The sequence below is a fragment of the Sciurus carolinensis genome, chromosome 11, assembly GCF_902686445.1.
Source record: "Sciurus carolinensis chromosome 11, mSciCar1.2, whole genome shotgun sequence".
NCBI lineage: Eukaryota > Metazoa > Chordata > Mammalia > Rodentia > Sciuridae > Sciurus > Sciurus carolinensis.
Window position 1 is genome coordinate 71,863,515 of NC_062223.1, and position 72,089 is coordinate 71,935,603.

The 72,089-nt window shown below is 36.2% G+C and overlaps 6 protein-coding genes across 6 annotated transcripts; 3 read left to right on the plus strand and 3 right to left on the minus strand.

Moving 5' to 3' along the window:
- Window positions 1–8,919: 8,919 nt before the first annotated feature.
- On the minus strand, window positions 8,920–9,917 carry LOC124959532 (olfactory receptor 52E8-like). The gene is given in 2 exon segments (XM_047517947.1): window positions 8,920–9,773; window positions 9,776–9,917. Coding segments are annotated over 2 exon segments (996 nt in total).
- A 19,373-nt stretch (window positions 9,918–29,290) lies between these two features.
- On the plus strand, window positions 29,291–30,244 carry LOC124959271 (olfactory receptor 52E8). Its single transcript, XM_047517829.1, has one exon. The coding sequence runs from the start codon at window positions 29,303–29,305 to the stop codon at window positions 30,242–30,244; it is 942 nt and encodes a 313-aa protein (XP_047373785.1). The 5' UTR covers window positions 29,291–29,302.
- A 3,060-nt stretch (window positions 30,245–33,304) lies between these two features.
- On the plus strand, window positions 33,305–33,717 carry LOC124960308 (60S ribosomal protein L35a-like). The gene has a single exon (XM_047519035.1). It carries the CDS (start codon window positions 33,331–33,333, stop codon window positions 33,661–33,663), a length of 333 nt encoding a protein of 110 aa, XP_047374991.1. The 5' UTR covers window positions 33,305–33,330; the 3' UTR covers window positions 33,664–33,717.
- Window positions 33,718–41,714: 7,997 nt separating this feature from the next.
- Window positions 41,715–42,656, plus strand: LOC124958594 (olfactory receptor 52E8-like). Its single transcript, XM_047516813.1, has one exon. It carries the CDS (start codon window positions 41,715–41,717, stop codon window positions 42,654–42,656), a length of 942 nt encoding a protein of 313 aa, XP_047372769.1.
- Window positions 42,657–57,327: 14,671 nt separating this feature from the next.
- Window positions 57,328–58,281, minus strand: LOC124958592 (olfactory receptor 52N5). Its single transcript, XM_047516812.1, has one exon. It carries the CDS (start codon window positions 58,279–58,281, stop codon window positions 57,328–57,330), a length of 954 nt encoding a protein of 317 aa, XP_047372768.1.
- Window positions 58,282–69,889: 11,608 nt separating this feature from the next.
- Window positions 69,890–70,858, minus strand: LOC124959533 (olfactory receptor 52N1). The gene has a single exon (XM_047517948.1). The coding sequence runs from the start codon at window positions 70,856–70,858 to the stop codon at window positions 69,890–69,892; it is 969 nt and encodes a 322-aa protein (XP_047373904.1).
- Between the last annotated feature and the right edge of the window lie 1,231 nt (window positions 70,859–72,089).

The following is a 72,089-nucleotide window of genomic DNA, read 5'->3' on the forward strand; positions in this document are numbered from 1 at the left end:
TTTTTAAATTTCAGATGTTTACAAATATTTATGTGCTAGCAGAAATAACTGACTTGTTTATAAAAAAATCATCATTTATAATTAGTTCATCTTTGATTATCAGATGAAATGAAAGAGGTGGGAAAGAGAATGGGCACAGAAAAGGCCAAAGAGAAAGAGTGTCACTGGGCCAGACATTCACACTTATTTTTAAATCTCTATTAATACTGACATAACCCAACTTTGCTCACTTTGGGACTATCCATATTCTTTCTTCAGTCTCCAAAGCTCTGTGGAACCCAAGGCAGTTGATGAGAATGGGTAATAATCTCAATTTAAGCACTTTTTTTTTTTTTTTTTTGGTACCAGGGATTGAACCCAGGGCATTTAACCAATGAGCCACATCCCCAGCCTATTTTATATTTTATTAGAGACAGGGTCTCATTAAATTGCTTAGAGCCTTGCTATGTTTCTGAGGCTGATTTTGAACTCACGATCCTCCTGCCTTAGCTTCCTCAGCCACTAGGATTACAGGTGTACTGGGTCCAGTTTATTTTAGCGCTTTCGAGACTGAGTCATGAAGGAGGCTAGGGAAGCAGGCTGAGTTTGCTGTAGGTGTGGTACTGATTTACACATCCAAAGGCTTGGATGTGGCTTCATAAAGTTGATAAGACTTGAAGAACATAGCGCAGACCAAATGTTTGTCATTCTATTTGGATATTGACATTAATCACCACCCAACCCCCTACTCAAATACATGACAGTATCCTACAGGAGTGTCTTTCTGTCTTATACAAGCAGAGTGAGTTTAGTCGCTAGCCTTTTTCCCAGGAAATAAGTAAATATGCCAGTCTGAGTAATTTCCATTATTACTGACAGTTGGTGTTGTCATGACTACATGATTATATTTGTGGCATTCTGGCTATAGCAAATATAGTGGGTACCTGTGTATTTGTGTGTGTGTGTCAGGCGGTGGGTGGTGTGTGATAGAAGGAGAGGGAAAGAAAGAAATGGAGATCAAGAACAGAGAGCCAAAAAAAAAAAAAAAAAAAAGAAAGAAAAGAAAAAAAGAAAAGAAAAGAAAAGAAATTCTGTCTATGTGTATTACTCATTGGTATGCCACAGTTCTCAGCTGTGGACACTCTACCAATCCTACATGCTTTGATATTTTCATCTGCGGAGATAATGGTGCTTGGGATAACACTTTGGCAAAGAGAAGGTTCCTGTCCTCTTCTTTCCTCATTTGCCCTTTCCTTCCCCTCTCTGTAGCATCTCACCTGCCCTGTTCAAGCATTCTTACCTCTCACATTTCTTCTCCGAGCCCTCACTTGGAGCATATTTGTAACATGACCCAGGTTCTTAAAGATGGTGCTTGGAAACCTGGTTAAGCCTCTGGGCCCGAAGCCTGCCTGGTCACAGAGAGCAAACTTTATAGTGAGTCCAAGCATGTCCCAGCATCCCTGAGCTTGGTCTTCAGAGTCCTCTGGGTATAAGCCCGGGAATTAAGATCATTAAGTCTCTCTAACTCTTTGCCTCCCCTCCACCACTGCATTTTGTAGAGAAACACTGTACCAGATATAACCCCTTAGTGCAGGGCAGGAGCGGTGGCATGGAGCGTGAGGAAGGGAGATATGCTGAAGGGAGGAGACTATTTGGGGGATGAATTGAGTCAGACTCTCTCAGGGCCCTGATTATATTAAATTCATACTATAAAATCTTCAAAATGTGACGTCTTAGGAAACTGCCTTTGGCAAATCTTCTGTTTTGTTTAATGCAAAAATATAAATACTGATTCAATTTGGTTATTGTCACAACTGGGGATTTAAAAGATGAGAAGGAGTAGAACTCTCAGACAGACCTTGTAGACTTGTGGCAGCACATGCGACTCTGTGGGGGTAGCTCTGTTTATTGTCAGAGTGCATGCCTTCAGATACGGCTTCAGCTTCTTTCAAGCCAGCTGGTGTGCTTCCTAGTTTATAACTATGGTGGGAACACATAAAGTCTCGGGAAAACACGTGTTTATCTCTTTTGGTTGATGGTGGAGAGAATTCTACATTTTCCCAAGAAAACTAGTCTATTGTCCTTTCAAGTCAGAGTAGAGTCATAGTCGTGTGTCCTGAGAGTCTCCCTTCCTGGATGATGAAGGGGCCTGATGGTGCCACAGGGCAGGACATGGGTTCTGATTCTCCTGACCCTGGGTGAAAGGGACTGATGGACAATTGAATACATTAGATATTCAGTTGTTATGTTTTTCTTCTAAGTTCAGACTTTTTTAAGTTGTTAGCACAGAGTAGGAAATGTCTGTGGTCCAGAAGAGACTCTGGTCTGATCTGCTCTGTTTTCTTGTTCATTGTCTCTATTTTAATTAATGAGAAGATTATGATCTATTTCCTGCCTTTCCCTCATTTAATTCATCTTCCCTAATGTATCTGCACTTGTTTTCCCCAATTGAGCCTGACTCTCTTCAGTCTATGATTAAAATTTCTTCCTATGACCTCTACTGTGTGCATGGAATACTATAGACATTTTAGGATAAAGTACAAGCACTGCTGTTGCCAAAATCCTGTACTCAATATTCTGTCAGACTTTTAAACTTTACTTGTATTTCATGACTTCATGATGCATATCCTTTTATTTGCTGATTGAAAGTCCTACATACAAAGTAACTACCACTCATTTCTACTTACTTTGAACCGTTCCTCAATAACCCATGTTAGTCTTCCATACCAACCAAATGAATATGATCTCTGTGTCTCTTGTATTTTCATATCAGCATTAAACATTATCATAACATGGACATTTTTAATTGAATTTAGTGTTTTATATCTTTCCCATTCTCTTAATGGACTTTCATTTCAGTGATGTTTAACCCAATTTACCTAGCACACTACCTTCAATGTGAGAAGTGCTGAGGTATTATTGAATTACATTATTTTTGGGATGTGAAAATTCCAGTTCTGATGTTCATAATACCATATGATTATATACCCTAACCTGGTCCTATGCCAAAAAGTATTCCACTACGACTTATGGAATCATATTTTCTTGAACACCAGTATTATTTTTGCCTTAAACCATTTTTTGATGTTCTATTGATTTTTCTTTTGAGATAGAATCCCAGGCATTTCCTGAGGGCACTGCTTCTTCCTGAAAACTTTTTAGGGATTGAATGTTTTCCCACTAATATTCTTCACACTGAAAAGCCTAACGGAGGGCTTCTCCTCATTTATTCTCATTGCTACTTGTGGAAGAATCCACTCCTCATCCCTAAAACACAAATCTACTTTGATGCTCATGACATAACACAGTCAATAGCCCTAGTTCCTTGAAGATTTTGAAGTCTGACACACTGCTGCTTTGTTGAATATTTTACCAATATAAGTCTTGTTAGTTTCATTTTTAAACTATGATGAAAATTTTATGTTTGTTATGACTGCTCCTATATATGAGTAAAGATTATCTTATATTCCTAGGATCACATTATAAGTCAGTAGGATATCACATCTTTAGCTTTACAAAATATTGACAAATTGAGTCCTGGTTAATTGAACTCTTAACTTGCTCTACACCTTCTTGTAGGCAGCTGAATGTGGTCTAGACAATGATGTTAACTGTTTTTATTATAAAATCATCACCGTCTTACTTGTGTGCTGTCCAGGAAACTTTCATATCTCCTTGATTGGGTGATTCTCTAGGATCAGGGAGGATTATTTAATGTGATCAGCAAACCAAATTTGCCTTATGGTGTTTGCATTTTGCATCAGTTACATCATTTAGCTTTAGTGACATAATAAACTTCTTTAAAGTTAGTTAATTAATATGAGTAATTCTTTTTTCCAGACAGATTTTTCTTTTTTAAAGTTATTTTGTTTGTGATTTTTATTGGTACGTTATAATTATACATCATAGTGGGATTCCTTTTGACATGTTCCTAGTGCACGTAATATAATTTGAACAATTCCATTTTCTAGTACATTCATTCCCTTCTCTCCTCCCTCCCCATGGTCCCTTTCTGCTCCCTTCTGTTTTCATGATAACTCTTTTCTTTCCTTCAATCTTCCACATATGAGAAAATACGTACCACCCTTTTGGTTCAAGATTCTAAGGGTTGAATGAGAAATTATTTCAGTCTGGGCTCTCTCACTTTGTCTCTTCTAGCATTTGCTGTGGGTCAGGTCATAGTTTGGCTGGATGATGAAAGACAGTCTCATTTTAATTCCCCCAGGGATTATAAAGTTGAGTGCAGGGCTCTTTCTCATTGTCCTTTATTCTTCAGCAGGTCAACTAGGGCTCATTCAGGATGATCTCGGGGTTTTAAGTGCTACAGCAAGAAACTCTGATTCATGAGCTTCTTTTAAGCTCTTGCTTGCATCATGTTCATGAATTCAAAAGAAGTCATATGCCTGTGCAAACTCAGGGAGTAGTAACATAGCTCATTATTTGATGGGAAAATGTTCAACATCATGTTGAAAGGGCAGTAATGCAGGGGCAGGACACTATCCCATGGATCTATGGTGGTTATGCATTTGCTTTTGCCCATCTATAAAACCACTGTGCATTCTCTGGTGCTCTTCGGTGCTGTCATGGATCATGCCTCGATGTCTATGTGTCTGCTTCTGTACTCTGGTGTTCTTCCAGTGTGTTCTTGCATGAGTATCTCACAACTTTAATTCATGAAGTTATTGAATGGAATAGGAACTATAATAGTATAAACCCTAAAATATCCTTTATGATGATCTGTTTTTTTTTTTTTTTTTTACCTTTTAAATCCATATTACAGTTTGTAAAGAAAAACAAGTGGGTAAATAAACCCACAGAAATTTTTATTGTATTGAATACATAACTTAAGAGGATTTAAAAAGTATTGGTTGTTCTAGATTATCTACCTGGTTTATCTTTTCATATATTTGTGTTTTTAAAATTTATATTTGAGAATTATTTTCTTTCATTAGAAAAGTCTTAAACATCTTTTGTTGGATTTAACTCAAAATATATGATGTTTCCTAATGCTATTTAAAAATGCAGTAGAAAAATAAACTGCCAACTTTGATTTCTACACCCTGAAGGAGATATTTTCATTGGGCATAGAAATTTATGTTGGCAGTTCATTTTTTCCACTATAGTTTTGGAAATATTTTTTTACTGTCTTCTTGGTTTCATCGGTTTTCAAAAAAAATGTTTGCCTTCTGTTTTCTTATTGCTCATATGAAGACATGTCCCCTTCTATGATGGCTTTGAAGTTTTTCTCTTTATTTCTGTTTACCCGTGATTTTACTTTGACTGTCTTGGAGAAGGTGTTGTTTTTAATTTTAATTTTTAAAATTTATTTGTATTGCAGACAAATGGGATACTTGTTTCTGTTTGCACATGGAGTAACAGCATACCATTTGCGTAATCATACATTCACATAGGGTAATGAGGTTTGATGCATTCTGTTATTTTTTCCTTCCCCCCCACCCCTCCCACCCCTCTTTTCCCTCTCTACAGTCACTCCTTCCTCCATTCTTGCCCCCCTCCCACCCACCATTATGTGTCATCATCCACTTATCAGCGAGATCATTCATCCTTTGGTTTTTTGAGATTGGCTTATCTCACTTAGCATGATATTCTCCAATTTCATCCATTTGCCCGAAAATGCCATAATTTTGTTATTCTTTATAGCTGAGTAATATTCCATTGTATATATATACCACAGTTTCTTTATGCATTCATCAATTGAAGGACATCTAGGTTGGTTCCACAGTCTGGCTATTGTGAATTGAGCGGCTATGAACATTGATGTGGCTGTATCTCTGTAGTATGCTGATTTTAAGTCCTTTGGGTATAGGCCGAGGAGTGGGATAGCTTTGTCAAATGGTGGTTCCATTCCGAGTTTTCTAAGGAATCTCCATCTACTTTCCAGAGTGGCTGCACTAATTTGCAGCCCCACCAGCAATGTATGAGTGTACCTTTTTCCCCACATCGTCTCCAACACCTATTGTTGCCTGTGTTCTTGATAATAGCCATTCTAATTGGGGTGAGATGGAAAATTAGGGTAGTTTTGATTTGCATTTCTCTTATTCCTATAGATGGTGAACATTTTTTCATATATCTATTGATTGCTTGTAGATCTTCTTCTGTGAAGTGTCTGTTCATATCCTTAGCCCATTTGTCGATTGGGTTATTTGCATTCTTGGTGTAGAGTTTTTTGAGTTCTTTATATATTCTGGAAATTAGTGCTCTATCTGAAGTATGAGTGGCAAAGATATTTGCCCACTCTGTAGGCTCTCTCTTCGCATTGCTGATAGTTTCCTTTGTTGAGAGAAAACTATTTAGTTTGAATCTATCCCAGTTATTGATTCTTGCTTTTGTTTCTTGTGCTATGGGGGTCCTGTTAAGGAAGTCTGATCCTAAGCCAACAGGTTGAAGATTTGGACCTACTGCTTCTATAAGATGCAGGGTCTCTGTTTTTTATTTTTGATTTTTTGCTTGATATCTTTAAAATGTTTTCTAATCTTCATTTAAAAAGTATTGCTTCTAATCTATATTTTAACTTTTTATGACCCAATTATATCTTCATATAATAATTATATTCCAAATCTATATTGTGTTTCATATTTTCCTTCAACTTATTCCTTTAGATTTCATTGTAGATATGCCATTTTCATAACTCTCAGGTTATTATCTCTGCAACTGGGTATGATATACTTTAGTCTTAGTAGACCATTACCATAAGACCCCTGATTATTATTACTTCCGAGTTCATTGCCTCATTCACATAAGGAACTGAGCTAACTGGAAACCAGACTACATAGTTTTTGGTGGTTCTTTTCTGATTTGCCTTCATTTCTTGGTATTCCCTCAATGGTTTGTTTCCTATGTTTCTTGGCAAACTCTTACTGGTTAAATGCCAGTGCAGAATGCTACCTGATTCCATGATACTGCTGAAGTTTTCATAAGCATTAGTCTCTCTTAGAGCTTCTCAATTAGAAAATGCAGATTTCGTGGTGAGGAAAGTCGAGGTCTGGTGGCATCTTTCTTAACTTTGTTAGTTTCTGAATCTTGACATTTTAGCTTTGCTAATTCATTAGCTCTCCCAATGCCTTAAAACGTTTTAATCTGTCCAGTTTATCTAAATATGCATTTTCTTGGCAGAAGCATGAATCTGAAATAAGGTAGTTTATAATTAATGAAACTGAAAATTTACTAATTATCCTATCCTAAAAATCTTGTGATTATTAACAAGTTATCAATAATCATTTTGACTTAATTATAACTTGCTACATTCCTTTGTGCATAAATCATGCTTTTCATACTACTTGGCACTCTTTCTATATGTTTCTACTTTTTTTTTTGTCAGAGTACATCTTAAATTGTTTATGTTTTTGGAAAAAGATTTGATTAATTTTTTGTCATATTTCTGAAATTGCCTTCAGTTTTCTTGTTTTGGCTATGGATTCTGAGAGAAGAATGGAGGAAATTTAGATTATGTAGAGCAAATGAGAGGGAGGAGGGGGTGGGGGTATGAAAGATGGTGGAATGAGACAGACATCATTACCCTACGAACATGTGTGATTACACTAATGGAATGAATCTACATCGTGTACAAGCATAGAAATGAAATGATGTACCCCATTTGTGTACAATGAATCAAAATGCAGTCTGTAAAAATAAAAAAAAAATTAAGAAAAAATAAAAGTACTGGAAGTAAAAAAAAAATCAGAACCAAGCTTATTTCTAAGAACAGAGGAACGGTAATATGATAGCGGAACGGTACCAGTGGGGTTTTCATCATATTTGTAATATTTTATAGCTAAACTGGAAGGTGTACATATTGGTGTCAGTGATCTTATTATCTAAACATTTTTGTATGCCTCAAATATTTTTAAATAAATTTAAATGAATGATCATGAAATAAAGTCATGAATCAAGTTCAGGCAGATTTTTGCCACACATAAAATGACCACATCAAGTGGGTAGCTGACACTTCATTACTTTAAAAAATAAAAAATATGAAACTAGATAAATGTATAATTAAATTGATGATAATAAAATATTTCAGACATTAGTTTTTTTAATGATTACCTCAATATTAACACTTCTTACTGAAATTGGAAGATCCTCAGTAGTAACATTTAAAAAATATTTGTTTTGTGTTAAATTAGTAGAAATCAGTAGGAATGTCAGAGAAGAAATCAGTGAATAAACTGCGAATAGGAACTTCTAAAGTCCAATTTGAACTTTTCTTTGCTTGAGTAACATTCTACTTAAATTATTCACTCTTTTAAAATTGCTTTATTGTAAATCACCATTCTCTTTTCTGCTGCCATTTATGAAATCCATGAATTTATTATTTATTTACTTTGGCAATTTTATATACTTTATATTAACTTTCCCATATTCCAATTTTGTAAGGTTCTTACAATGTGTTTTCTGTTCCCATCTGCTTTTCACATTTTTTCTTTGAAGTTCATGAGTATTTTTATTTTTTTCTGACACACTTTTATACTCAAAGTCATCCAGTTAAACGCCAATACACAAAATAAATAAATACTTATTCTTGTTCTCTCTGTAATGTGTGACTCAACTACTCCCATATCTCACTCCCTGTTCCTCCTCTTCATGTGCATTATCTTTACCCAATACCAGTTTTCCTGTCAGGACCACATGGCCTCTAACTGAATATCTCTCTGAAGGAAATTGTGTTACTACTTTAAAGAGATCTATAGCCAGATAGTTCTAACACTAAGTTCTTCCCTCAATGAATACGAGTGCTCCTCCTTGAAACTGACTCCTGTACGGCACATCCTGTGTTAGGACTCCTTAGAGACGATGTACTCACATACACAAGCACACATGTCTCCAATAATGGTCAATATTTCCTACATAGGTATTTATGTATATATTATATGTATAAAATTGAAGATGAATTTGATAAAAAGAATGCCTTATTAATTTTTATCATAAGTTGCAATCTTTTGGGTTATGTAAGTTCCATAACATGAACAAGCTACCTCTCATCCAATTTTTTTTAGCAAAGAGACTCTTGACCCGCTCCTGGATCTGCTTGGTTCTGATGCCATAAATGATTGGGTTGAGGGCAGGGGGGATGACTACATAGAGATTAGCGAGGAGGATATGGATATACTGGGGGATGTTATGACCAAAGCGGTGCGTGAGGAAGGAGAAAAGAGCTGGGCCAAAGAAGGCTAAGATGACACAGGTATGGGAGCTGCAGGTGTTGAGAGCCTTCAGGCGGGCATCGTGGGAAGGGAGGTGGAAGACAGCACTTAAAATCTTAGCATAGGAGATAATGATAAGAAGCACATCCAGGAACAAGATAGAAATATTCCCTAGACCATAATAGACATTGGCACTGATGCTGGCACAAGCCAGACGTGCCACTCCCATGTGCTCACAGTAGGTATGAGGGATGATTCTACGCCCACAGTAAGGCAGCCTCAGGAGGAGAAAAACAATGGGTGCAATCATACACAAGCTTCTTAGAACCCCGGCCGCAGCAATCACCCCAATGATTCTGTTGGTGAGGATTGTGTTGTACCTGAGAGGGTTACAAATAGCCACATAGCGATCGAAGCCCATGGCCAGAAGTACAATGCTCTCCATGACTGTGAAAAAGTGGACAAAAAAGACTTGAGCCACACAGCACCCAAAGCACAGCTCCTGAAGGTTGAACCAGAAGATGCCCAGCATCCTGGGGATGGTAGTGGTAGAGAGGCTCAGGTCGATCGCCGACAGCATGGCCAGAAAATAGAACATGGGTTGGTGGAGTCCAGGATCAGTCCAGATCACAACAGAATGATAAGGTTTCCCACGAGAGCTGTCAGGTACACGACGCAGAAGGGAAAGCCAAGCCAGACCTGTGCAGTCTCCAATCCCGGAATTCCCAAGAGAAGGAATGAGGAAGGGTGGGGCTCAGAGGCATTGGTAGAAGACATTCTTCTGCAGGCTCAGGGCAACCACGGTTTTAAAGGTGGCTGGCGGTTCCCCTTGGGCAGTGTCTCCAGACCTCATAGAACTGTACAAAATCCAAAACAAAAAGAGGCTTCAAACAGAGGACTGATAATAGGAATGTCTCTCTAAAGGCCTTTGATTATTTTCCTTTCCTTCCACTCTCCATCATAATTCCAGTGACACTCCTTACTTGTACCAAAAGTGGGAAAGGATGAGCAGCTAAGTAGAAGCTAACACCACAGGTCTTCTAAGATTATGGGCTCAGAGAAAAGAAATGTAATTACTCCCCTCTTCTTCAAGAAAAGAGCATTATAAGGAGATAAGAGACATGATGATAATCACTACCATAATAATAATAGCTATGTTTAATTTGATATATGTATTATTTTTCAGACATTGTATCTAAAATTATTTATATGTGTCATCTCATTTAGTTCCCCCCACAATTCCCTGACACAAAATACTACTAGTATCTGGTTTTATGGAAAAGAAAACTTTTGATAAAGTTATTAAATTTCCATTTGTTTGGAAGTTTGTAAGCCGAAGAGTCAAGATTTGAAAACAGTTTGGAACTAGGCTATGTGACATTGATTTGGATCTGTCTATGCAATACTTGCTAATGGAGACAGTGATAGAAAGAAAAGTAAGGTCTGAGGAGAGTGAAGGATCTAGAATAGACAAAACTTCCTCTCAGGAGAGTTATTCTGTCAATTTACACTACTGGGTTTTGAGACTTTCTATAAAGCTATGTTAGTATACCTGCTCCAAAAAATAGATAAATAAATACATAATGGAGCAAATTTGAGAATCGAGAAACAAATTCACACATTAGCATCCAGGTTTTTAAAAGTGAATATTGCTGAGTGTGATGGCTCATGCCTATAAACCCCAAAACTCAGGAGGTTGAGGCAGGAGGATTGCAAGTTCAAGGCCAACTTGGATAACTTGGTTAAACCCTGTTTCAAAGTAAATAATAAGAAAGGCTGTATGTAGCTCAGTGGTAGAGCAATCCTAGGTTAAATCCCTAGTACTGTTGAAAAGCGAGAGAGAGAGAGAGGAGAGAGTGAGTGGAGGAGAGTATTATATTATGCATGTTGATGCACCTATCCAGGTTGACTGATGCCACATGATCAAAAACCTCCACTCCAAGTCCTTTTCTTGATCTTTCTGGCATGGTTACCCCCTAGCCTAAGACCTGGTATTTCCAGTCCCCACTTAAAACAAAGACACTCCTACCAAGTATGGTGTACATTACAACCAGAAGCCAAGAGCAAAGGTCGGACGTCTTGAGGGCAAACAAAATTCTTTGTTGCTGTTGTTGTTGTTGTTGTTGTTGTTGAACCCAGGGCCTTGTGCATGCAGGGCAAGCACAATACCAACTGAGCTATATCCCCAGCCCCCAATGTCAAATTCTTTACTATACATTTGCTCATTTAGTTACAAAGCTTTCATTTTTCATTGCTGTGTCTAAGCTTTTTACCTCAGGCTTCACCTGGGGCCCTGAATTCAGTCGTAAATTTAGATCTCCCCATATCAAGTTTGGGTTCAGTCTAATCCCTTTGAAGCATGAAGACTGAAGAGACACCAGCAGCTGATCACCAGACTGCATCCTTTTCTTTAGTAGAGTGTGTGTGCAGCCATCTAACTACAAAGACTTCAAGCTCATTCCTCTATCCTTTGTCTACTATGGCTTTTAAAAATCAAGTTGAATACCATTCACTCTATGTCCATAAAGGCAATATGTGTAGAAAGAATGAGCAAAACATAGGGTATTAATGTGTGGCACTGAGGCACGGGATAGAGTCCTAATTCTGTTCTTGTCCTTCCAATTTTATGTAAGTTACTTCATTTTCTGAGTTTTGGTTTTATATAGAAATTAGCATAGTACTATCTGCAGTATTATTGGGTGAGGTAAATGAGGTCATATATGTCTGAAATATTTTAGGTGCCTATCAAGTATCTTGTTCCCCTACTTCTTCCCAACTTATTCCTTCTCTATCCCTAGATGACAAATATGTGACATTTCACTCCCTAACACAGTACACTAGGTCTTGCTTCAATTTTTGAGAGTCCAAATTCCAGGTCTAAACATACACTGCAAACACTTACCAAGATTTCCTCCTCTGTCTCAGGGAGTCATGTAACAACTGTGCCTTTGGTTTGTGTATATGTATGGTTCTAAAAAGATCATCAGTGCACCTTCAGAGATGTTAGTAAAAATGTGTGTGTGTGTGTGTGTTGACAGGGTGGAAGATTAGTAATGAAGTCTCCAGGTGCCTGAGCATCTTCTGTTCAAGTGAATAGTAATTCCCCCTTGTCATTACATCAGCTAAAGAGAGCCTTCAGGGAAATCTGAACATTCTGACCCTGACTTGGACAACTGTCAGTTCTTGTTATTGCACATAATATTTATGACAGAACCCATTTTATCTTCTGCTCTCCTTTCTGAATCCTTTGGGCCCTGTTGGACATTTACATAACCCGTTCTGTTTCTTTTTATTTTCACAAAATGCTTATGCTATATAATTTACTATTTAAAAATTTACAATTTACTGAACTCTTTTGTCTTTTGCAATTATAGCTGATATTTAGTTCTAGGAAGTATTGAATACTCTAAGAGTAAGAACTATATCTACTGTGTGGTCATTACCCCTTCCTCCCTCCTTTCATCTCCTGAGAACCAATACTCTGCAGTCTGCTTCTGTGAATTTTCTCTATTAGCTTTTTGTGGATGGTTCATATAAATAGAGTCATGTAATATGTAGCCTTTTGTGTGTGAGTTCTTTCACTTAGCCTAATAGTTTCAGATTGCATACATATTATAGCATGTAGCAGTATTTCATCCCTTTTAATGCATAGGTAGTATTCCATTGTGTGATTAAATCATATTCTGTTTATATATTCATCAGTGGATGGATATTTGGGTTGTTTCAAATTTGGCTATCACAAACAGTGTTTCTATGAATACCGTTTGCACGAGCTTTATTTGATCTCCTGTTTCCACGTCTTTTGGATATACACACAAGGGTGGAATCTGGGGTCTTCTCATAATTCTGCTTCACTCTCTGAGGAAACACCAAATTGTTTTCCATAAAGACTGCACAAATTTACATTCTTACAATGTCTAAGGCCCTCCACACCCACATCCTAAGATGTGTCATTTTCCAACTTTTAAACCTGCAGCAATCCTAATGGTTTCCTAGTGGTATCTCGCTGGGTTTCAGATTTGCATTTACCTAATGACTAACGATGTTGGACATTTTTAAAGGGCACTTTGACATTTTTACATCTTCTTTAAAGAAATGAAAATCAATTGGCAATTTATAATTAGCTCTATTTCCGTACTCTATTTTCTGGTTATTTGTTTATTAGTCCATATTAGCAGGAACACAACACTGTGTTTATAATTATAGCTGTATGTGTAATAGGTCTTAGAGTCTGTTTAAGTTCTTCAAATGTGTTTTTGTATATTTTTCAAGGTCATTGACTATTAATTTGCTACTCTAGATTATTTAAATTTTCATATGATTTCTAGAATCAGTCAATTGTTGCAGAAAAGATGTTTGTTATGATTTTGACTTGGAATGAGTTCATTCTGTAGATCCATACAGAAAATTGACATGAGTCTTCTGATAGATGAATGCGATGTCTATTTATTCCATCCTTCTTTGATTTCTCTCAGCAATTTTTTGTAGTTTTCACTGTGTCACAGATTTATGTCCAAATGTTTCATTTTCGATATTATTTTAATTGGCAATTTTTATTTCAATATCCAATTGTTTGTTGTCTCTATATGGAAATGCAAATGAGTCTTTCTACATTTATCTTGTACACTGCAATTTTGTTGAACACATCTATAGGTTCTCTGAGTGATTTTGCAGATTTTATTTGATTTTCTGCATAGATAATCATTATAGGTGACAAAATCAAGACTATTTTTCTTTCCAACCTGAACTTCTTTTAGTTTTCCTTTTCCACTTCCTCCTTTCCTTTTCCTGTTGTTTTACCCCTTATTCCACTGGATAGAGCTTTCAGTACAATATTGAAAAGGAATGAGCAAAGTAGGCATCTTTTTCTTTTTTCTAATTTTAAAGGGAAATAATTCAGTTTTTTACTGTTAAGAATGATGTTATCTATGATTTTTTCAAAGAGGTATTTTATCAAGTAGAGGAATGACTATCTGTGTATCTGATTTGCTTTAGGAGTTTTTCAATAAAGACTTTTGGACTTTGTCAAAAAAAATGTGTAGTGAAGACTTTTGTTCCTATTTGATTGAGTTGTTTATTTTACATTGCTGAATTGTAAGAGTTCTTTATATATTCTGGCTCTTGGGTCCTTATCAGATATATGACTTTTCAATAATTTAGCTACTGATTTTGTTTTCACTCTTTTGATAGCATTATCTGAATTGCAAACATACCTGACTCTGATGAAATCCAACTTATTTATTTAATGGCTTCATTTTTGTAGTTCCATTTAAGAAGCCAAATCTGAGGTCATGAAGATTTATTCCTATAATTTATCCTAAGAGTTTTATTATTGTAGTTATGTTTAGGTCTTAATCTAGTTTAATTTAATTTTTGCATGTAGTGTGAGCTATCCAGCTGTATTGGTGTCATTTGTTGATGAGATTATCCTTTCTTCCCATGAATGATCATGGCACCATTGACTCTGAACTCCTGATCCTCCTGCCTCAGCCTCCTGAGCCATGGAATTACAGGCATGTGCCACTGTGCCTGGCATTTATATACTTTTTTAATTGGTGCCTTGTGGATATATATGATGGTGAGATACATTGTCGTATATTTGTATATGTGCATAGAAAGTTGGGTCAGATTCGTTCCACTGTTCTTCCCTTATTGCATTCCTCCTACCTTCCCATCAATCCCTTCATCTACTCTCCTGATGGTCCTTCTATTTTGTTGGATCCTCATTTTTTTCCTTTCACTTTCTCTCTTTCTTTACTTCCTCTCTTCTTATTTTAGAGTAACTTCTGCATATCAGAGAAAATATTTCTCTTTTGACTTTTTGAGATGGGCTTATTTCACTTAGCATCATAGTCTCCAGTTCCATCCATTTACCAGTAAAAGTCATCCTTTCATTCTTCTTTATGGTTGAGTAATACTCCATTGTGTATATATACCACATTTTCTTCATCCATTCACCTGTTGAAGGGCACCTACTTGATTCCATAGCTTGACTATTATGAATTGCCAGAATCACACTTTTTGAGTACTGTAGCTTTGGAGGATGTTTTGAAACAGTGATTCCTATAAATTTTTTTAAATTTTCAGATTATTTTAGCTCTTCAAGGACTTTGCCCTTTCATGCTCTTTCATGTAAATTTCAGGATCATTCTGCAAGAAGAAAAACAAAACAACTTTGACATTTGGGGAGTGAGTATACATTTTATATAGAATCACTCTGGGGAAAATTGCTATCCTAACAATATTGCCTCCAAGTCTATGAACACAAAATGTCTTTCCAGTGATGTTTTCTAGTTTTCAGTGCACATATCTTACATTTCTGTGGTTAAACTTGTCTCTAATTGTTTTACAATTTATAATGTTATTGTACATGAAAATGTTTTCTTAATTTCACTTTTGAAATTTACATGACTGGTGTATAGAAATACAACAGATTTCTGCATGTTAATATTGTATTGTTACTTTATTGAATTTTAAATTAACTCTAATTTATTTTTTATAATTTTCTAATTCTAAGTTTTTGTCACTGCAAATTAAGACAGTTTACTCCTTTCTTTATGACTTGAATGACTCTTCTTTCTTTATCTTGTCTAATTTGTGTGGCCAGAAATTACACAGCTGGGAGCAGTGGTGAATGCCTGAAATCCCAGTGACTCAGGAGACTGAGGCAGGAAGATTGCCAGTTCAAAGTCAGTCTCAACAATTTAGTGAGATCCTAAGATACTTAGCAAGATTCTGTCTCAATATAAAATATAAAATATAAAAAAAATATATATATATATATATAAAATATTAGGATATTGCTTAGTGGTTAAGTGCTCTGGGTTCAATCCCTGGTCCAAAAAAAAAAAAAAAAAAAAAAATTCATTGCAATGTCAAATAGCAGTGGTGAAAGCAAGTATTTTTGTCTTCTTCCTGAACTTAAAGACAAAGTTTACTTTTTCCCTTGAGTATTCTCCATTGTGTATAATACAAGCTCTGACTTTTTCATAAATAATATTTGTAAGAGAATTTTTCTTGCATTTTTATTTTGTTGAGGTTTTTTTTTATCATGAAAAGGTGTTGAATTTTGTCAAATGCTTTTTCTGAATCAACTGAGATAATTTTCCCTTTGTTCTATCAACATGATGTATAGCATTAATTGATTTTTCTGTGTTGAACTCCTCTTGCATTCCTACTTGATTATGGTATATAATCCTACAGTGTGCAGTTGGATGTGTTTGCTAGTAGCTAGCATTTTCTTGAGGGGTTTGCATCAATATTCAAAAGAAATATTGTTCATTTTTTTATTAAAAAAATATGGACATTTTGAAATGTAACAGTAAAATCCACAAAGTTTGTATCTGTACCTGTGTGTGTGTGTGAGTGTGTGTGTGTGTGTGTGTGTGTGTGTGTGTGTGAGAGAGAGAGAGAGAGAGAGAGAGAGAGAGAGAGAGAGAGTTGCCGCTTGCCGCTGACCAGCCGGACAAATGACACGTACACTTCAGAAGTTCATGAAGCAACTTGGCTTTATTCGGATAACAGCTTCAATATATAAGCAGTGTCATGCATAAGCAATTGTAATCAGATATGTGCATCCAATCCTTTTAAAGATCAAGCAATCACGAGCTCATGCATACATGTACGATATATCTGTCCACGCGCTAGGCAGCTGAATTAATTGTCATACAGCCAATGGAAAACGCTTCCTGTTTTTCTCAAGGTGCATTCAACATGCCCTTTGGCTCTCTGCCAGTCGCCATCTTGGATGCATGTGGCGTAACCCTGGTCCCCGGGTCTCACCCGCCACATCTCCCCCTTTCTGTTTATAAAAGAGACCATGCCTGTCTTAGGTTGTCCAGGATGGAGCCACATCCTTACCCTTCATCGGACAATGAGGCTCTACCCCTCATTTCCTGTCTTAGGTCAGTATGAGCGCCCCATGAATCTTACCCATCTTTGACTACTGGTCCAGCATATTTAACCAGACTTGGGGGGATGAGCCAGCATCAATTACAATGAAAGCTTGGCGAATAATGGCTGTTTCTCTGTGCCGATGTATACGCATTGTGTATAAACACTATATGCACAGAACAGATACAGCACACAATAAACCTCCCATGGACAAAAACGCAAAACATTCTTTTCCCCATTGAACAGTGGACTGGAGAAATGTGGCCAATTGTTGTAAAAATAGGAGGATATAGAATAGAAGAGTTGGTAAGGGGTACAGGATAGGGCCACGTCTTTACTATCCCCCATAGTTCACGCGAGTCTCCTCCATTAACTTGGTGAGAAATCGCCAACACCATCAGCAGGAAAAGCCTCCTCATCTTCTTCCTGTTTTTGAGTCTCTGTTGAAGCCTTGACCAATCCCTCCGGCACCCAAATGGACAATTGTGTGTCCTGTGGGAAAACACAAAGAGATCCTTGGGTCCAGATTAACACTGGATCCGGGCGTTTCCATTGTCCCGATAGAATGTCCTTCCAGAGCACTTGAGGTAGATGTTTTTTATTAGGCTCTGAATGACGGTCAGCAGCCGATCGGCCCTCAGAATCCAGATTTAAAAAATGTAAGATGAACAAGGCAACAGATAATTTGTCTTTTGGGGATCTGTATGATGCCCCTATTCCCCCTTTTGGTTTATAAAGCATGTTTTTAAGCGTTAAATGGGCACGCTCAACAATGCTTTGTCCAGTAGGATTATAGGGAATTCCTGTGACATGTTGAATACCAAAGGTGGAACAAAATTGTTTAAAGGCCTGGGACGTATATCCAGAACCATTATCTGTTTTAATTTGTTTGGGAACCCCCAGGATGGAGAAAGAGTGTAAACAGTGTGTTATTACATCTTTGGTTTTTTTCTCCAGTATGAACAGAGGCCATAATAAATCCTGAAAAGATATCAATAGACACGTGAATGAATTGTAGTTTTCCAAATTCTGAATAATGAGTTACATCCATTTGCCAAATATGATTGGGCTGAAGCCCTTTTGGATTTACTCCTAAGAAGGGGTTAGGAATAAGTGTAGCACATTTAGCACAAGACTTGACTATGTCCTCATCTGTTGCCTTAGTAATTTTATAGCATGTACCTAGAGTGGAAGCATTTACATGAAATTTGGAATGAAAAGATTTTGCATTTTCAAGCATTTTAAAGATGTGTGGGTCTCTGGTGGCCATGTCTGTTAAATCATTGTGTAAACTTAGAGGACCTGGAAGGCCAGTATGAGCCCGAACATGCCCAATAAATAAAGGATCTTTTCTGTCCCAGATAAGATTTGTAAGCATTGTAAATATTTAGTAATAGTGGAGGTGAGGGAAATCAGACCAGTTAATTCTAAATTCTGAATAGCATTAACAACGTATTTGCTATGAGAGAATAGGTTAAAAGGCTCATGGTGGGTTTTGAATACTTCTATAGCTACTAATAGTTCTGTTTGTTGTGCAGATAGAGTATTAAACAGCAATGTTTCTGTAATATTATCTATAGTAATAGCACCAGTACCATTTTTTGATCCATCAGTAAATATAAGGGTAGCTCCTATAATAGGTTCTTTTTGGGTAACTTTAGGAAAAATTATAGGATGTTGACTCCAAACTTGGAGAAGAGGATCAGATGGCAAACACAGCAGAAATACTAGTAAAGACTATAGCCCATGAATTTGAATTATTAATAAGATATTGTATCTGATCAGTAGTATATGGAGTAGTGATTGTTGAGGGATGTGATCAAAGGTGGAAAGGGATACTTTTAACACCTTAAGGATTAATTATGCCACAGTTTCAGTAAACAAGGATAAGACCTTGTTAGGGGCATAATTCATGTGAACCCATAGAATAGGACCCTATTGCCAGAACACTCCTGTGGGTAACTTATTTGTGGCCAAGACAATGAATGATAAAGGCGTAGCTAGGTCAATACGATCAAGACAAACCTTTTCCATAGCTGTTTCAACAAGCTTGAGAGCTGTTCCAGCCTTAGGGGTAAGCACCCGCTTAGAAAGGGGGTCAGAATCACCTTTAAGAATATCAAACAGGGGGCTCAAACTTGAGGTGGGTAAATGAAGGTAAGGTCTAATCCAATTAATAACACCCAAAAGTTTTTGAAAATTGTTTAAAGTTCTAAGTTTGTCCACCTGAATGGTAATTTTTATGGGTTTAACCATAGTTGCATTTATGATAGATCCCAGGAAGTTTTTGGTGTCTGGTCATTTGTACTTTATCAATGGCAATATGTAAGCCCCATCTTTCCAGTGACTTTAGTAAGGAATTATAACATTGCTCTAAGACAGGTTTTTCCTTATGAGCTAGCAAAATATCATCCACATAATGACAGATTAAAAGTTGAGGGTTTTCTAGGCATATGGGTTCAATAGCCTTGCCTACATATATTTGACACATAGTGGGGCTGTTGGCCATGCCTTGTGGGAGGACTATCCATTCATATCTTTTATTAGGAGAGCTATTATTAAGTGAGGGCACAGTAAATGCAAACCTTTTGGTGTCTGAGGGATGTAATGGAATGGAAAAGAAGCAATCTTTTATTTCAATTATAATGGAGGGCCAATTAACTGGGATAGTCGATAAAGTAGGTAATCCTAATTGAATAGGTCCCATGGGCTCCATTATAGAATTTACTGCTCTTTGGTCATGTAATAGCCTCCATTTTCCTGATTTCTTTTTTATTATGAATATTGGTGTTACCAGGAATATTGGGAACACTGATCAAGATTCTACTTCAGCCCACTGTCTGGGGGCTGCCCCTGTGCAGGAAGTACATACGCCCCTACAACTTGGAAAAGAGTGGTGACCTGGATTTTACGCCGGAGGGCGTGGTGCGGTAGGAGCTAAATGCCACTGAGAGAACTTCTTTTCTAGCTCTGTCTCAGATAGCTCCTGTTCTTCAGAGTCACATCCCTGTTCTGAGTCTGAACATTTACTTTCTCTTTCAGAAGCTCAACTTGATTGTTCTTCGTTTACAGTTTCTAATATTTTTTCCCCTTCTCTTAACTGGTCTTGAAATTTTGGTTTTTTGGAAGTCAGACAGAAATGAACTAATGTCCATATCGCCACAACAACAACAAACAGAAACCAAACAAGAAAAGGTAACACAAATAACACCTTACACATATTCATTTACTACAGGACGTCCTTTGCTGTCTCTTGGGACAGCCTTTCGTTACATTCCCTCACTAAGGGAAACTTCCATTAAACCTTAAGGCTACCTTTTCCTCAAATAGGGAAACCTGCTAGTTGACTGCTAGTTGACTGTGCTAGTGAAAAATTTTCTTCTTTATTACTTACCTGAGTGCTCACCATTCCCCGTACGGGCCACCACTTGCCCCTTGCCGCCGACCAGCAGGACAAACGACACGTACACTTCAGAAGTTCATGAAGCAACTTCCACTTTATTTGAATAACACCCTCAATATATAAGCAGGTCCCTGCATAAGCAATTGTAATCAGATATGTCCATCCAATCCTATTAAAGGTCAAGTGATCAGGAGCTCAAGCATACATGTAAGATATATCCCTCCACGCGCTAAGCGGCTGAAGTAATTGTCTTACAGCCAATGGTGAACGCTTCCTGTTTTTCTCAAGGTGCATTCAGCATGCCCTTTGGCTCTCTGCCAGTCACCATCTTGGATGCATGTGGCATAACCCTGGGCCCCGGGTCTCGACCACCACAGAGAATGAGAAATTTCTTGATGTATCATATATTTTCTTGTAGAATGAATCACATTCTATATTTTAATATCATTTCTTTAAAATCAGTCACAGGTGATCAATTAGGTCTTTTATGGGCATTTTACTTGTTTATTTTTTATTTCTTCTTTTTAGACATACATGACAGCAGAGTGTATTTTGACATATTATACTTAGAGTGTATGACATTCTAAATAGGATCCCAATTTTGCAGTTGTACCTCATGTGGAATTTCACTGGCAGTGCATTCATGTATGTACATAGGAAAGATGGGGCATTTTAATAGAGATGTACATGTGCAGCATTCTAGCTTCTCAGGAATATTTCAGGGCTTTGAGAAACTCCCTATAGTCAAGCATTCCTCAATTTTTCCCTGTGAGTATTTCAATTAGTCTCTTGTTAACTCTGATTCTTATTTCTATTTCAGGACATTATGTTCTTAAACAATTTCTGCTGATTCTCTTTGATGAACAACCCAGCAAAAATGAGTGAGCTCTGGGTGTCAGGATTACTATAGTTTTTTTAGGAATTCTGTATCAGATAAAAACATTCAATTTTATTCCTACTTTCCAAAATTTTAACAGTTTGTTTTCAAATTATTTTTCAAAAGCATTGTGATAGCTCTGAAATTCTCCCCCACTTTCCTATAGTGCTAGATCACTCTGAACAATTATGGATGTTAAAGCACCTGTACATTCTTGGGAAAAACCTACTTGTTCATAGTACATTACCTTAAAATATTGCAAGAATCGAATTGCTAATGTTTTTATTAAGATTTACTTAAACTCATCTAAGTGATTTTTCTATAACATTCCTTCCTTATACAATGTTTCTTAGGGTTTTATATCAAGTATCAAAAATTTCATGACATGTTCATACAGTGTAATAAAAATTCACCTTTTTTCTATCCTATGGAAACTATTGTGATTTTATTTTTCTTTTAATGTACTAAAAAATCTGGTCCAATACATAGTTGATAGTCATGGATAATTTATTAGAAACATTTTCTTAATTTTATATTTATTCTGTCATATATAGGACACTGTAAATGTTTTGCAGAATTTTCCATTTATTAATTTTGTCATTTTAATGAATTTGTTTCTTGAGAAATTTACTGTTTCAGTTCAAAACTTCTTTATATAAAGTGATTCACTAAAAGGTATAAAACACTGTTAAGAGAAATTAGAGAATACCCAGAGCTTCTGAAAGAGAAAAAGAAAAAAATAAGGCTCATATGAGAGAGAGAGAGAGAGAGAGAGGGAGAGAATTTGAAAGATAACGAAAAGTTGTGCTATGTCATACTATGAACATGGATTGGAATTATTAATATTTTTAAAATGTCCACACTTCCCCAGTTATCTACAGAATCAATGCAGAACCTTTCAAAATTTTAATGTCTTTTGTCACAAAAATAGAAAAAAAATTCAAAAATTTGCTTGGATTTAAAAAAGATCCTGAATAGTCAAAATAATCTTGAACAAAAAGAAAACAAAAAAAAAAAAATAAGACAAAAAGAAAACAAAACAAAAATACCAAAGCTTTGGGCATATTATTACCTGATTTCAAAATATGCTACAAAATTGGAGTAAACAAAAACAGCATGGTAACAGTATAAAAAGAGACATATAGACCACGAAAACACAGAACAGAGAACTAAATGCATGCCTTTAGAGTCAGTTTATCTTCAGGAAAGTTTCCAAAAACACAGAGTGGAGAAAGGACAATTTCTTTAACTAATGGTGTTGGATAAGATCTCAAAAGCATGGACAACAAAAGCAAAAACAGCCAAAAGGGAATTGCATCAAATGAAAGAAAAACTTCTGTGCAGCAAAGGAAATAATGGAATGAAAATACAACCTTTGCCATGGGAAAAAGATTTGCAAACTCAACATTTCATCGGGGGTTAAGGTACAAAATATATAAATAATTCAAACAAGTCTTTACCAAGAAGTCAGACAACTTACTTAAAAATAGACAAGGATCTGAATAAACATTTCTCAAAGGAAAGGTACATGTAACAATGAGTGAATGAAAAAAAATCTATGTCATTAATCATCAGGGCAATGCAGATTAAAACAAAAATGAGATAGCACCTCACACTTGGTAAAGTGGCCATGATCAAAAAGACTAAAGATGAGTGTTGGGTAGGATATGGAGAAAAGAAAACTCTTCCACAGTTGTTGGTGGGAATATAAATTTATACAACTATTGCAAAAAGCATGGGGATCCTCAAAAAAATAATATGGAACTACCACATATAATTCAGAAATCTTATTTTCGGATACATACACAAAGAAAAATCAACTCAGTTGGTCAAAGAGATATCTGTTCTCTCATGCTCACTGAAGCATTATTCACATTAACCAAGACATGGAATCAGCGTAACGTAACTGTCCATTGATGGAGAAATGGATATAGATGTGCTATCTATATGCAATAGAATATTATTCTGCTTTACAAAAGAAGGAAATTCTGTCATTCATGACAACATAAATGAACCTGGAGAAAATCATTCCAAGTAAAATAAGTCAATCACACAAAAGCAACTACTACATGATCTCGTATGCATACAAATTATCCGATTCATAGAAGTAGATAGTAGAAAGACAGTTGCTAGAAGCTAGAAGATGATGTTGGGGAAATAATGTTCAAAGGTCATGAAGTTTCAATTAGTATAAATAAGTTCTGGAGATCTGATTTACAGCATGGTAACTAGAGTTGATGTGGCATACATGAAAGTCATTGAGAGTAGATCTTACAGGTGATGGATAGGTTAGCTTGATTGAATAATTTTGCAATGTATACACACATCAAAGTATCTCTGGTACACTATAAATACATATAATTTCTATTTGACATACTCGAATTAAGCTGAGTAAAGGAAAACAAAATAAATGCCTTTAATCAAAATTGTTCATAGTAACCTCTCATTTTCATTTATAATGTTTGATGTTGCTTTTTTCTGTCTCATATTTTTAGAATTTCTATTTCTAAAGCTCTTTAATATTGATAGTCTTTCAGAAAAACAAGTTTCTTTCTTGATTGATCTACTTTGTGTTGTACTTAACTATTTTTTATTCTTTGTTGTTCAATACTTTCTACTTTTGTTGTGTTAACTTTGCCATTTTCATTTACAAACCATGGCTACTTACAACTTCACCATTTCTTCTTGCCCCCTGCAGGCATTTAAAGGTACACTCTTTACTCCCAGTACACTTGTAGCTGCATCATACTAGTTTTTATGGAACAAATACTTTCTCAATATCGAATGTGTAAATGTCTGCCTTCAGTGTGATAGATGGAGAAATACCAGGCTTTCTTATCATAGAAATCTGATCACCCTGACAAGAAGGGGTAAGCGATTAACCTATGCAACAGAAATCACAAGAGAGTAAAAAAATCTCTTTGAATAGACAGTTTATATTGAGTTGTGAGGAAAGGTGGCCCAGCAGATGTCACTTAGGAAATTCAAAGACTAAAAAATATACTCCAGAGAATGTAGACACCTCTTTTTGAATTTATCTTGACTAATTTATAATCCTATGAACAATTAATCTAGTGACTCCTTTATTCCAGACACTCCTAGCAACTGAGGATAAACTAATGGAAAGCATAGGCATTGTGTCTTTTTTATAAAGCTCATGTTATAGTTATAATAGGGAAAATTTTTAAGAATTCATAATTCCAGACAGTGTAAAATGTTTTGGATAAGATAAAGCAGGCAAGGTAACAGACACAGTTGGGAGGAAGGTGAGTTTTGGTGAGTGCTCAGGGAAGACCCTGAGGAGACCTTGAGTGGAGACAGCATGAAGCAAGGCCCCTGAGCACCTTAGAGAAGACTGCTCCAGGGTCATACAGAATCCCTGAGTGAAACATCTGAGGAACAGCAGGAAGCTTCACGTGCCTACAGTGGAGAGGACAGAATGATTCCTAGGTGATATCTATGTATGTGAAGATCATCAAAAAATGTACAGGTCATCTTAAGGGGTTTAGATTGGATAATTTAGAAAATAAAGGGGGAAAATGAATGGAAAAAATTGAATAGATGACCAGAGATTGAATCCATGAAAAACCATATCAAAGAAATTTATAAAAGGAAAATTAAATATTCTGATAGGACTAAGATCAAGGGAGGAATGTATAGATAGGGATTGGGTGCAGGAGAGAGAGAGGAGAACTGAAGATAGGATAAGAAAATGAGGGCAAATATCCCAACAATTCCCAGGAGCTTAGTGGTTTGATTGGAAATAAGAAATCAAGCAAATTCTATCAGTGTTGATAGAGGAATTGAAAGCAAAAGAATAGTAATAAACCTTTGCCTTGTTGTGTCAGTACAAAGAGAAAGAGATTGAGCAGAATTCTCCAGAGTCTATTAACCGAACTCTATCAGGGTTCCCAAGATACTATGCTTCTCATCTCAGGGGAAGCAGGGCTACAGGAAAAACATAAGTACCTTCTATTGAGCATCTTAAGTGGTATTCATCAAGAACATGCTGAGGGTTGTTTCTGAGAGGTTTGGAGATCGAGGTAAGTTATATCATGGTTAGACTGTGAAAAAAAGCAAAAAGGATGGAGAAAGTTTTGGCTAAGCCACTAGGGAGAGAAGAGGAAAGGTGGAAGTACAAAACCAAGATGAAAGAGAATACATACTCACACTTACACTTATGCACCTGCCCATACTTACATGTATGACCATGTAAAGGCTACATGTAAAACCAAAGGGAGAAAGCTGAGGAGGAAGGATTTGTGCCAATCTGTCTTGTGTCAATTTAGCTATTGTTTCTGACCCTGTAAACATATGCACACAGTGAAGAGCAAGAGTCAAGGACTAGACTTCTTCTAAATCTAGTCAAGGACTAGATTTCTTTCCCCAGTACTTCCATGCCCTTCTTTCCTTCCTCCCTCTTGATCACCTTCCTCTACTCTATTAGTTTCTCTTCTATTTCCATGAGATTCCTCTCCCCCATTTTCCTGTTTCTCTCTTCCTGGTTTCTGCATATGAGAGAAAACTTTTGACTCTTGACTTGCCAATTCTGGCCTATTTAATTTAGAATGACATCCAGTTCCATCCACTTCCCAGCTAAAGTCATAATTTCATTCTTCTTTATGGTTGACTAAAACTCCAAGGTGTGTATATATCACATTTTCTTTATTCATCTTTTGACAGACACATAAGCAATATGAATATACTGCAATGAACCACATACATAATATCTATTATTAAAATGCATTAAGTAAAATAAGAACAATAGAAGGGAGACCATTAAAGCAGAGCAAGCAGATCTGGGAAGGGAAGAAGGGAGGGAAAGGAAAAGTATTGGGTTAAGAGATTGGTCAAATTATCTGCATGTGTCAATATGGCAAAATGAGTTCCACTATTATGCGAAATTACAATGCACCAACAAAATAAAGAGACAGAGACAGTTCCAAGAACTGTACTAGGTATAACAAGATGATCCAAAACAGATTTTTAAGTGATAAAAACAAATATTTAGCCCTGAGGAATAGACTTTTGTGAATAGGACCTGTGCTAGATGATGAAGCATCTGAGACAGGGGCAATGTTGCATGATAGCAGGAAGGCCATGAGTCTGCCAGGTGAGCAAAGGTGGGAAAGGAGGTGACGTTAGTTCTTCTCTTCATGCTGTCAGTTCTAGGACATGTGGCTATGTGGATGTCTGGAAGCCAGGGGTCTATAGTTGCCTAAGAAGGTGATATATTCATAAAATGGTTGATAGACAACCAGATAGAATCCTACATGGCACTGTGGAATGAGTGGGTCAAATGAGGGGCTTGGGCCATCTTATTTCTGAACCCAGGACAGATTGGTGAATATATTAATATATGTTGAATAATAAATCAGTTATTCTACTCCTGGATATTTATCCTAAAGAATTAAAGTCATCCATACTACAGTGATACATACATACCCATGTTTTTAGCATAATGATCCACAATAGCCAAACTATGGAGCCAGCTCATGTGTCCATCATCAAATGAGTGGATAAAGAAAATGTGATATCTTTGCATAATGGAATTCTTAATCAGCCATAACAATGAAATTATGTCATTTTCAGGAAAATGGAAGGAACCTGAGAACAATGTGTTATAAAAATAAGTCAAACTCAGAAGGTCAAGTGTCACATATTTTCTCTCATGTGGAATATAGAGAAAAAAAATGGAGAAGAAAGGTGGTAGGGAATCTCAGGAAAATCAAAGGAAAATCTGTAGAATAGAGGAAAGGGACCAGGGGGAGTGAGAGGAGATGGAAAAGCAAAATATTGGGGAACAATATTGACCAAATTGTATTGTCATATTGTGTGCATGTATGAATATGTAATGATAAATTCCAACATTATATACAATTATAATGCCCCAATAAATATGGAAAACGAAGTCAGCAGACATTTATAGGATGATTAAATGATCAGTTGTTTGATAAATGTTTATATATTTGGAAAGGATGTTCCAGAGGAGAGGAAGCACCAATTTTCAAACTCTCCTGAAAAATCCACAGAGATAAGTAGGGTAAGTTGGTTTTCATGGGATTTAGTTCCTTCTAATTTTTTCAGTGTCTGCCATATGGAGACCCTGGAAGTGACCAAAATGCCAGAGTTGAGTCTGGTCATCAGTCTGTGAAACCTCTGGATAAGGTTATTGGGAGACTGACAGATTCCTTTTGGTGTCCTGTTGGGACACTGTGCTTCTTTTTCCACCCACTTTATCTGACATCTAAACTTAAGCTTCTGTGCATATTTCTACCATAAAAATTTTAGCACGTTTTAAAAATTTACTTCACAGTGGTGCTCCTTGAGGGTATGTGACCATTTTATTCTAATTGCCTGATCAATGCTGATACACAAAGAGTCTCTTACATATTTAATGGAATAAATTATGAAAGATGCTTCTCCACCTAACTTGTGCATTCTCAACTAATGAAAAACAAAGGATTATAACTTTATCTCTGATAGTTTCACATTATAATATTGAGGAGGAGTTAATTTCCTCCTCCATAACACTAGTAACCCAAGTTTCTCTCTCTCTCTTTCTCTCTCTTATACACACACACACACACACACACACACACACACACACACACACACTATTCCTGAGAGACTTTCCAAAATTATCAGATGATGTATCATTTCTGTTACTCTTCATAAGCTTCAAATGGGTACTATTAGCAAGGATTTGTGCTTTAATAGATTGAAAGTAGGATGTACTGAAATTCATATACATTTACTTTTGATAGGGGTCTTGACTTCCTCCATCATTTGTATATTCTTAAATTTGAATTGAAGCTTTCTGTGCAGTTTTACACATCACCTTCAATCACTTCAGTCACTTCCACATTATAGGACAACTACCTTTCCCCAAAGAAGTTCACAGTAAAGAAATTATTCCTTTCTTGTTTCAAATTTTTAATTTAGTATAAGTGCACAATTTACTACAATAGAGATATCTATAATGACATAAGGATGGTGATAGAATCGAAGTATGAATCAAACTACAGATTTCTACAGAACTAGTTCTTCCTTATGGATAGAAGGCTGACATATATTTGGAAATGGTGTAACTCAAATATTTTATCGACTTTCCAACAGCTGGTCTTTATCTGGTCAGTTTCTTTCCCAGATATATTTCATACACTGACCAAATGATAGATCAACTGTATTAAAATAACCTCCTAATTCATATTTCATCATAATTGAAAATTCTCCTTGCCAAAGATTTCCCTCTTCTTGTCTTTGTCTGTTTTCCAAATCTGATGAGTACTATTTTACAAAAAGAATTATGATGGGAAATGAATTATTTCTTTTCTGATATATAACATTAAAATTACCTGAAGTCCTGCCTCCTTTTAATAAATGTGTATAGTTGCGAAATTTTTAATTGAGAATGTCTATGTGGCAGTTTTTTTATGCATATGAACAAAGATAAGTTGTTTCTTCCACTTTGAGAACTAGATCTCTTACCATTCTCAATACTCATATAAAGGTATAACTGCACACACCAAGTTTTATATAGACTACATTTTAGGGTTCTTAGATTCTCCCAAAGGGGAATGATCAAGATAAGAATTGCCAAGGAAATTACTATGCATATTAAACAAAAATATATAACATTATGAGATGCACAGGCCCTGTAAATTAATTTTTCCTATTTATTTCTAGCTACACTCCAGAGTTCAAATGTTCATCAGGTATTCCTCTGCCCTGTCCTCTTTAATCAGTCTTTATCATCAGATAAGACAACAGTAGAGTAAGGCAGATTCCATTACATGTCCCATAAAGTTTTCATGAGACATAAGCAGAAACTGAGAATTTTTTTATTTATAAATACGAACAAAGTGAGATTAAAATGTCATTTTGCATTTGACTAGGTATCTAGACAAAGCAAGAAGTGGAGCAAGAATCACTAACGGGAAATCAATACTTATCTCTGGCATGCACCAATCTATTTATGTCAGAAAAATGTATATGCCTAATGACACCAAATTTCATCCTTCTTTATTCCTACTGGTGGGAATCCCAGGACTAGAAGATGTGCACATCTGGATTGGACTCCCCTTTTCCTTTGTGTATCTTGTTGCACTCCTGGGGAATACTGCCATCTTATTTGTGATCTGGACTGAACATAGTCTTCATGAGCCCATGTATTATTTCTTGGCCATGCTGGATTCCATTGATCTGGGCTTGTCCACAGCCACCATCCCCAAAATGCTGGGCATCTTCTGGTTCAATCTTGGGGAAATATCTTTTGGAGGCTGCCTTTCTCAGATGTTCTTCATCCACTTTTTCACTGTCATGGAGAGCATTGTGTTGGTGGCCATGGCCTTTGACTGGTACATTGCCATCTGCAAACCCCTTCGATACACCATGATCCTCACCACCAAAATCATCAGTGTCATTGCAGGCATTGCTGTCCTGCGGAGCCTGTACATGGTTGTCCCACTGCTATTCCTCCTCCTGAGGCTTCCCTTCTGTGGGCACCATGTCATCCCTCATACCTACTGCGAGCACATGGGCATTGCCCGTCTGGCTTGTGCCAGCATCAAAGTCAACATTCTGTTTGGTCTTACCAACATCTGTCTCTTATTATTGGATGTGCTTCTCATTATTCTCTCCTACATCAGGATCCTCTGTGCTGTCTTTCGCCTGCCCTCCCAGGAGGCCCGGCTGAAAGCTCTCAATACCTGTGGCTCTCACATTGGTGTTCTCTTATCCTTTTTTACGCCAGCATTTTTCTCTTTCTTGACACATCGTTTTGGCCATAATATCCCCCAATACATCCACATTTTCTTGGCAAACCTCTACATGGTTGTTCCACCAGCTCTCAATCCTGTCATCTACGGGGTCAGAACAAAGCAGATTCGGGAAAGAGTGATGCGAATTTTTCTCAAGACAGATCACTAACCAATTGGAGGTTAGAGGATTTGTTTCAAAAATTGTTTCCCCTATTGTTCAAAGTAGAGTTATTTTATATTTAATCCAGTAGAAAGGAGGAAGATGGAGGGGAATGTTCAACCGACAACACTATTTAATTGTGAGTTGAAGCATTTTTTAAGAGTAATAGTGAGAATATAGGAAATTCTATATAAATCTACTCTTATAAGTACTTTCCTTAATACTGTTGAATCCTCACAACAGTTCAATAAAACACATACTATTTTCTGTACTTTTTCAATCAATATATTGGTGTGTTAGAAAGCTAAGTGATTTATTTAAATTTTATGTTTGGTAGGAAGTAGTAATTTAACCCAAGTAAATTTTTCCAAATTGTAATCATTTTCTTTTTTATTCCAGGGAGTCTCCGAATTTAATATAATGCAGAAGAAAAGTACTATTTTCAGAACAGTTATAAAATGATTGTCTGCCAGAAGTCTTAAAGTTATAATACCTTACCCTAATATGTCATAATATCAATCTACTATACATCTATAATGTAATATATATGTGTATATATGTACATATACACAGACAGATACATATATACATACATTTCAGAGAGAGAGAGTGGTTGATATGGCTACTCTATACACATATACCCATCACCTATGTTGTGCTTACATAATCCTACTTAGTAGTTATTGTAATTTCCCCAAGCATAGAAAGAAACAGATGTAGTAATAAAATTAGAAAATAAATCAGAAATGAAGGGGAAAAGATAAAAATGGCATCTCAGCATTTCATGAATTGTTCGTTCATAAATAGTTTATTTAAAGAACATTAGTATATACTATATATATAACGGTATCACTTTGTACGCATATTTCTACACACATACACACACACATGAACTTTTAACATGCTCTACGTTGTCAGTTTTTGATCAATAGGAAGATACATAGGCAAAAACTTTTGTCTAAGTACTTTTGGAAAGAAGAAATTATAGGCTAGTTCTACAATAGTGTAGATAAATTCTTTCGCTGCAGAGTTGGAGGGCGTGTGATTACTAGCAGTTTCATTCATAAAGGACTCAGGTTTTGGAGGAAGAAGAATTTAGGAAGAAGGTCTTGAATGTGTGCCCTTTTTAGTGACTTATCTGCCATGCACACAATGAAGATAGAATTCATCAGCATTCCACACAGATGTCTTGTTGAGGAAGTGATAAGACAAAGATACTTAAAGATAGCACATTGGAATTAGTTGTTTTTCCTCTTATTTAATCAATCATTATTTACTTTATGTTTTAAGATATTTAATTGTCAAATAAAGTCATATATATTCTATGTGGACAATGTGATGATTTGATAGATATATATAGGTGTTGTGTATTGCTTACCATAATCAAACTAACAAAGCCATCAATGGCCATGTTGTGCATTGATCTCCAGAACTTGTTCACCTTATAACTTGAAGTTTTAGCTTTTTGACCAATGTCTTCCCATTGCTTCTCCTCTCAGCTCTGGCTAACACTCTTCTACTTTTTGTTTCTATTAGTTCAACTTTTTAAAGTTGCACATATAAATGAGATTACTGAGCATAATTTAACACACTCACATTTGGAAGGGAGTGTTGTGATCTCAGCATAATGTAGCCTATCTTGATGTGTAGACAAATTCTCTTCTTGAGGAATAGTAGAGATATATTATAAAGCTCTAGTCATTGGGACACTATAGTTTCAGTGTAAATATAGAACATCAGCAAATCAAACCAAATACAGTCCAGAAACAGATCCACAAATATGATTTCCCCTAAATTAAGGCATCGATAATATTGCAGCACAATGAGAAAAGATGTTATTTTCAATAAAAGCTAATGAATCAAATGGAGATCCATATGAGAAAAACAAATCTAAATGTTTGTCTTATGCCATACAAAACATATTTCCAGTTGTAGGATTGTGGGCATATAGTTGAAAGTAAAAATAATATAGCTTCTGGGGGGAAAAAAAAGAGTATCCCCATCACCTTGTAATAAGAATAGGTTCTAATACAGAACACAAGTGTATGTGCATATACATGTCACATAAATGTTAACGATATTGGAAACATATCAATTATCCAGTGCATAAAACTAAAAACTCTCATCAAGCAGCATTTACAAAGAAAATCAGTAAAGCAAATGACTTGCATATGGACTATGCAGAGTACTCCTAAAAATCAGCAAATAAAGGGACCACAACCACATAGAAAAATGAGGAAGAATTTTCATGGGTATTTCTGCAAGGAGGAGATCCAAATTTCTAGTGACTATGAAGAGAAGCTCTACTTCCTTGGTCATAAGAGAAGTACATTTAAAACCACTGAGCAGCTCCACTATCCACTGGCCAGAATAGTTAAAATGAAAAATATTGAACAGTAAGAGATAAAGTGAAGTAACACATTGATGATGAGAAAGTAGGTTGATAGAATCATTTTTGAAAATCAACAATATTTTTAAAAGCTAATCATATGCACATCCTAGGAACCCCAAATTCCACTCCTAGGAATATATCCATTGAAAATATTTTGCATTTTCCTGAAATTATGTGTATCAATTATCACAGAAATATTATAAATGAGTCAATAATACTCTCAAATATACATTAAGTATAATATATAAATAGTAACACCGAGGAGAAGAGCAAACTGAAACAACAGTGAACACATTGAATGAAATGGACCAGATTGAATAGGTTTTGATGTTATGTATTACATAAATGATTTTATATGTAGTATCACATTTATTTAAAGTTCAAAAACAGGAATAATAACAAAAGGGTTGAATTGTCAAATCAGGTTCACATAAACTAATACAAAAGTTTTCTTCAGTGACTTAACAAATAATGAAAATCATAATGTTTCCTTTTTAATAATAAAATATTATTATTGTGAAAATCTTCAAACAACACATAAGTAGAGAAAAAATGAAAATTCCTCTTTTCCTGTGACCTAAAATCAAAAATTTGTTATATATTTTTCATATATATTTCTTTCTAAAAAATTATACTATTGCTTTTTTCCGCCATCTTGGAGCCTGTGGAGGCCTGCTGAGAACAGGACTTCTAGAAGGCAAATATGTCTGGAAGGCTGTGGTGCAAAGCCATTTTTGCTGGCTATAAGTGGGGTCTCCGGAACCAAAGGGAGCACACAGCTCTTCTAAAAATTGAAGGTGTTTATGCCAGAGATGAAACTGAATTCTACTTGGGCAAGAGATGTGCTTATGTGTATAAAGCAAAAAATAACACAGTGACTCTTGGTGGCAAACCAAACAAAACCAGAGTAATCTGGGGAAAGGTAACCCGAGCCCATGGAAACAGTGGCATGGTTCGGGCCAAATTCCGAAGCAACCTTCCTGCTAAGGCCATTGGACACAGAATCCGTGTGATGCTGTACCCCTCAAGAATTTAAACTAATAGAAAATAAAAATGGATTTGTGCTCTTGTAAAAAAAAAAAAAAAAAAATTATACTATTGTGGTAAGAATAATTCACAAGCGATCGATCATCATACCAAGTTTTTAGTGTACAAGACACTGTCAACTATAGGCACAGTGCTGTACAATGGACTTCTAGATATTATACTCTTCCTAAAGTGAATCTAGGTCTATAAGAGTAATTCCCCATGTCCACCTAAGTCCCTGGTAAACCTCATTTCACCCTTTGATTCTATTAATTTTACTACTCTAGATACTGCACTTAAGTAGAATCACAGTATCTGTGACTGGCTTATTTCATTTGGCATAATGTCCTGAAGGTTCATCCTTCCTGTCACATATTGCATAATTTCCCTCCTTTTTTTTTTTTTGTACTGAGGATTGCACTCAGAAGCACTTTATCACTTAGTTATATCCCCAGCCCTTTTTATTTTATATTTTATTTTATTTTGATACAGGGTCTCACTAAGTTGCCCATCTAGGCTTGAACTTGTGATCCTGCCTCAGCCTCCCAAGTAGCTGGGATTATAGGCCTGTGCTACCACACCTAGCTAATGTCCCTCCCTTTAAAGACTGGATGGTATTTTATTGTATGTGTAACCCCTATTTTCCTAGTTCATACTTCTGTTAATGGACATTTAAGTTGTTTCCATGTCTTGACTGTTCTGAATGGTGTGATGAACACAGGAGTGTGAATATTTCCTTGAGACCTAATTTTAAATCTTCAGGATAAACACTCAGAAGTGCAATTACTGGACCCTGTGGTAGTTCTGTTGTTAATTCTTTGAAGTCCAGCCTCCGTACTGTTTTCCAGAGGCTGTACCATTTTGCATTCCCACATTCTCACCAACACATCTTTTTTTTAATAATATCTTTCCTGATAGGTTTGAGGTGATATCTCACTGTACATTTCCCTGATAATTAGTGATATTAAGCACCTTTTTCTAAATCTGCTGACATTGTATATTTTTTATGGAAAAATATTTATTTAAGTCTTTAACCCATTTTTAAATGGGTGTTTTTTTTGCTATAGAGGTGTAGGGGTTTTACAAATTTGCATACTAATCCTTTATCAGATATATATTTTACAAAATTATTCTTCTATCTCATATGTCACCTTTCATTTTATTGATTGTTAAAAGCAAAACTTTTTAGTTTTCTGTAATTCCAATTGTGTGGTTTTGCTTTTTGGTGACTTGTGCTTTCAGTGTTATATTCAAAAATTATTATTGCCAGGACTCGTGCCATGAAATTTCATCCTAAGTTTTCCTCTAGAAGTTTTATTGTTTCAAAGTTTACATTTAGGTTTCTGATCCATTTTGGTTTCTGATCCATTTTTAATTTAATTTTATGGTATAAGATAAAGGTCTAACTTTATTCTTTCACATGTGGATAACTAACTCAACATTTGTGGTTTCTTATTTAACAAGAGGCAATTTTCAGTCATGAATATGTAGAAATGGATTGCATAGTGTGAGTTGCTTTGTTTATGGTGTATCTCCATCTTATATCCCATTACTTATAAAGGCAATTCTCCATCAAGCTAAGTTCTCATCAATCCATCAAATTTAAGTTTTTATGGTAAGTAACCTATCTGATCCATGCATACCATGATTATATTATTCATATTGACTTTCTGCTTGTAAGTAGAGGTATTGAACTCATTAGAATGACTGTTTGCTAGTGTGTTTACAAGGCAAATAACTAAGGTAGTTACTATTCCTGGGTCTCCCAAAGAAAGAAGAAATGGTTTCCTGGCTGCTGATGGTTCCTTGTCTCCTTCTAGGAATACATAGTGTGATGTTAAAAGTCAGGTTTGTGACTATTTTGGCATAGTAGTCGGAATTGGGTCTGGTATGAGATGGCTTCTGATTTCTTGATTTGTTTGAAGCTGATATTGTGAAAATCCATCCACTCTACACTTAACATTTTATGCATTTTCATAGGCTGGTTCCATATCCAGGTATTGTGGATTGTGCTGCTATAAACAAAGGAATGCATGTAACTGTAAGGTATGCTGTCTTTATCTCTTTTGGATAGATACTGAAGAGTAGTCTTAGTTGGATCTCATGGAACCAGTCTGAGTTATCTGTCAGCAGATGAATGGATAAAGAAAATGTTTTATATATGTATGATGGAGTTTTATTCATTCATAAAAAAGAGTTAAATCATTTCATTTGTGGGAAAATGTATAGAAATGGAAAGCATTATGTTTTGCAAAATAAGCCAGAGTCAAAAAGATAAATGCCTTTTGTTTTCCTTTATATGGGAAAGACAGAGAGAAAAGAGGAAAAAATGGGGGGGAACTCATGAAAGTAGAAGGGAGACCATAAGGATAGAGGAAGGAGAGGAGGGAGAGGGGAGAAGGGTGGGTGAGAGGAGGTCCTGTGGAATAATATTGACCAAATTTTGTTTATGCACTTATGAATATTCCATAATGCAATTCAGCATTCTGTATAATTATATGTACCAATACAATTTTTAAAAAGAAAGAACATAAAATTTAAAGGTAACACCTTAAAGTTCAATATTTTTATAAGATCACATAAGAGAAAAATCCTTGTGTCTTTGGCTAACTTAAAGTTTTCTTAGACATGACACCTAAGGCACTCTAATAAAAGGAAAAAAAACCCATAACTTGAACTTTATTAAAAAAATAAGAACTTCTTCTATTTAAAAAAAGACACTGTTTAGGGAAGGAAAAGACAAGCCATGGAGTGGAAGAAAATATTTGTGAAGTACATATGTGATGGAAAACTTTTATCCAGAACATATATACACAATTGCTCTCTGTCAATTAACAGTAAAATAAAAAAATTAAAAGGGAATTCTCATAACTCAATATGAAAACAAATAACCCAATTAAAACAAGGGAAGTATTTCAGCAGGCTTTTCAGTAGAAAATTGATACGTAAATGATGCATATGGCAAAGACACACTTGAACTCATTCTTTTCCACCTCTAATTTCAGGGAAATGTAAAGTAACAACACCATGAGGCAGAAGGCCAAGTGCTGGTGACAATTGGAGCAACTAAATATTCCCACACAGAGCAATACCAGTGTCCTGCCCACAACCTCCAGGAATGCACTAGTGATAAAACATTAAAAAGGAGGCGTTATGTCACTTACTTTACTGGCTGGGACAAGGGAGACTTCACACACCATGATGAAATGGTGGTGACCTCCGTAAGAGTGTGTGAAGAAGAGCTTGATATTGAATTTTAGCTTGTTTTGGGACTGACTTTCAGAAACAGATGGTTTCAAGAAGAGAAGCTAAATTTATTATTAGGTATCTTTTTTTCGCGGTGCTCTGGATTGAGCCCAGGACCCTGTGCTTGTGAGGCAAGCACACTACCACCTGGGCTATATCTTCAGTCCTATTATTATTAGGTATCTTAATAATTTCTATACAGGAGGTGGGGGAAAGGAGCAGGGCCAAAGCTTTATTTGATAACTTCACTCGTATTAGCTACGAGTATCCTTTTTTCATAGTATTGTTGCTTTTGTCTATATTCAGACATGGTTATGGAGGGGCATGTTTTTATTTCACTCCATTATCATGGACACATGGGAATTGATGTTGATATTTTGTGATATTTTTAAGCGGGTGTTGTCACTGTCAAGGTGGCAGTGTCAGGTCAGTATCAAATGACAGATGCTAAAACTGCTTAACCTATCTCCCATGATTCTATGCTTATCTGGACTAGACACAGTAGGTATTCCTTGTATGATGTCCTCAGATAATGTTTCCTTTTTATTTTACCTTCCGACCTCCTGCTAAGATAAGTTAATTGAGAAAGGTTAGAAATTTACTGGTTTTCTGTATTTCTGTAACTCAAAACTTAAAACTTAATTATTTGCATTTTTATAGGTGGTTAGTATTATTGGGCAACTAACACACAGCTTCTTAGGGCACCCAATCTGAAATAATTCTCTGTGGGTTATCTAATCCTAGGTAATCACAAGTAATCGAGTAAATATTTGCTATAAAAAAGTGACCTGGTCACTAGAGACTCTAATACCCTGGGTAAAAATATGAGAAATTATTATAGGTTGGTTCAGATATTATTCTTGTGGGAGTAATGGTATAGAATAATTAGAACATAGAAGTTAGAAAAGAAGAAATTCTTGCAGGTTAGGGACATAAGGAGAGAAACATGAAAGTCTCAAGGGATTCCTCTGTACATGTGCCTTTTTATGTTCAATAAACCCATGGTGAGAATTTATGAATTGTTTGTCTTTCATGCTCTTGTGCTGTGGAACCCCATAGGAGCATCTATTCCTGGTCAGGGAGAGGATTTTCAATCCCAGTATGAACTTTTTTCCTTGAAACCAAGTTTGAAGCTGAGGCATATTGGAGTAAGTTATTAAGTCAGGACTGGAGGCTCTTTCTTACTTCTATCTGAGGCTGGTAAGTCAGTACAGGCTTGATTGTCATTCATGTTGGATGACACAGACTGAGAAGGCTTAGAGCTGGAGTTACTATTTAAACCCTATACCATTGCATCTTCTCTCTTCTGTGTTTTGTCCTTTTCTCTCTCTTTCCCTCTCCTTTTGTTGCTCTCCCTACTCTCCACTAGTCCTTCCTTTTAGCCTAATTTTATTGAACTTTATCATGTTACTGGTAATTTCAGAAATTTTTATGTTAAAAATCAAAAAAGTGATGCTCTTAAAAAATGTTCCAAATAAATACATTTTCTGTCTTTAATTCATTGTCACTATGGCAAAGAACAGCAATAATTTAACGCCTCTAAATTCCAAATAGTTGCATGTAGTATCTGAAAACATATGCTGAATTTCTTCCATTCTGATATGTGTATATATGGTTTCATGTTTACATGTGTACTGAAACTTGCTTTCCTGTCTCCCATATGATGAAGTCATTTTAGTATTAAATATATAAGCTATAGGGAAAGAAAAGCACACAATACTTGAAAAATAAGAGTTTTTATGACTTCCCCTTTCTTTTCCATAGAGATGGCAATTGGTAAAACTCACTCACTTATTCTCTTACTGTTCTTATCAGGGATCCTCTTTCTCCATCCCAAATCATTAAAATGTATTATTATTATTATTATTATTATTATCATCATCATCATTATTACAGTTCTGGGGATCAAATCCAGCTCCTTGCTCATGCTAGGTAAGTGCTTCACCACCAAGCTACATTCCCAACCCTTACAATGGTATTTCTTTAGCTAGGCTCCTGTCTACCTATTTTGTCTGGGTTGGAAGAATGGATCTTATCTGCATTGACTTATATCTGGCATGTAGTTCTTAACAACAAAAACACCTTTGGGCATCATATAAGTTGAATGTTGTCTGTAAATTTTCTCCAAACCTGGCAGACTCTTGAGAGGTGAACAGTTGCTCCAAAATAGTACAGACATTCAAAATTGTGTGGAGGAAAAATTCTAGTCTCAGAGAGAAGTCTCCCTTTATGGTGCACTGTAGAATACTTGGTGAAACATGCTTCTGGCTTTAAGACAGCTCTTGAACTATTTGTAAAATATTTTAATTGTAGAAGGACACAATACTTTTGTTTCATTTATTTATTTTATGTGGTGCTAAGGATCGAGACTGGTGTCCCACATGTGCTGGGTGAGCGCTCCACCACTGAGCCACAACCCCAGCCCCCACTCTTGAGCTTCTGTTGTTCATTCTATGTAGAGATAAGGATCTGCCACCTAAAGTGAAGTTATCCTCAATAGATGAGGCTGCTTTGCTGCATTTCCTCCTTACTTCCTCTCCTAGTCTATTTCTCTCTTGCATGGAGGTCTCCTGAATTTCCCCCCAAGTCTAATTCTCTGATTATAGATTTCACAAGTCTCTGGCTTATCCTTTTGTCCCTTGTACAAACTTTTTGTTTTGATACTTTAATGTGGAGAAATAATGATATAGGCTGAAAACATGTTGACATTGTAAAAGATGGAATCTCTCAGATTTTCAAACAGGCACTGCTAGTAAACTTTTAAAACTGAACTTTCATTGATGCCATAGAGCACGGCACACAAGAATTTCCATTAAGTTAATAAGGTGTACATGAATGAGTCCATTCATCATATTTTGTGTTCCTTCATTCTCACAGTCACCCGTTTCCACTAACATCTCCCTAGAATCCCTCCCTGGTAGTCTCCCTCTACTAATGGTCCTATTGTTAGAAAAGCCTTGGCTGGAGTCACCCACTTCATACAAACCTAAGGATGCTCTGAAGAGGATTACAGTGTTCCTTCTCCTTTCTCCAGCCTCAGCTGCCAGGTACTTTGTATGATTCTGTTCCTATCCTTTCAATATGAGGACTTGATCAGGAGCTAAAATTAGTAATTATCTGCATATTTAATATTCATTAACAACTATATTTTTGGATAATTACTAAGCACTGAGTCCCGTAGAGGCTGTTCTGCGAGCGAGGGACTGACGGGCAGCCACGGGACTGACAGGGGCATATGCCGACTCCCTTTTGCTGTTCCTCACACCTGCCTTGGCATCCTGCCCACAGGCATGTTTCCATAGCTAGAGTTCTCTTTTATGCCTCTCCTATTCTTAAAATCATCTATTCAGTTTCCTAAAATATCAGGTTCACATGCATTCTGTAACATCCTGACATTTTAGCTAGAAAACTATCATGTTTCCTATCACTAACACTATTTCAGACCTTTCGAAGGCCTATTCCTTGTGGACAATATGAAGAACCCACTCATTCTTAGCTTTCTCTTTTTTACAAATATGAATTTGGACTAACTGCATTAGTATAACAAGCAACAAGGAAGAAGGAGTACATCGGGAGGAATGTACCTTAGAGCGCTGATCATGATGATAGAGTCTAAAAAATGAATAAAGGACTAAATGTTTGAGGCTAAACAAACTCCAGAGAATATATATAGTTCAGAAGAGCCCTGTCAATGCCAAGAGGTCAGAAACCTGGGTGACTGTAACAGAACATTTTAATTTTAAGGTTGGAAGCATATAACCATGATCCAGATATGAAAGAAATACATTGATACAGAAGTTAAAATCTGTCCCGTTTTCCTTTTGTGACTGATATGAATCATAAATGACTAAATATGTCTAAAAACTTTCATATAAAATACATAACAATTGTTTACATAGCATCATTATTTTAATAATTGTTGTTTTTCTTCTAATAACAATGATACTGATTAACAAGAATGATAATGGCCCTGATTCCCATTTAGGAATAAAGTTTGATGTGATAAGGATTTGTTAGAAATGGAATGAGCCTAAGATGTTGCTGTGAGGGATTCAGGAAATAAATAGGGAGCCTGAAGGGTTGATGCTTTTAGACTTTCATCGATCTCTCTAAAAATTGGTGACTTTATACCTAACATCAATTATTGATTTTGTGAAATTGATGGCCTCATAAGACAAGGTTCTTATATCAAAGAACAAAGAAAATGTCTTCATCCATCAATGCAAACATAAAAAATAGCAGCACAAATCATAAAGGAGCAAACAAATACTTTGATGGAAGTTATGTATAAGCTGACAGAGTCAGAGAGAGAGGCTATGTTAAGGAGCAGAAATAAAAGTGATTGATTATAAATGGAAATGCACAGAGGTGTATATCAATCAGTCTCACATTTCTAGTTAAATAAAAGGTTTTGGATGCTTCTGAAACCTATACTGTTACCTACGTTTCTAGGTTGTAATCATTTAGCAGTCAAAGTGTGCATCTTCTCTCAATTTATAAGTAAATATTTCAAAAAATTGGAGTTCAATATAGAAATATCTACCAGCTGGTTGGGTTCATATTATCACGAGACTTTAGTGTGAGTAGACTCAACTTAGAGTATCTAGTCAATGTTCAAATAATAATTCATTGATTAAGGAACATTCTCCTTCATTTGCCATATATAGTGATGAGTCTTTCTTGCACACCAAGAGAAAACCAACTAATACATACGTATTTTTTGTTCTTATTCAGAGTTAGCAGTATCAATAAACCATTGAGAAGTCCTGCAGAAAGTCCTTCCAATGAGTATGACCATCAGAGGCCCTTGCCAGCATGACCACAGCAAATAGCTCATGCATTCACCCCTCATCTTTTCTGCTATTGGGAATCCCAGGACTGGAAAATGTGCAGCTCTGGCTTGGCTTTCCATTCAGCATAGTGTATCTGATTGCCCTCCTGGGGAATGCCATCATCCTTTTGGTGATCCAGAATGAGCACAGCCTTCACCAGCCCATGTTCTATTTATTGGCCATACTGGCTCTGACAGATTTGGGCCTGTCTACTGTGACCATCCCCAAAGTGCTGGGCATATTCTGGTTTGGTTTCAGTGAAATTGCTTTCAGGGACTGCTTAACTCAAATGTTCTTCATTCACCTGTTTACAGGCATAGAAACATTCATGCTTGTAGCCATGGCCTTCGATCGCTACATTGCTATTTGCCACCCTCTCCGATATAACACAATTCTCACCAACAGAAGGATTTGTTTTATTGTTGGGGTAGGAATGTTGAAAAATTTTGTTTTGGTTTTTCCACTTGTCTTTCTCCTTCTAAGGCTTTCATTCTGTGGACACAATGTCATACCCCATACCTACTGTGAGCACATGGGCATTGCCCGTCTGGCCTGTGTCAGCATAAAGGCCAATGTAATTTTTGGATTGATCCTTATCTCTATGATCCTTTTGGATGTTATTTTGATTGCTGTCTCCTATGTGAAGATTCTCCTTGCTGTCTTTAAACTCCCATCCTGGGAAGCCAGGTGCAAAGCTCTCAACACCTGTGGTTCCCACGTGTGTGTCATCTTAGCGTTCTTTACCCCAGCCTTTTTCTCCTTTCTGACCCACCGATTTGGTCACAATATTCCACGTTATATCCACATCCTCCTGGCTAACTTATATGTGATCATCCCCCCTGCTTTGAACCCCCTTATTTATGGGGTAAGAACCAAGCAGATCCGAGAGAGGGTGGTGATGATCTTTCTTTGTAAGGAAGTTTGACTGTGAATACTTGATTTGGAGACAGTCTTCAAATTTCCTCTCTTTTCTCCTTTGCAGGGAAATCTATGTGTCATCAACCTTCAGTAGAGTAAATGCTTTATAGAATTTGAAGCTAACCACAAAATGTTTTCTTAAGTATGTGCAATATCAAGTTGGAGATAAATTTACATAGCTAATATTTGTTCCTAGATAAATGCAAATCTTATAAAAATTAAGTATCATCTATTTCTATAATGAATATGAAAATTATGTTTCAGGGATAAGGCCTTTCTGTGGTTCAAGTGAGCCAAACCAAGACACAAGTTTACTGGAGTCTTAAACCGTACTGGATGTATAACCAAAACTACACCCTCCATGATATGGGTGGGTCTCATTCAATCTGGTGAAGGCCTAAACAGAAAAAAACTTGAAGTCCTCTCCCAAGCAGAAAGGAATTCTGCCAGTTGCCAAGTATGCCTATTCCAGCTACACATTCTGGAACTCGCAGAATAACCACAGGTTGGATTCAGAGATTCACTAGGTTCACTGTGATAGAGCACAGAACTCTACTGATCACATGACCTTCAATAAACCCCTACTCTGACTATGCACTTCTTTAAAAACATTTTTTTAAAATCTTGCTTTTCAAAGTATGTTACTAAGAACCTGAGAAATGTAAGCCCTGTACTGGGAGAATACACTTGTAACACATATCAGATAATGGATTTGCGCCATAATCATACAAATAAATTTTACAGTCAATAATAAAAGACTAACACTCTAATTTGAAAGAACAAGATAAAAATTTGAATATGTATTTCATAAAATTATATGCAAATGGCCAATGAACCCCTGAAAAGTTGCTCACTAGGAAAATGGAAGTTGAAGTCATAATGAGATACAATTAGGCACCCATTAAAATGGCTAAACTGAAGAGACTAAGATGTCAAAGACATACATTGTAGAAAAAGCAGTCCAACAAATGGTGCTGGGGAAACTGTACATCCATTTATGGAAGATGAAACCAAGTCCATCTCTAAATGGATCAAGGACCTAGATGTAAGATCAGAAAGTTTACAACTAGTAGAAGAAAGTCTTATAATAAACACTTTAACATATATGCACAGGAAATGATTTCCTGACTAGGACTCCTATAGCTCAGGAAATACTAGCAAGAGTCAATAAATGGAATGGCATCTAATTGAAAAGTTGCTGCACAACCAAGAAAACAATCAATAACATGAAGAGAGACCCTACAGAATGGGAGGAAATCTTTGCCAGGTACTTTTCCAACATAGGATTAATGTTCAGAATACATAAAGAATTCTTAAAAACTTACCACCAAAAATCAAAAACCAAAAATAAAAATAAAAACAAAAACCCAAAACTAAAACCACCACAACAAAACCTAACAGAAACAAAAACATAACCCATTCAATAAATGGGCAAATGAACCGAACAGACACTTCTCAGGGGAGGTTCTAGAGAATGAAATTGTATTATGTGTGTATATGAATATGTCACAGTGAATCCGTATAGTGCACCAATTTAAAATGTTACATTTAAAAAGGCACTTCTCAAAAGAAGTACAACTGACCAACAATTATACAACAACAACAAAAAAATGTTCAACATCTTTAGCCATCAGGGAAATGTAAATCAAAACCAAATTTAGATTCCATCTCACTTTAGTCAGAATGGCAATCATCAAGAATACAAATAAAAATAAATGCTGGCAAGGATACAGGGGAAAAGAAACTCTTTAAAATTTGTTGGGAATGAAATTAGAATAGCTATTGTGGAAATCAACTTGAAGATTTCTCAAAAAACTAAAAGTATAACTACCATATAATCTAGCTATGCCACTCTTCAGTTATCCAAAAGAATTGAAGACAGCATATGTTAGAGGTAGCTGCATACCCATGCTTATTGCAGCACAATTCACAATCACCAAGTTATGGGATTAGCCTAAGTGTCTATCAACAGATGAATGGATAAAGAAAATGTGATATATACACACACAATGCAGTGGAGTTTAGATCAACTAAAAAGAAGAATGAAATTCTGTTATCTGCAGGAAAATGGAAGGAACCAGACAGCATCATGCTAAGCAAAATAAGCCAGCTCAAAAAGACAAGTGTCCTCTGTTTTCTCTCAAATGTGGAAGCTATAGAGAAAAAAAGGGACCTCATGAGAGTAGAAGGGAGACCATTAGGGTAGAGGAAGGGTACCAGAAGGCAAGAGGCAGGGAGAAAAAGGGGAAGTATTGAGTGTGAATTTAAACAATATAGATCAGTTCTGTCTGTTTTTGAACTTTATGTAAATGTTGGTTAATTATTAAAAGCCCACATAAAATTGTTAAATCTTAAACTGTGATGTTCTCTGTGATTCCAAAAATTATTATATAACTCTTAGTCTTCATAGTTCTATCTTTTCTATTCTTTCCTTAACAGCAATTTAGAGAAAATTCAGTTATTGAACAATATTTCCCCCTTATTATTTGTGCATATCACTAGTTTTTCAGCCTGTAGTTTATTGAGATAAAGAAGTATATGTCACTGATTTAAAACTTTGACTCTGAGATCAGACAGATGGAATTTCAAATCATAATTTGACTTCTTACTAGCAGTATGACTTTAGAACAATTATTCAATATCTTCGAACTTCATACTGAAATGTGGATAATAATGTTCCCTCTTTTCTAACCTGTAAGAATTAGTACATATTGTATATAAATACAGTAAATATTAAGAACTTCTCCCTTCAGTTAAGTGATTTCCAATTTGTAATCTGGATCATAAAAGAGATCCTGTTCTGTACTGGGTTCTCTAAGAAGCAGACATAGGATAGAAATTTTACTTGAATGTTTTCTACATTAGAAGATCGTGGGAAACACTAGTTGGGGAGAAAATGTGGGGCAGGAAAGAAGAGAAGATCAGTACGAGTTGTGTCGATTACTGGTTGCAAACACATGAGCTCAAGCAACTGCAGTTTTTTTTTGTATAATGTTATGAAATATGTATCAACATTCTCCCATCCATGAGGTGATAAAACTCAACCTCCAAGTAGACAGCCATGGCTTGCAACAAGACACTGTGTAAGAGTTGTGAGCTCTGAGAGGATAGGAGAGAGGCACCTACAGCATCTGGTATACTCCACTACTAACAAGATCAATTGTATTTTATATTTATCCTAGCATTTCATAGCTTTTATTTTTTAATTATTTTTTATTTGTTCTTTTTTGATATACATGATAGTAGAGTGTATTTTGGTCATATCATATGTATCTGGAATTATGACTTTAAAAGTTAGTGGACAACGGCAATTTCTTAAAAATAAAGTAAAGCAAAATATACAGCTTCCAACAGAAAGATCAATGGGACAAAATACAGACTCACTATATAATTGCTCCTGATGCCATAATTAATATGCCTCTTCTCTCTATTTTACTTCCTATTATGGATTCTTCTCTCCCTTGGTTTCTGCTAGTTTAGTTTCCTTACATAATCAAGTATCCCATACCTTTATCCATGAGGGGACTAAGAATCTGCTGTCATGTTCCTTTTGTTATGTAGAAGCTGTGCTTAACCATTGACAATCACCAGGCATGGTGCACCAAGAGTTTTCTCACTGAGGCCCATTGATTCCTGACATTATCCTGTCGGCCACCATGCCTCCTACTACATGGGTCAAGTATCTCTGCCAGTAGTCTCCAGTAGTCTCTCCTTTATTTCATAGTCTCTAGGCTGGCAAGACAAAATCAACCAAGCAGCAACCATAGTTTAAGGTGCCATGTCTCCTAAAGATGTCCCTTATCCCTGGAAATCAAGACTTATTACCAAAGAGTCCTAAATTGAGACACACACACACACACACACACACACACACACACACAGAGTCACATGCCACTAGGAATGGTAACAATAAAGGCTGCTATTTCTTCCCCTTGTCTTTTGAATCCATACTTAATGACTACTGTAGTTCATCTTGGAGTTCAGTTCCAAATATTTTTTTAATGGACATTAGAAATTGAATCCAGGGCCTGTGCCTGATGTCTATACATTCTACCACTGAACTGCACTCCCCAATGCCATTTTATTGTTGTTGTTATTGTATTAGGGTTTGAACCCAGGGCCTTGTGAATGACAGGCAAGTACTCTATCCACTGAGATACACCCTCAGCCCAAGAATGCCATTCTTGAGTTGATGCCTTAGCTACATCTTTAAGGCATACAAAAAAAAAATTAAACTTTCTCATTGAGGCACCTTATAATTTTACAATCCTAATTCATAATTATAGATTGGATCTTAGATTAGGGAACAAAACAGTGCTTCATAAATAGTACGGGGAAATCGAAAAGATGTGTGTATGAACTGCATATCAGATGAAACTATTAATGGCAATTTCAGGTTCTCTGAGTGTGAAAATTGTACTAAACAAGAAAAATAGACACAAATTTTTAAAAAAGGATATTTGCAATGACCACATTTGACAAATGAAATACGAACTAACAAATTAGGAAACTTAAAAAAAAGTGGGCAGATACAACAAACAACAAAAATTGAGAAAAGAGAATGCCTTTACATTCATATAAACACTTGTGGAAAAGATAGAATGGCATCAGTCAATGACATATTAAAGAGACCATAGACAACTCTAACTAGACAGAGTAGCCAAAATTTAAAAAGCTGAAATGATCAATTCTTGGCAATATGTGCATCAAATAAAACTTTTCTATATTGCTGATGGGAATATAGACTGGTACAAACCTTCTGAAAAATTGGCAGTATTGATTAACACTAAACATGCATATATTTTATGACCCATAACTTGTACTTCCAGATATATGTCAAAAATGACCAAAATAAATTATACATACATATATATGTATTTGTGTAACATAATAGTATACAGCAATAAAAAAATGAAGAGTTGTTATATGAAGTAATATGACTGAATCTCAAAACCTACTCTGGAGTGAGAAAAACCTGAGATTGAAGTACATTCAGTTTTATTCCTAATAAGTGAAAGTTAAGAAAAAACAAGAAAATTTTGATGCTGACCTTAAAAGAGTGGCTATCTTTGGAAGCCAGCTGAAAGTCACTGGGTATGATGGAAATATTTTATAATCGGTCTCGTTTTTGCAATACAGGTTTGCACATATGCAAAAAATCATCATGTTGAGTATTTCAGACTTGTACACTTTATTCTTTATATGCTATATCTTAAATAGGAACAATAAAAGAACACTTCATGGAAATGGTTGACATTGTAGCTAAATTTGTTCCCAATACGTTAGGTTAGCAATTCTCAAAATTTTTGGTATTAAGTCCTCAAATCACCTATTAAACTTTACTGAGGGCTTAAAAGACTTTGCTTATATTAACTTGTATCTACAAATCACTGCAGTCAAAATTAAACCTGAGAAATTTTGTTATTTATTTATTTTAAAACAAGATCTATCACAATCATCATAAACACATTTTCATGAAAATTTGCTAAAAATTTCAACAAAAATGGTGAAACTAAAATTATTTAACATTCTTCATTCTTCGCAAGTTTTTGAATGCATGATTCAGTAGATAGCAATTAGAATCTCTTATCTACTTCTCCATGCAGTCTTTTGAAATATGTTATTTTGTTTAAGGTTTATTAAGAAAATATGCCCTTAGGCAAATATATAGTTGGAAGAAGGGGAGTTGAATTTTTAAGACAATTATTAGATGATCATAGATATTGTTACTACACACACAATAAAAATGAAATAGTCTCCCAAAGATTAGTTATAACAGAATTTGAAGTCTTACCAATGAACTTTTGGTACTCTGTTGCATTAAAATCCACTGGTCTATCTTGTATTTGAGTCAATCTTACCCCTGCAACATTTTGAAGCATCAAGTATTTGTCATTAGAAATAATGATTCTCTACACCGTGCAGATCTTCTAAATGTTGACAGTTTATTATACAATATTATCACATGACATGTGGGCTCTGGAAAACTCCTTTGTATGTTAGCAAGAATGAAACGAAAAAGAAAATAATTCCTTAATATTACTACAAAAATTCATAGAACTTCACAGTTATCACCTATGGTCTTGAGGACCTCAGGGCTTCGTAGATAACACCAGAGCCAATGCTGCATTAGCTACTGTGGAAGTAAAGCAAAGAAGCTGGAGTTCACAAATGATCAGTAAGCCAGGAAAGACAGATAATTTAACTGGGAGATTATAGTTAATAGTACATCAAAGCTTTTTTGCATGCCTGGTAGTTGTGGGTACTATTTATGCATTATGCCATGGGTATTCTTTATGGTCTATTTTATTCAATAGAAAAAGTCCTGGGATCACCAAATAACTGAAGAAAAATGTTCAAAGTTTGAAATAGTATAAGTGTGGGGGCGTCCCAAGATGGCGGCCTAGAGGGAGACTGCACCCCCAGTCGCTCCAGAACCCAGGAGTTAAGAAGGGGAGGCATTGAGAGACTCGGACTGAAGTGGAGACACGGGTGAGTCTGCCCACTGGGTAAAGCTCGACCCGGGTGGCAGGCCCAGATAGAGGTGGCTTATCGGAGCCGGGCAGGGCAGCTAGAGTCATCCACAGGCAGTCCTGCGCACTCCGGCGGTGGGCCCCGCCCACACAGCCAGCTTCTCCAGGTTCTCGGAACGGAACTGGCCCGCTAGTGAGAGCCTGTCTGAACAGAGCAGGCTCGGAGTCCCGGAGCCGCTGCAGTGCAGTGTACTCCTGCAAAGAACCAGCGGAGAGCCTCGATCTGCAATCAGCCTCAGGGATAAGGGCAGGGCAGCCGGAGACCTCTTCAGGCAGCTCTGCCCACTCCGGCTGCGGGCTCTCTTCACGGGGCGTCCCAAGATGGCGGCCTAGAGGGAGACTGCACCCCCAGTCGCTCCAGAACCCAGGAGTTAAGAAGGGGAGGCATTGAGAGACTCGGACTGAAGTGGAGCCACGGGTGAGTCTGCCCACTGGGTAAAGCTCAGCCCGGGTGGCAGGCCCAGATAGAGGTGGCTTAGCAGAGCCGGGCAGGGCAGCTTGAGTCTTCCCAAGGTAGCCTTCCACACTCCGGCAGTGGGCTCCTCCCACACTGCCAGCTGCACGGTGCAGGCCCACAGTGAGAGCATTTCCGCACAGAGCCAGTTCCAAAACGTGGAACCAGTAGGGGGCTAGGGGCAGTATTCTTCGAATGAGCTGCTTTATCAGATTCCTCCAAGACATCAGGCTACTGAAGGCTGGGAGGTGATACACTGGAAACCTACTGGGACACTATAAGCCAATAGTGGAAAACTGCAATATCTCAGGGTCCCACTGACAACTGACCATTATGAGAAAACAAGGGAAGAAAATGTCCCAAACAAACCTAGATACTACATCAATAAAACCCAATGACAGCACAGCAGAAGAAATGTCAGAAAGGGAGTTCAGAATGTACGTAATTAAAACGATCAGGGAAGCTAATGAGGAGATGAAAGAGCAAATGCAGGCATTGAAGGAGGAGATGAAAGAGCAAATGCAGGCATTAAGTGATCGCACCAATCAACAGTTAAAAGACCAAATACGGGAAGCAAGAGATCATTTCAATAAAGAGTTAGAGATACTGAAAAAAAACCAAACTGAAATCCTTGAAATGAAGGAAACAATAAACCAAGTTAAAAACTCCATAGAAAGCATAACCAATAGGATAGAACACCTGGAAGACAGAACCTCAGACATTGAAGACAAAATATTTAACCTTGAAAACAAAGTTGAACAAACAGAGAAGATGGTAAGAAATCATGAACAGAATCTCCAAGAACTATGGGATATCATGAAAAGGCCAAATTTGAGAATTATTGGGATTGAGGAAGGCTTAGAGAAACAAACCAAAGGAATGAACAATCTATTCAATGAAATAATAACAGAAAATTTCCCAAATCTGAAGAATGAAATGGAAAACCAAGTACAAGAGGCTTATAGAACTCCAAACATACAAAATTACAACAGACCCACACCAAGACACATTATTATGAAAATACCTAACATACAAAATAAAGACAGAATTTTAAAGGCCGCGAGAGAAAAGAATCAAATTACATTCAGAGGGAAACCAATAACAATATCAGCAGATTTTTCAATCCAGACCCTAAAAGCTAGAAGGGCCTGGAACAACATATACCAAGCCCTGAAAGAAAATGGATGCCAACCAAGAATCTTATACCCAGCAAAACTTACCTTCAAATTTGACGATGAAATAAGATCCTTCCATGATAAACAAAAGCTAAAGGAATTTACAAAAAGAAAGCCAGCATTACAGAACATTCTCAGCAAAATATTCCATGAGGAAGAGATGAAAAACAACGATGCAAATCAGCAACAGGAGGCTCTAGCCTAAAGGAATAGCCAAATAAAGGAGAAACCAAATCATGTCAAAAACAAATATGAGTCAATTGACTGGGAATACAAATCATATCACAATAATAACCCTGAATGTTAATGGCCTGAATTCATCAATCAAAAGACACAGACTGGCAGATTGGATTAAAAAGAAAAATCCAACAATATGCTGCCTGCAAAAGACTCATCTCATAGAAAGAGACACCCATAGACTAAAGGTGAAAGGATGGGGACAAACATACCATGCACACGGACACAGCAAAAAAGCTGGAGTATCCATCCTCATCTCAGATAATGTGGACTTCAAACCAAAACTAGTCAGAAGGGATAAAGAAGGACATTACATGCTGCTTAAGGGAAGCATAAATCAGCAAGACATAACAATCATAAATATCTATGCCCCGAACATTGGCTCATCCACGTACGTCAAACAAATCCTTCTCAATTCCAGAAATCAAATAGACCACAACACAATAATAGTAGGTGATTTTAACACACCTCTCTCACCACTGGATAGATCGTCCAAACAAAAATTGAATAAAGAAACTATAGATCTCAACAACACAATCAGCAATTTAGACTTAACGGACATATATAGAATATACCATCCAACAAAGAATGAATACACTTTCTTCTCAGCAGCACATGGATCCTTCTCTAAAATAGACCATATTTTATGCCACAAAGCTACTGTTAGTAAATACAAGAAGATAGAGATACTACCTTGTACTCTATCAGATCATAATGGATTGAAATTAGAAATAAATGACAGAATAAGAAACAGAAACTTCTCCAATACCTGGAGACTAAATAATACACTATTATATGATGAATGGATAACAGAAGACATCAGGAGGGAAATAAAAAAATTCTTAGAAGTAAACAAGAACAAAGACACATCATATCAAAATCTCTGGGACACTATGAAAGCAGTACTTAGAGGAAGATTTATTTCATGGGGTGCATTCAAAAAAAGAAGTAGAAATCAACAAATAAACGAGTTAACACTACAGCTCAAAGCACTAGAAAAAGAAGAGCAGACCAATACCAAAAGTAGTAGAAGACAGGAAATAGTTAAAATCAGAGCTGAAATCAACGAAATCGAAACAAAAGAAACAATTGGAAAAATTAATAAAATAAATAGTTGGTTCTTTGAAAAAATAAATAAAATTGATAAACCCTTAGCCACACTAACAAAGAGAAAGAGGGAGAAAACTCAAATTACTAAAATTCGGAATGAACAAGGAAACATCACAACAGACACGAATGAAATACAAAACATAATTAGAAGCTATTTCGAAAATCTATACTCCAACAAAACAGAAAACCTTGAAGACGTCAACAAATTTCTAGAGACATATGAACTACCTAAACTGAACGAGGAGGACATACACAACTTAAATAAACCAATTTCAAGCAATGAAATAGAAGAGGTCATCAAAAGCCTACCAACAAAGAAAAGTCCAGGACCAGATGGGTTCTCAGCCGAGTTCTACAAAACCTTTAAAGAAGAGCTCATTCCAATACTCCTCAAACTATTCCATGAAATAGAAGAGGAGGGAACCCTACCAAACTCGTTCTATGAAGCCAATATCACCCTGATACCTAAACCAGACAGAGACACATCGAGGAAAGAAAATTTCAGACCAATATCCTTAATGAACATCGATGCAAAAATTCTCAACAAAATTTTAGCAAATCGCATACAAATATATATTAAAAAGATAGTGCACCACGATCAAGTGGGTTTTATCCCAGGGATGCAAGGTTGGTTCAACATTCGGAAATCAATAAATGTCATTCACCATATCAACAGACTTAAAGTTAAGAATCACATGATTATTTCAATAGATGCAGAAAAAGCATTCGATAAAATACAGCACCCCTTCATGCTCAAAACACTAGAAAAAATTGGGGTAATGGGAACATTCCTAAACATTATAAAGGCCATCTACGCTAAGCCCATGGCTAATATCATTCTAAATGGTGAAAAACTGAAAGCGTTCCCCCTAAAAACTGGAACAAGGCAGGGATGCCCTCTTTTACCGCTTCTATTCAACATCGTCCTTGAGACTCTAGCCAGAGCAATCAGACAAACCAAAGAAATTAAAGGGATACGAATAGGAAAAGAAGAACTCAAACTATCCCTGTTCGCTGATGACATGATTATATATTTAGAGGAACCTGGAAATTCCACCAGAAAACTTTTAGAACTCATAAGTGAATTCAGTAAAGTAGCAGGTTACAAGATCAAGGCTCATAAATCCAATGCATTTTTATACATAAGTGATGAATCTTCAGAAAGAGAAATTAGGAAAACTACCCCATTCACAATAGCATCGAAAAAAATAAAATACTTGGGAATCAATCTCACAAAAGAGGTGAAAGACCTCTACAATGAGAACTACAGAACACTAAAGAAAGAAATTCAAGAAAACCTTAGAAGATGGAAAGATCTCCCATGTTCCTGGATAGGCAGAATTAATATCGTCAAAATGGCTATACTACCTAAAGTGCTATACAGATTCAATGCAATTCCAATTAAAATCCCAATGATGTACCTCGCAGAAATAGAGCAAGCAATTATGAAATTCATCTGGAAGAATAAAAAACCTAGAATAGCTAAAGCAATCCTCAGTAGCAAGAGCGAAGCAGGGGGTATTGCAATACCAGATCTTCAACTCTACTACAAAGCAATAGTAACAAAAACGGCATGGTATTGGTACCAAAATAGACAGGTAGATCAATGGTACAGAATAGAGGACATGGACACAAACCCAAATAAATACAATTTTCTCATACTAGACAAAGGTTCCAACAATATGCAATGGAGAAAAGATAGCCTCTTCAACAAATGGTGCTGGGAAAACTGGAAAACTATATGCAATAGAATGAAACTAAACCCCTATCTCTCACCCTACACAAAACTCAACTCAAAATGGATCAAGGACCTCGGAATCAGACCAGAGACCCTGCATCTTATAGAAGAAAAAGTAGGTCCAAATCTTCAACTTGTTGGCTTAGGATCAGATTTCCTTAACAGGACTCCCATAGCACAAGAAATAAAAGCAAGAATAAACAACTGGGATAGATTCAAACTAAAAAGCTTTCTCTCAGCAAAGGAAACTATCAGAAATGTGAAGAGAGAGCCTACAGAGTGGGAGAATATCTTTGCCAACCATACCTCAGATAGAGCGCTAATTTCCAGAATCTATAAAGAACTCAAAAAACTCTACACGAAGAATACAAATAATCCAATCAACAAATGGGCTAAGGAAATGAACAGACACTTCACAGAAGAAGATGTACAAGTAATCACCAGATATATGAAAAAATGTTCAACATCCCTAGTAATAAGGGAAATGCAAATCAAAACTACCCTAAGATTTCATCTCACCCCAATTAGAATGGCGATTATCAAGAATACAAGCAACAATAGGTGTTGGCGAGGATGTGGTGAAAAAGGAACACTCATACATTGCTGGTGGGGTTGCAAATTAGTGCAACCACTCTGGAAAGCAGTGTGGAGATTCCTCAGAAAGCTTGGAATGGAACCAGCATTTGACCCAGCTATCCCACTCCTTGGCCTATACCCAAAGGACTTAAAATCAGCATACTACAGAGATACAGCCACATCAATGTTCATTGCTGCTCAATTCACCATAGCCAGATTGTGGAACCAACCTAGATGCCCTTCAGTTGATGAATGGATAAAGAAACTGTGGCATATTTATACAATGGAATATTACTCTGCAATGAAGAATGATAAAATTATGGCATTTGTAGGCAAATGGTCGAAATTGGAGAATATCATGCTAAGTGAGATAAGCCAATCTCAAAAAACTAAAGGACGAATGATCTCGCTGATAAGCGGATGAGGACATATAATGGGGGGTGGGACGGGCTAGCATTAGGTTTAGGGTTAGGTTTAGAGTTAGGCTAAGGAGAGCAGTAAGAATGAAGGAAAGAAGGACTGTGTAGAGTGAAAAGAGGGGTGGGAGGGGTGGGAGGGGTGGGGGGGAGGGGAAAAATATAATAAACATCATTACCTTATGTAAACGTAAAAAAAAAATAAAAAAAAATAAAAAAAAAAAAAAGAAAATTACAAAACTTTACTGAAGGGCACTGAAGGAGTTTTAACAAATGAAGAGATGTTCTATATTCATAGATGAGAATATCTAATATTACAAAGATCCCTTTTGTTCTCAGAGAGATTTATAAATGTAACGCAATTCTAATAAAAATTCTAATATTTAAAAAAAAAATAGTATAAGTGTTTTGAGTGGTGTATGTATGATCTTTGAAGAATATGCAGATTATATTCTTTATTTCCTGAGTAAATTGGACCACACAACCTTTTAAAATACTATGTTTACTAAATGGTATTCTCTTAAAATGATGTAGCTGCTATTTTTACTTGTATGTTATCAGAATAATTCTTTAATCATCAGGGAGTAAATATGTATTTGTTCATAATACCTTTAGTTATATTTGCTGACCTATAAAATTTTAAAAGGATAGGTACGAAATTCCCCAATTATAAAGGTGTTTGCAATTACCAATTATTAAGGCAGTTGGTCCAAAAGGATTTGGCCACCTGGAAAGGAGTAGCCTTGCCTGAAGAATTAAAGAAAATTCTGTTTTCCTTAAAATAGATTTTCCTCATAAATCACATCGTATATTAAATCCCATCTCTCTGTGACTTTCTAATTCTGTTAGGGTTACAGTGTAATTTTCTGTGATGTTTTAGCACATGGACAAAACTCTGTTGTACTGCTCCTCTAATGTGTATTCTGATTGTATGCACACTCTTTTCCCACTCATTTATTCATCTCCTGCCTAGATGTTCCAGTAAAATCATTTGACCCCTTTCCTTTCTTGTTTAGATTGAGGACTTGTTTCCTCCCTGCCTCCTGTAAAGACTATTATCATAGCATGTAATTTAGCATATTTTTATTGATATCACACCTCTCAACCGTTCTGTGAGTTTCTTTTTATAGGAAGAATGTAGATATTTTTTCCAATTGTTAGTACCTAACATAGGCCCTAACAAATGTGATCATTTAATGAATATTTGTTTTGTTCATATTATGTAACTTTCATCATATATATTATCATATAGCTTGAAATACAATGATTAATATAGATATCCAGTGTCTTTAAAAACAACATATTCTAGAAGTCAGTAAATGGAAAACAAACTCATATAAAGTGTTTTATGATAATGTGGCAACCAGAAAGAGGAATGATGAGTTCCTTTTAGGTTAATTGAGCTAATAACAATATTCGCTTATATGGAAAATGAAAAAAATGAACAAATGAAGCATGAATAATGAATGACTCCTTTAATCATTTTGCCAATTATTTGGTATTTGATAAAGAATGCTACACCATGTTCCAAATAGCTCCTCCATTGTGACTCCCAGAGTATCTAAACTTTCAGGTAAATGAGACTTGCATGCCCATTGTATGGGCTGTGGTGATGTTGGGTATCTTTTGAATTGGATGCACAGAGAAAAATATATTCCATAAAATAATTTTATAAACAGAATTTTAGCTTCTAAGACTGTTAGGATAAAAAATTTCCCCAAAAGCCATTTAATTTAATTTTTACAATTTTCTCAGTTGTAGATGAACAGAATACCTTTATTTTATTTCTCTGTTTTTACACAGTGTTGAGGATTGAACCCAGTACTCACATGTGGTGCTCTGCCAATGAGCTACAGCCTCAGCCCCTCGTTTCTTATCTAAAGGAAGAATTGCCAAAACAAGGCATTTAAGGACTCCTTCAAGGGTTAATAAATTAAAAGGATGAATTAGAGGTAAGTTGTTACAATCTCATACTGATGACTTGATTAAAATTGGTGATGGAAACCAACATTTTACTCTACTTCTGTGAGAGCAACTAGATTTACCTCTATACATACATATACATATACATATATATAAGGGCTGGGGAGATGGCTCAGTTGGTAGAGTGCTTGCCTCCTAAGCACAAGGCCCTGGGTTCAATCCCCAGCACTGAAAAAAAACAAAAAACAAACAACAACAACAACAACAACAAAATATATATAGATATATATATCACGATTATATCAATTAAAATATATTAATTTAAAAAACTGATGATGGAGGAAAAAGAAGGGAAAGGCATTGAGATATGAATCCAGAATTAGCTATGAATTTCCTCAAAAGAGTTTCCAGAAACACATTCTTGGAGAGATAATGGAGAATATTGATACACAGGTGAGTCTTCTCTTTGTCATATTTTCATTCACTATTATTCTATTTAATTTGAGTTATCTTGAATCAACTTGCAATTTTTTCACCCTGGAAGAACTTTATGACACTGTCTCGGATCTGTTTTGTCTTTACCCCATAAACAATGGGGTTCAGAGTTGGAGGAAGAAGAAGATAAAGATTCGCCACAATGATGTGAAGAGAAGGGGGAACGGTGTGGTCCCCAAAACGGTGGGTAAAGAAGGTGAAGAATGCTGGAACATAGGTGATCATGATGGCAGATATGTGAGCAGTGCAGGTGCTGAAGGCCTTTTGCCGAGCCTCTGACGATGAGAGGCTGACCACTGCCTGGAGGATCATAGTGTAAGACACAGAAATGCAACAAATGTCGAACACTCCAATCAGAAGTGCAACCAGCAGACCGTAGATGACATTGGCCTTGATGCTAGCACAGGATAACTTAACCACAGACATGTGGTCACAATATGTGTGGGAAATGCTATTTTCCTGGCAGAAGGGCAAACGCTTGACCAAGAATGGAAATGGAATCATCAGCAACATACCTCTCAGGAAGGTGGCAAGCCCAGCTTTTGCAATGATAGGGTTAGTGAGTATGGTTGCATAACGCAATGGGTAGCAAATGGCCACATAGCGATCCAGAGCCATGAGCATGAGCACTCCAGACTCCACGCCTGTGAACCCATGGACAAAGAACATCTGAGCTAAGCAAGCATTGAAGTTAATTTTCTTGAGATCGAACCAGAAGATGCAGAGTGCATTGGGCACAGTGGTAGAGCAGGTGAGGAGGTCAACGAGGGAAAGCATGGCCAGAAAGCAATACATGGGGCGGTGTAAGGACTCCTCATGATAAATGAGGTACACAAGGCCAAGATTACCCACAAGGGACATAATATACATGGTGCAGAGTGGAAGAGAGATCCATACATGGACTGTTTCCAGGCCAGGAATTCCATTAAGAACAAAATATTGGGGAGCCACATATGAATTATTGGAAACAAGCATAGTTAATTCAGGAGAGGAACTTGATTTTTCCAGAAGTATCTATCCTGAGGAAAAGGAATTAAGAAATAGAAATTTGATTCAGATTTTTGCAAATACAAACTTGAAGTAGTAATAAAGTTGTATTTATAAATATTGCCAAACATTTTGAATAATGGTGACTTTGAAATTATGTAATTTATTGAATAATATTAAATTCCCAGTATTATTCAAGAAGTTTTATAAACAACCTACAAGTAATGTTAGATCCATACATACAAAGTTGTAATTGTTTTCACCAAAAAATAGAGGTAGAAACTGGATTTCAAGTACAGGATAATGTTGACTGTCACAGCTAGATTCAGGAACAGAAATGATATTCATATCTGATACCCACACTCAAGCAGTCTCTATCCTGTATAAACTGGCTTCCAGAACATGTGTCCTATGATAGCAAGGGTTCACACGTAAAGAATAATGCTGAAATTAGTTTATTTAATTAATTTTACATGGAAATTTGTAATGGCAAGATTATGGTTATTTCGATCAGATAGTACCTTATTTGCACTTTAGTTCTTTCTATACCAATCTTGTATCTTGATGACATTTACTTCACTTTAAAACCTCGGTTGTTCATCTATAATATAAGACTAATGGTGCTTACCTTAGAGAGTTCTGAAAAATAATCAGAAGTTTAGTTTTTCCTAAGTTAGAATCCTGAAGGATTGATTATAATAATCATTTGGAAGCCAGGTTTAGTTGATATATGAATATGAAGTACAAAGATAATGCTATGAATATCAATCTGATTTATTTTCCCAAGAAAAAGAAAGATAAGAAACCTCCATTTTGTGTTGGGTGCAGTGGCACATGCCTGTAATCCTAGAGACTCTGGAGGTAAGGCAGAAACCTCAGCAACTTAGCAAGACCCTAAGCTGCTTAGTTGGACCTGACTCAAAATTAAAAAAATAAAAAGGGGTGGAAATGTAGCTCAGTGGTTAAGTTCCCTGGGTTAAATTCCCAGTATCAAAAACAAAAACAAACAAACAAACAAAAACCCCAAAACAATTTTAAAAAAGTAAAAAAAAAAAAAAAAAGAAAAAGAAAAAAAAGAAATCTCCCTTTGTGAAATAATCTGCAATCCCCCACTGAGATAATCTATGTACTTTCCATGTCTTGCTTTTCTAGTGTAAGTTTTGAAAAACATATGCTCTGGACTGTTCCTGTTTTCTCTCTGTGGAGAAGATAGTTTCAAATAATTAAATTTATAAGTAACCTATGTCGTAATTATTGTGTCCTTTTAAATGCATGCTGGGTATTTCCACTTTAAATTTCCATGAAAACTTTAAATTTACCATGTCAAACATTAAACTCATTAATGCAAAATGTACCCTTGCCAAAAACAGACTTTATCTCTGAGATCTGCATTTTGGATAACATTGCCATCACTCATCACATCATTACAACTTAACTATCTACACTTTATGATCTTGAGTATTCTTCCACCTCAGCTTAGTATTATTTCTTCACAACCCAGTGTCCCAGGTGGTACTCTAATCAGGTTGCCTCAACATATCTATTTTCCTGGCCTATCCTGAGACAAGATGAATTTCTATTTTTTGGTGGGGAGGGAATACTGAGGATTGAATGCAGGGGCATTCGGAATTCCATCCAGTGCTTGACAAAGATCCTCTGGAGGATGATTGCAAAGGCTCATCCTAAAAGGAATTGCCGAATGTTTTGCTCCGGAGCATGGTGTTTTTTCTGCTGTGTTTTTCTGATAATATATTACTCATTTCAGTCTGAACGGATTGCTTAAGGGGACAAGGGGAATACAACAAAAATTCCAGAAAATATTACCTACAATCTGAAAAACAATGGGTCTTTACCACTAACAAAATTAAAAATAATTTTGCAACCATGCAATGAGTCCCTGAAAGCCTCTGGGGAAAATAGTTATAGATCTGCCTTTGTCTCCAACAGGCTAGTTAAATTCTAACGATGGTTTTGTTTATGTGTGGTGGTGAGGTAAAAGAATAAGGTTTCACAACATTCCTTCCTTCCTACAAAGAATAGGTCACCCCTATAATAAACATTGGTGCACAATGCCCTGTTCTGGAAAAAAGAGCTACATAAGACAAGGTAATCTATTCAGTAAAAAAACTTGGCCACGAGAACCACTGCGACCGCTGCCCTCCTGTAGCCCTTAACTCAGCAATTTAGATATTAACCAGATGGACCTAGTAGAGATGGTCACATGAGATTACTTGTCTACCGCCTTAACCGCGAGAATAATAAGAATAGTCTTAGGTCACATAGAGTTTAGATATTAAGGAAATAAACATTGTATTAGCTCATTGACATAGTTAGATATTCTTAAAAGAATTGTGATTAGGTAAGGATAATCTGTAAGGTTGCTGTTTTCTGCCTATGCTCTGGAAACTTCTTTTTCATTAACCATAAGACTGCCATTATAGCCTGAAGAAAAATGTAAATAAACCCAGCCTTCCCCAGAATAAAGTGGGATTGATTGCACCAGAACTAGAGTCTGTGTCTTTCATTCTCAATCCATCGCCGATGCTGTCTCCCCGCATCCCGTTACCTGAGTGGAACCCATGGACTCCTGCTAGGGCTGGACCCCGGCAATTGAACCCAAGGGAGTTTTACCACTGATCTAAATATCTAGTCTTTTTTAACATTTTTATTTTAAAGTAGAATCTCACTAAATTGTTGAGGCTGACCTAGAACCTATGATGCTTCTACCTGAGCCTCCGGAGTAGCTGGGATTACAGGTGCCCAGCAACTTATTTTTTTAATGTATTGGTGTGTACTAATGTACACAAGAGTGCAGTGCATTGTGGCATATGTGTACACGCACATGACATAATTAGATCAGCAATATTTCTAATAGCGGATCTTCATTTTTATCACACTTTCACTGTCCTCTTTAAAGACCGTCTAGCTACATCCATTTCCTTATTTTTGTCTCTTCTGTTTTTTTAAATCTGTTTGAGCTACAGCGTAATTTTGAAGATATTTTAAGCCTCTGTTTAATAAACATCAATGTCTCATTATTTTAAGGTTAGGGTTCAAATACCTTGGCATTTCATTCAAATCAGTAAAATTTAGATCTTACATTTCCTATTTCATTTCTTCCCATTCTCTAGCTAGTCAAAGGAATCCTGGTTTAGACACTAGATCTTATGGCCATTGTATCATAAACTTTCATTCTCGAACTAGGCTGTACTACTTGCTAACTGGAAAATGCTACCTAGAATTTAAATCTAGGTGGGCCTCACTCAATTTCTTCCATTTATTTGCAAATCTCTGTGACATGATTGGAAAGAAGGAAATAATAAAGAACTGAGTAGAAATAAATGAAACAGAACCTAGAAAAACAATAGAAAAGACCAATAATCTAAGAGTGGTTTAATTTAAAAGAAAAACAAAGTTGACAAACATTTAGCTAGATGAGAAAAAAGAGCACTCTAGGGTAAGTAAATTCGGAAATGAGAGAAGGACATTATGACTGGCACTACAGAAATACAAAAGCATTTTAAAAGAACATTATGAATACTAGCTAATTATATTCACTAGCACATTGAAAAGAGCATTCACCATGATCAAGTGGGATTCATCCCTGGAATTAAAGTGTTGTTCAACATATTAAGTCAGTCAATAAATACAATATGTCATGATAACACAATGAAGGATGAAATTATATGATTATTTCAATAGATGAAGAAAAAGAATATGATAAAATCCAACATCTTCTCTTCTACTCAACATAGTATTGGAGGAGCTAGACAGAGCAGGTACGCATAACAAAGAAATTAAAGAATCAAATTGGAAAGGAGAAGTGTAATTGGTCCTGTTTGCAGATGACATGTTTCTCTATAATAGAAACAGTAAACACTCCACCAAAACCCAAAACTGATCAACAAATTCAATAAAATTGTAGAATACAAAATCAACATACAAAAATCATCATCATATTTGCATATTTATATATGAGCAGTGAACTATCTGAAAAAGAAATGGAGAAAGCAATCTCATTTACAAGAGACCAAGCAGGGTGTGTGTGTGTGTGTGTGTGTGTGTGTGTGTGTGTGTGTAAATTTGATCAATTAGGTGAAGTATCTGTACAAGAAAAAATACAAAACATTGATGAAAGAAATCAAAGAGACAGATTAACGGAAACATGATTTTTGTATATTAAAAGAATTAATATTGTTAAGTAATCTACAGTTTCAACACAATCCCTACAAAAATAACATCCTTCACTGAAATAGGGAAAGAATCCCTCAAATCATAGAAAACCATAAACGATTCTAAATAACCAAAGCAATCTTGAGCAAAAGGAACAAAGCTGGAGACATCACACTGCCTGACCTCAAAATATATTAAACAGAGTAACAAACAGCAGGTACTGACAGAGGGAGAGACACACAAACCCATGGAACAGAAGGGGAGCCCAGAAATAAATCTACACTTTTAAAACTAAATAATATTTAGAAAAAGGTATTAATAGCATATTATATGGGAAGAAATGTCTCTTTAATAAAGGGTGCTGAGAAAACTGGATATCCACATGCAGAAGAAGAAAATTAGACCTTTTTCTCCCACCAGATGAAAAACCCAAATGGATTAAAGACTTAAATGCTGTAGACTTAGCTGGATCTTGCCTTTCTCTAAGGAGAGAAATCCATTACCTCATCCAGGTGGAAAGCAGGTGATTGTTGCCATCACTGCTGCTTCTGCTGTTTTCCCATCTTGTGCTGAGCAGTCATTTGACAGAAAATGTGTGTAGCCCCCATGGTCGCCTCTGGCTGCTAAAACAGAAAACAGGCTCCTTTGGATTATCACCTGATTCCAGTTTCCAGAGAACTCCTTTTCACTTTCAAGTAGCTTCTCTAATGATGGTCCAGATCTGCATTCAATACCTGAGGCTTTTAGGCGCTAGGACACAGAATAAATTCAACAACCACTTCCCCAGTCCCCTGGGTGGGAGTGTGAGAAATAAACTAGATCCAGAAAAATACCTCTAGATTCTTCTATACTGTTTCTTCTTCATTGTGGTCACTGTTCTGAAACATTTGTCCTGAAATGTCCAATCCAACATTTTTATGACACAAAGTTCTGTCACTGAACCTGAATATCTTAAGTGAATGAACTCTAAATTAAATTCAACAAATTTCTCTTACGAAATTTTAAAAAATTTGTTGAATATCACTGTACATGACAGGAAATATATCCTTGGGCATTTGGCAGAAGGACTTTCTTCACCTCTTCTCAGGTGTTTTATGTTCACTGCATGCATAAATACCAAATTTGCATTCCAACTCAAGTATTTATCCTTATGCCTATGGATAAAATGGCAAATGTTCTCTTTGACTATATTTATCTATTTACTATATTTACATAACTCTTTAATTAATCTGTGACTGTAATTATATTCTTATAATGAGCCTATCAATTCAATATTGTTAAAGTGCTTTTATCTAACAAAGGCAGTATACTGAGTAGCTTGCCCAGAGATACAGAAATTTGTACCTCTCTACTGAATACTGGTGAAGCAAGACCTTCCCAATCTCTCCTAAACCAAACCAAACCAGGTTCACTGTTTGAAATTCCCCTTCCTTCCTTTTTGCCACCCTCATATTCTCTCTGTGTTTTTCATGATGATTTTAACCAGGAGACCTGTAGTAGAACAATTTAACTTTTCCCTTTCCCTGTGTTGACCCGGAAGCTCTTTCAGTATGTTGACCAAACTCTTTACCTATTTTGCTTCGTGAATGAGGACAGTATTGGACTAAAAAAGAATTCTCAATAAAGTGGAATTGTATTGACGGAGTGCAAGTGGTGTGACGAAATTGAAGAAAGGGAAGGGTGAAGAGTGGGCTACTGACTTAGTGGGAAAAGTATTGCACCTATTTATCTTTTCCTGATTGAAAGCATCCTGGGATTGTTTCTGAACCTCTGCATTACAACAAATAGTTTATAAAATAAATAACTATTCCATTGTGTACCATAATTTCTTTATCCATACATCTGTTGAAGGGCACCTAGGTTGGTTCCATAGCTTAGCTGTTGTGAATTGTGCTGCTATAAACAAAAAATTCTGCTTAAAATTTTAAAAAGACATATATATAGGGAGAAGTGTTCTCTAAACTCCAATGGAGATTTTAAGGGCAGCTAACCTGTCCCTTTAACCACCAACAGCCCATACAAGTACTAGTTTTTAGTGTGAAATAAACATATCTCCTCGATTTTTTTTTTTTTTTCAGCATAAGAAATCACCTACAACATCTTCTATAGGGCAGTGGTTTTGATACCGGTGGTGACACAGACAGAATGAAACAATGCTAGGCTTTGCTACACATTGGGCCTAGGATTGGAAGGCCTGGAAGGCAGAAATCTTCTCTTACCCACAATATTGCTGCAGATTAGAAGCATGAGAGGTGTTCATGTTAGGGGTAGGACCCAGGAATGTACCTGATGCCAGCACAGTGGTGTCACCTTATAACCTGGAGCAGAAGTATTTAGGCCAGCATAGATCCCACAGGAAACCAACTTAATCTCATCTGTCCTCAGAAGTTCCAAGTCTCAATGTGACACAGGAATTAAGAGCCCCCACAGAGCACAGAGTCCTTAAGGGAAAGCATGATACAAAGCTTCAGATGTTGTTGGGGGGCCACGTCCTTAGCCATAGGTGGCCCCCAAAGGACAGCAGTCCAGAAGGTAACTCCCTGCTACAAGTATCCCACACTGAGGAATAGAATTTGGAAATTCTTGTCTAAGGCAATTAAAAATAAATTAAGGGTGAATATTTATGAGAAATTTCATGAATTTTTATTTAGTATTAGAAATTCCAAAATTATAAATATTAATTGAAAAGAAAAAGAAAATAGTAACAATGAAGACATTTGCAAGCAACATTTCTAACTCTCAGAAATATCTACTCTTAGGTTTTTGTGTGTATTTGTATCCACAAATGTGCAAAGCTTTTTTTTTTTTCCTGAAAATCATGATTATAATTCACAGGTTATTTCATCACTGCTTGCTTCCATTTAAAAATATATCATAAACATTGATCAATAACCATTTATAATGCAAAGTTAGCACAATAGTCTATCTTATGCAATCCACCAGCCTTTAATTATTTCTCTAAGAACATTGAGTTTATTTTCAATATGTTACACTGTAGCTTTATAATGATCATTGACATATCATGTTTGATGCTACTATGAAATTTGTAGAAATGAATAGGTATTGAGTCAAATATATACTACTTTTAAAGTACTTATATCAAATTTCCCCTAGAAAATTTGCACTCAAACTCAGTACCCTTTGAAACACTGTCAAGTTGTTCTGTCACTTCCTTTTGTGAGGTTCCGAAGGAGCATCTGGTCTCCTCTAAGCCCAGGCACTAGGTAATGGAAGTCTAGTAGAACAGGGGATCCACTGAATGTAGGTAGGAGCCGCATGGTGGTAGTTGGAATTCAGAGTTCATTGTTACATTGTATCTTTTTGATCTGCATGGTGTACAACCATACATAGAAATGAAACGATGTACCTCATTTGTGTACGATGAATCAAAATGCAGTCTGTAAAAAATAAATAAATAATAATTAAAAAACCCACTCATAGTAACATTATTTACAGCAGCCAAACTGTAGAAATAATTCAAAGGTCTAACAACTGCCCAATGAGCAAACAAAATGTGGCACATTTACACAACAGAATTATTTAGCCATAAAAAGAATAAATTGTTGATTCATAGTCCACATGGATGAACCTTGAAAATATTATGCCAAGGAAAAAAATCCAGACACAAAAGACCACAAATTGTGTGAGTCTATGTGCACAGAATATCTTAAAATAGTCAAACACACTGAGTCGGAAAGTAGGCTGGTGGTCACCCAGGGCAGAAGGAAGGGAACAATGGTAACTGCTAATTAGCATGGGATTTCTTTTTGGGGTGATAAAAATTTTTAAAACTAAAAACCAGTGGACATTATTACTCTGTATCATGTATGATTATGCTCTTGGTGTGACTGCATCCTGCACAGCCAGACAAATGAGAAGTTGTGCTCCATGTGTGTACAATGTGTCAAAATGCATTCTACTGTCATGTATAACCAATTAGAACAAATTTTAAAAAGAGAATTAAAACTGTTGAGGAGCCATCAAAAAAATAACAAATACTTAATTCTGAATGTAGTATAACTACTGAACTGGACAGTTCAGAGTGTGAACTCTGTGGTATGTGAATATGTCTCAAATCAGTACATTGAATTTTGAAGTGGTAAAATTGTGAACACACAATTATTTTCAATGAATTATTTTTCTTAACTATTATCAACTTGAATTCCATTAATTTTAATTATGATAGTTTCTTGATCTCCACTTTTCAAATAAAAACAAATCAATTGGTCCTTCACACTTTAAAGGAAGTAGATTTATTCAAATCACTTTCATTATTTACCCAAGAAAACTCTTGTCATGAAAATGGAAATAAAGATGTATTTATGAGTTAAAATAAAGGAGAAGGTTGCATTCCTTCTGACTCATATCTGTCAATGGATGATTGCATTATATATACATATATATTATAATATGTTATATTATTATATAATATATAATACATATATATGTATACATATATTTCAGACTTAAAAAAGAGAGGTTGGTGAACAGGTAAGTGTAAGGTTGGAGTTATCGTTGGAAGTAAGTTCTGGTGTTCTAATACACAATAGGATGACTATAGAAAATCATGTTCTGTACACTTCAAAAAAGGTAGAAGAAAGGCTTTTGAATGTTTTTACCACAAAGCAATGACATTTCAGGAAACAGACTCACCATGCTTTCTACGTTATACCATGTATATCTTTCTACACATGGTATATATCTATATATACATGGTATAAGGTATACATACATATATATATTTATTTATATAAAACCTATAATTTTATAATGTTTATGTGCCAATTTTTAAATTTTTTTAAAATAAGGAAACCCTACATTTATGACCACATGTATGAACCTGGAAGACATTGTGGTAAATGAAATCTTAACTCATAGAAACAGAAAACAGAAGGGAGTCAGGGTTGTAAGGGAAATATAGGGAAATGTTTTTCAAATAGTCCAAGCATGCAGATATAAGACAAACTAAAGAATCCTAATATACAGCATGATGACTATATTTAGTAATAATACATTTTATGTGAAAACTTGCTGAGAGAATATATCATATGTTCTCACAAAGTTGTGCTCAAGTTTATCTTATATAAGCACTTTTTCTAGGTATTTTGTCATTTATTGGAATTTCTTAACAATTCTGAATTCAGTTATAGAAAATACTTTATGGTATGGTGTGGTCATTATGAAACATGGTGTATTAGTTCCTCAAAATATTAAAAAGAGAATTGTCATATGATTGAGCAATCCCATTACCAGGTATATATTCAAAGGAAATCAAATTTGTTGGTTGAAGAAGCATCTGCACACTACAGTTCACAAGAGCAAAGATGTGGGATCAACCTAAAGGTTCTTTAACCAACGAATGCATGAATCAAATACAGTATATATACACACACGAAATACTATTTAGCCAAAAAAGGGAAGAAACCCTATCATTTGTGGCAATATGAATGAACCCGGAGGGTATTATGTGAAGTGAAATAAACCAGGCACAGACAGATGGATACCACATGAGGCAAGCATATGCAGAATATAGTAAACATTATCTCACCAAAGTTGAGAATAAAATAGTGGTTACCAGATACTGGGTTCTGGGCAGGAGATGAGGTAAGTCAGTGAATGCAAGGTCACAGTTAGGAAGGAGGAATAATACCTGATGTTCTTTTGTACAGTAGGGGGTACTATAGATAACTTTATTATGTATTTCCAAATAACTGGAGGAAAAATATACAATTTTTCAACTGAAACTACAAAATAATTTAGAGTGGTTTGGACAAATTCTTCCCTTTGTTGTAACAGCTTTCTGTCTTAACAACAGTTCTGAAAGTCAGACATTTGCTTTCTGGTGCTCCTTTTCCATAAAAACTTTTTCCTTGTTAGATCAGTGTAATATATTTTCAGATATTACTGAAAAACGTGGATGCTCATACTTCGTGATTAATAAAGATGTTAGTGTTAGAACAATACAGAAGGAACCATAATCCTGACTTGGCTACAAAGTGATCAACATTCATACTCAATACTCATATTAATATTCATATAATCATAATAATTCAAATACTATTAGGTTTTAATTATTACAATCAAATTACAAACAAATCCAGAATTGAGTAAAATGACAATGATTTTAAGAAGAAAGCTAAAAATAAAACTGATTCACATTGAGGTTAAAAGTAGTGGGCAAAGTAGGACAGAACACACGCCTATTTTTCACGTGTGGTAGCATACTATATATATATATATTTATATAAAATATATAATATTTTTAGAGAAAGGTTACTGATATTGTAATTGAGTTAATTTCATTGTGTCTGGGCATGGCGGTGCGTGCCTTCCTAGTAGCTTGGGAAGCTGAGACTGGAGGATCACAAGTTCAAGACCAACCTCAGCAATTTTGTGAGGCCCTATGCAACTTAGTGAGACCCTGTCTCAAAATAAAAGCATAAGGGGTTGGGGATGTGGTTCAGTGGTTAAACGCTCTTGGTGTCAATCACTGGTACAAAAAAAGATTCTCATGTGTATGACAGAATAGTTAGTAATCTAAATCTAATTAAAGTTCAAACATGGCTTGGAGTAAAGAAATAATTAAAAGGAAGAACAATAAAAACATACATGTGCACACACAATATTTTTAAGAGGCCATTTTTGAAAAGGAACTAAATGGAGGTTTTGATCATTACTTTTTACCATGGTCTTGTCTATGTTATTTGTTAATAATTTGTATAAATATGCACATATAACATCTAATTTAACACATTCTTGAAAATAAAGCATACATACTTTCTAAGTCATACACAGAAGTATAGGAGACAAGAAGGAAATGTTTCACAGTTTGTAGGGTCAGAATGTTATCCTCAAGACATGTTATTCCAAATAGACATTTTCCTGAAATATAGCATGCAAAAAAAGAGCACACATCATAAGTGACAGCTTCATGAAATGCCACCAAGTTCCTAAACCCTGTACCTACCATCCAGGCCAGGAAATCAGGAAAGAATGACCCAGAAAATGAGAATTAACTCCAAATGATTTTGGCAGGAGAATGCTGAGAAATGTAAATTAGGCACAGATATTAATGAGCATAAGTTGTATATTGTCAGGGACTTAAAATCTTCAAGACATTTAACTCCACTCCTAGTGATCCAAACACTGTGCCTCAATGTGTGCAGATTGTCATTCAGGAGAGCGATTCCTGTCTCATATGATTAAGAGCTATGAACTTTGAAGTCTTCTACATTAAAGAGGCTTTGCATTTCAAACAGAGGGACTTTACTTACATCAACAGAGTCTTGACCTTTCCGAAGAGGGAGAAGACTCTGAGTTGCAGGGAAATGTTCCTGTGGACACATACCAAGTTTCTTTGGAGAGTTTCCTATTGTTTTGGTGATCTCAACCTGGCTAAGGGAACTCTTACATTCAAAAGTCTCTACTTCATGTTCTGGGACAAAGTTTCCTTTCCCTTAAACAAGAACCTAATGACACTGTCTCGGATCTGCTTGGTTTTCACCCCATATACAATCGGGTTCATGGTGGGAGGCATGAGTAGATAGAGATTAGCCATAATGATGTGTATGTGGGGCGGAATGGTATGTCCCCCAAAGCGATGTGTGAAGAAGGTGAAGAAGGCTGGGACGTAGGTAATGACAATGGCACAAATGTGGGCGGTGCAGGTGCTGAAGGCTTTCTGCCGAGCATCTGCTGAGGACAGACTCACAACTGCCCGAAGGATCATGGTGTAGGAGACAGTGATGCACAAGATGTCAAAGCCCCCAATCAGGAGGGCAACCATCAAACCGTAGATGGCGTTGACCTGAACATTCCCACAGGATATCTTGGCGACTGACATGTGGTCACAGTAGGTGTGGGGGGTGATATTGCCCCTGCAGTATGGCAGGCGCTTGGTGAGGAAAGTGAAAGGGATAACAAGCATCACACCCCTAAGAAAAGTGAGCACCCCAGCCTTGGCAATGACTGCATTGGTGAGGATGGTGGCATAGCGCAGGGGGTAGCAGATGGCCACGTAGTGGTCCAGTGCCATGAGCATGAGCACCCCAGACTCCATTCCTGTGAAGGTGTGCACAAAGAACATCTGGGCCAGGCAGGCCTTAAAATCAATCTCCTTGAGGTTGAACCACAGTATGCAGAGAGTGTTGGGAAGCGTGCTGGTGCACATGAGCACGTCTGTGAAGGAAAGAAGGGCTAAGAAGATGTACATAGGTCTGTGTAAGGCCTCTTCAGAGTAGATGAGGTGCATAAGGCCAAAGTTCCCTGTAAGGGCAATGCTGTACATGGCACACAGCGGGAAGGAGATCCACAAATGCACCTCTTCCAGACCAGGGATGCCATTTAGGATGAATGAAGCAGGAGTCAGGTTGGTGACATTTAGAAAAGACATAATGACTGTTGGACGTTCAGAGTGGAGCATTCACAGAATTGCCTCTGTAAAAAGAAAAAAAAAGGAAGTTCAGAGTGTAACTGACCACCAGGGTTTTCTCCCATACAATGGCTACTTCTTCATTCTTGTACATAGATGCCTTACAGGTTTTACGTGTGATACATACTGTATCTTAAAGTCCATGCATTAAGCATTAGATACTGACAAGTTTGGTTGATGTGTCTGGAACTGGATTTGTCTAGTTTCTTTTGTTATCAAGTCATCCATTCACCAGGCTGCAGATGGCCACTAACTGACCAACTGGATGATCAACAATTGATTATATATTTACTGTGTGACAGATGTTCACCATAGTCAGAGATGCCTATACTGTCCTGAAACATTTATAATCATCAGTGGTCCTGGTGTGCTGCAGTTCAAAGTAAATTTTGTACCTAATAAATATGCTGACAATGATTCCAATTTACTTGTACCCTAAACTACCTCTCCTTAGTCGTCAGGAAACTTGACTGCAGAAAATATAAATCTTCCCCTTCTACACCTTTAATCAAAATTATAGAATGATCCTGAAAATAAAAATATAGAAACAAATCACTTTCTTAACATCATCAAATAGTGACCTATTTGATTAGTGGCCCAAGTAAATAGGTAATGAAGAATCATTGCAATACATAAGGGCAGTCAATGTTTTCCAAGATTAGCATCTAGTCTACTGGACTCCAGAGTCCAGTTCAATGAGAATGAATACGCTGCAGCTTAAACTACATCAGTCAACATTCCTTTAGAACACAGTGCTTTATTTTCTACCCACAATCATAACTTTAGAGACACGGAATCAAACATTTCTCAAGCCATGTAATCTTCACAGCAAAGTTTTTCTGGTGTAAAGTACATCTTCAATACATTTTTAAAATTCCATAGAAAAAGAGGCTGCATGAGAACAAGTGGTGACATAGAGTGAATAGTAAGGGGAGAACATTTGATGTGATAGTATCTGTGAAGAGATATGAACAAAGTTGTGACCATAGGATGGACATGCATAGGATGCACGATTTTGAAGTTGGCTGTGTTGAGCAAGGTGTGCTAATTAAACACAGAACAACAAAAGGAACAAGTATTGTGGTTGTGGGGTTAGTCCTATAGAAGAGGTTCTGGGAGGAAAACAGGCCTTTTGATTAAAAACAATGTTGAGATTTATAAAACCTCCTGGACATTTTGGAGATTCACCTGG

Excerpts from the sequence above, each read along its gene's own strand:
- LOC124959271 (XM_047517829.1), top strand. The coding sequence starts at position 29,303 with ATGTATATGCCTAATGACACCAAATTTCATCCTTCTTTATTCCTACTG.
- LOC124960308 (XM_047519035.1), top strand. The coding sequence starts at position 33,331 with ATGTCTGGAAGGCTGTGGTGCAAAGCCATTTTTGCTGGCTATAAGTGG.
- LOC124958594 (XM_047516813.1), top strand. The coding sequence starts at position 41,715 with ATGACCACAGCAAATAGCTCATGCATTCACCCCTCATCTTTTCTGCTA.
- LOC124958592 (XM_047516812.1), bottom strand. The coding sequence starts at position 58,281 with ATGCTTGTTTCCAATAATTCATATGTGGCTCCCCAATATTTTGTTCTT.
- LOC124959533 (XM_047517948.1), bottom strand. The coding sequence starts at position 70,858 with ATGTCTTTTCTAAATGTCACCAACCTGACTCCTGCTTCATTCATCCTA.